Genomic DNA, 72,089 nt, shown 5'->3' with positions numbered 1-72,089 from the left:
AATGAGGACAACCGCAACAAGACGCCTTTAAAACTCTATAGAAAGCTCTAATCACGGCTCCCGTCCTTTCGCCATATAAACCCGACAAAGAAACTCGCGTTTATTCTAACGCAAGCACTTGTGCTATTTTCGGAATTTTGATGCAACAGCACTCAGAAAAGGCTAGGCTTCTGGTGGCCTACTACTCAGGAAAGCTCAAACACCACGAAACGAGACTAGACATTATTGAATTGGAACTTCTTGCGATTCTTTACGCCCTAACTAAAGAGCTTCCATTTCTATCTATTAGGGCGCTATTGTGTGTAGCCATTATAGAATGGAAAATTTTGGGCTGACGTGACTCCTGTTTGCAGTGATTTATAAAGTAGAATAATGGACTGCTGTCTCTAATGATGAGCTCCTGGTTTATTTTAAGCAACTATAAAGAATGTACAGCTTTATTCTATATGTTTTAAACATCTATTTCTTTTTGTATGTCTATCTTCGTTATTTTGAGTTAAATTTCATTGCCTTTTTATTGCCTGTTTGTATTTTAATGCCTATTTTGAAAATTATAAGTGCTTATTTGCCTGCCTATTTTATATGTTCTTAGTGCCTAAACATCCAGTCTCTAGTCATAGCCCTAAGGTTAGTGTTTTTTGTGCCCTTAGCACACAAAAATTGTACAGCCTGTTCTTCTTCCAGGAGGCAAACATAAATGGTATCGTGCATCTGGATATACTACAAAATTTTCTAATTCTTCAGTTCGACAAGGATGACCAAGATGTAGACCTTTACTCAGCAAGACTGGGCACCACCTCACTACCACTTAGTAGTCAGAGATTTTTTTGATACCCGATTCCTAGGTCGGCGAATTGGTCATACAGGTCCAATTACATGGCACCCTTGCTCCCCAGATTTAACTCCCGCTAGATTTTTTCTTGCGGGGTTTCATTAAAGATCTGATTTTGTACAACCTTTACCTGCTGATATTACTGAACTGAGAATTCACATTACCGCCACTGCTGCAGAACTAACGCCTAACTTACTGGTGAAAGTCTGGAATGAAATTGACTTCAGGTGGGATGTATGTCACATTACAATGGTAGCCACATCGACCCAACATGAATGTTGTATGACAAACTTGATGTGTTTTGCTTTGCAATGGCACCTCAACAGACTCTGTAAGTTATCTGAATAAATTTCAATATGCTTTCAAAGTTGTAAAGTCCTTTTTGAATCACCCTGTACTTGTTAACTGCCAATTTAATACAAAATAAACATTGGTAAAAATAAGTTTTGATCTTTTCTCCCATGAAGAATTACTGAAACATAAACGAAGATGTCCTACAGTAGTTGTAGATGGGGAAATGGCGTACATAGTAGAATTGTAGTTAATGCATGATTAAGTGTTGGAATTGTGTCACGGTTTTGCTTATCATGAACTTTGAATTAATTGAATGTTGGATTTTGAGTAGGGGTGAGTCCATACAACTTTGAACCAATACCGACACTTGTGTAATTCCAAATTTAACATAACAAAGGTTATATTATACATACATACATACACATACACACACACAAACAAACACATACATACGTACATACATATGTATAAGTTATGTATGTTTGCCTGATTTTAGCCAATTGAGGTACTAGACTCACAGTTTAAAGTGGAGTCCGAACCACTATGTGCATCCACCGGTTATCGAACCCAGGATCCATTGATTACAAGACACAGCCAATTGAGGTACTGGACCTACAGTTTAAGGTGGGATCTGAACCACTATGTGCCTCCACCGATTATCAAACCCAGGATCCGTTGATTACAAGGCACAGCCAATTGAGGTACTGGACCTACATTTTAAAGTGGGATCCGAACCACTATGTGCCTCCACCGGTTATCAAACCTGGGATCGCTTGATTACAAGGCACAACCAATTGTGGTACAATATTTAGTTATTAATCAATGTCAAATGCGTTGTATAGGTGACAACAACTGTTGAGTGTTCAGTTTGTGTGCGTTGGGTAAAAGAAAGGCAGCCTGATGTTCTGCAATTTGAAAAAGAAAATAACACAACAAATACGAAATTATGTAGTCACTTTTATGTAAATATCAATTCAGTTTTTTTGGACTGCTTCACTTTTCTGAAAATGCTCTGTTGCGTTTGTTATACATAGCCTCTCTTCCGTCTAGGCAGATGCTGTGATGTAAGGACAAAACGCTAAGTGCACAGCAGCTGCTTAGTTAAAATCACTTGGGTCGCACTCCTCCCAACAACTAACCACATTATTTCTTCGTGAATTTTTGGCATCTTTGTACCAGTCGTTGAAAAAGTCTGAAATGGTACATTTACTAGAACAAATAGAACAAATTAACAAGGAAACGACTGACATGATACAACTCGCATTAAATAATTGCCCGAGAATGACCTGATGATACTCGGAAGCAACTGTTTTTTTTCCCAATGCGACTTAAGAAAAGAGGAAGAACAAGCAGGCGGACAACAAAACCATGTATCAACAGTGCAACAACAACTGACACTGAGCTAAAAAACATTTATCGAAAAACACAAACAGACTAGTTGAAACACAAGAAGAAACAATTCTGAAGAAATAAAGACAAGGGGTGCTGATCTTTATAGACTGCGAACAGCACAGGAAAATGTTGTAAATAATAACAACAGTCTCACTTCAGTACCTAACGTTCGGCCCTCGATATGACAACAACATGCATAATATGACACTGAAAGAGGTAATGTTTTCGGTAGAATATAGGTTTTGGATAGGGGGTGCTGAAGGGGGTGTGGAAGAAAATTAAGGGGTGCACAAGCACCCCCTCATGGCTCCCTGGTGGAGCCTTTGCAGATACTGCAAGGACTGTATCATCAACATGCAAGATATCCCAATTAGACTCTACCTCACTAGCTAACTAATATGTTCTCTTTGGAACATACTCAAAAACGTAACATTAAAATAACCTTTTATTATTTAAATGTTCTATTAACATCAAGTACGATGGCAGTAGCCAACACAATTAATTAAGAAAAATAAAATAAAATAAACAGCTTTGTGGAAACCATGAGTAACAAGTTTCTCTGTCATTAAAATCACAATGTTTATAATTGTAATTTTTTTTTAGCAATTTCATTATATTCTAGGAATTAGACAGATTGATCACCGCTATTTACATATCACTGATAAAGGCATATAATTTTATTTGTATGGTTGACAAAACACAAATATTTCCAGAATACTTACAAAAGAGAATACTCAGAATTGACATTTTGAATTGTGTTTCTCATAAGGGACATAGCTAGAGAGGAGACATTGCCCACTCTGAAGAGGTTGAGCCGAGTCTTCTTATTGGAATTTCCAGAAAAATAATGTTTCATGATGTCTGTATTTCCCTCATGCTAAACAGTGGGGACTTCCATCGGGATCTTGGTTATGGTTAGTAAATGACAAATATATTTTGTATTTAATTTCTATTATCATTGTAATAACATTGTTTGAACATGAATAGGCATTTCTTTTAATGGATACCACTGCACAGTTGAATATTCAGAAAGTGAACGATTGGTAAATTCTTGGAAAATCTTAGCATAAAATGTTAACAACTGCATTTTATAAGTATATGTATATTTGTTATTTACTGTTGGCTTGGATTTTTTTTTTTTTTTTTTGCATAATCAGGAAAAATGAAGCCTGCAACATTCTGTAATGAGATCATTTGTCACTCAACCATCAAGGTGGCATTGTGTAGTTACCAATACTGAAGGGGCTGTATATATTGAATGGGAATTCTCTCAATTCTGGGAATTATGTGAAGTTTATTTTCAACAATTCATCATTTCCCCACATTGTTGCAAACATATCTAGTTCTAGAGACTACAGTGATAGTAACATGATGCAAAATAATTTTTCGTTAGTTAGTATCTTGAGATGGATGGAAATAGCTGGCAGTCCCGATGCACACACACATTTTAGTAAACGTGAAGTGAAAAGAAAAAAAAGTAGTCAAACTGAAACCAAGAGATGATTTACGATTTCAAGACCAGAAAAGTGATGTATAATAAGCTAAACACAAAAACCCATATTTCAAATCTATCACAATAAATTTGGAGAATACTCATGTGATGGTCAGTTTGTTATAATCGTGACACATTCTTATGGAAAAATAGTGAATGTAAAAGTTACAAAGGCTAAGTATTTATAATCTCAAAGTCCCTGTGACTAACATAAATTGAATTTCTTGATGCATATGTGAAATTAATTCACATTGGCAACATTAGCAGTGGTGCTAGCAATGAACTGATGAAACACAGTAAATTTTCAAGTGATATCCTAGTTCTTCTGTAACTACCATGTAAAGAGGAAAACTTTGTGTAAGGTAGATTGCTTACACAATCGCCTACACCTTGCTTGACATGCATTTGCATATTATACATATTAGGTGCAACTTCTTGTAGATAAGTGTCTTTCGGGTATCATGCAGGCCTCAGGTAATGACTCAACTCTGTTAATTTTTTATAATTAATTTTAAAAGGTTTTGCATGAAGTTACGTTTTTCCAGGTGGTAGTTGATTGCAATTTATTATTATTATATGTTACAGAGTTTGAACATCCAAAGTCATAGTTCTGTATTTATATTTCAATATTTTTACATTAAATTAAATTAATGTAAATTCCTGTTGATAGCGGACAGGAACACCACACCTAGATTCCCCTACTACAACAGGTAGCGCTGGGAAATAGCAGACGACATGGACACAGACAAACAGTTAACAACAGAGCACCTAGGGGAGAACTACGAACAATAGAAGCACGCCAGGCAACAGGACAACAAGTTCCAACGAGGATGGTGGCAGTGGCCACGGAAATTAATAGGAAAAAAAAAACCATTTGCAGATGAAGTGAGTACTAGTTTCTCTGTATTTATCTACTACCGTGTTTCTCATTTCCCAGTTATGAATAAATAATTTATATGACAATATTGTGAGTTTTGTTATGGATAGTATCGTATGTCTGAATAATCAGATGATTGTGAAATGTGCAGATTGTCTGGGTACATAAAAAATTCTATCCAGTTGAATTAACAAAATTGCTGTGTGAAGACAGAGTTTAAGACAGGTTTGAAATATTTCGATGACATGTGTGGCTCTGATTGCATAATTTATTTTTATTCTTTTGATTTGTTAAACTTTTCTTTAATATCTTTGATTGATATGGCAAGTTAATAAGGTATTATAGAAGGTCGATCTGTGTATGTGCTCGATTTTGAACCGTCACTCCTGTGCACAGAATCTACCGATCCAAGCAGTTAAAAGCGTGGGAGTTCGATTAGAGCCTGTAGTATCAAGGCACTATCGCGAGTGTGTGTTGTGTGCATCATGGCTCCTAAGGTGAACCGTTTTTGGGAGGACTACATAGTTGCACTTTTCCATGCCAAATATTCGGTGTCAAAAAATCAGAAACAGTGCAAAGAACATGGATGCACCTTGGGTTCGACGACCATCAAGAACATAATCAAGCGGCATAAAAACCATGAGGTTCCAGCTATTCAGTCGCCCACCAGGGGACGAGGAAGTGAGCGTGCACTACAGAAAAAAAACCCGATGCAATGTGTGATGGCCACACGACTGCACGTGGCACAGTCAACTGTGAACCACACCCTGTGAGAAATTAAACCTCCGGAAGGTTTTTCAAAGCCGTGAACATTACCTCAGTGAGGCCTATCTGTGTAAGGTCTCATCACATACATCTTGTTCTACCCAGAACTTTCTGCAACAGATGGCAACAGACACCGGCATTCAGGCTATTCCATTTCAAGATATACTGGCGAAGTCACCAGATGTGAGTCCCGTGGATTTCTGTGGGTTTTGTCTACTGAAACGGGCACTTTCCTCTTATTGTGCCACCACTCTCTGGCGCCTGTGGAAAGCCTGTCAGGAGGACTGGCAGAAGATTCCACTTCCTGTACTTCATCGTAGCCTCCTACAATGGAAGTTACGGTGCAGGGCTATTGCCAAGACACATGGTGATCACATTGAGGCCAACCGATGGTGGTCCCGTGGATTTTCATAAGGTAAGTGCTAGTCCAAAATCGGACACATATACGCAGATGACCTTCTGTATAAGACAACATAAATTAACACACACACCCACACACACACACAAACTTCTTCTAGTATGTAACATTTTCTACTTGGCCAGGCTTTGCAAAGTGGTCCAAGCGAATTCACCATTAACTAGAAGTTGTGAAAATAGATTCAGTACACTTGTGGTTCAAGAACAGGAAGCTACTACTGGAATATAAAAATCCTAGAATTGAAAACTACCTGTGGTTATAAGATGAGAGTCATCTTCTGATGATGTGATCTATTTTAATTTGTAATAGCATAGACCTTTTAATCCAGTTAGCCTTATGTACTTATAAACCTGATGCCAATTCTGGTTTGAAACTTAGTTTTTGTACTTCTAAGATCTAATTTTGAAGTGATCTTATGTAGTGTTGCATTCTTAATATGCCATAACTCAAGTTTGTGAATAGAATAACAAAACAACAAACAACCAGAAGTTAAGAATGTTAGCATAATGTCTCAAGCTTCAAGATTAATTAATTCTTGCATTTTTAATAAAATGTAAAATGCTGTACAGGATATTTTTCCAAGAAAACTGCTTGTTCGTATTTAACACCTTCATCAATCATTCAGCAAAACATGATCTTCATATAACCAGGCTCTGGAATCCATGAAGAGTTGCTTATCCTGAAGGAGATCATGAAAACTAAATCACATGTTGAAGTTACCCTTCAGTCAGTGCTAGACCACAAAATCCATGTAATGGGTATAGATATTCAAATAATCTGATATTCATTTTGGATACAACAGATAATCTGAATATCCTGATAATTCGGATAGTACAGAGCTGATGGATGATTTGTTTAGTGGAACCACCAGCAAATGAACCTGGGCAGACCTGCGACTCCTGTTCACCACTCTTCCACAAGGAGAGTAAGAGCAGAGGGGTGCATGCTTCCTTGTGGACGGAGATGAACAGATCGAAGGCGGAATCGTTTTAGCAGAAGGTTATTTTCTTTATGGTCTCTCTATAAGGTATTTGTACAGTGATATACGAATATGATAAATAAAAGATTGGATAGCATGTAAAACAGATAAATGGTAAAACTGCCCAGATAATGAACACATTTGATTATCCGGATAATCCAGACAATTCAGATATCAGAATAATCGGTATATCTTCATATCAGATTATCTGATGTTTGGATATTGGAAATCCAGATAGAACATTTTCTAACATCTGGATAACATTTTATCAGGATTTGGCTATCCGTATTCCAGATCGCACTAGTATGTTGTAGTAGGTGGATGCAAAAAAATACATAGTGTGATTGAGTGTGACTTGCACTTTGAGCAATGAAAAATAAATGTGTGACGGGTAGAATTTCTAAATTTATTAAAATGAATTATGGCAGAAGTCCATAATTTTTATAATTTACAGGGTGTATTATTCAAATGTTATACTATAGAATGCACATAGTATGTGACTGTAAAATCATGTGCAAAAATCCCAAGAAGAAGTATAAAAATCAAGATTGCAAACCTACTAAGGAATACAATACGCAAAATAATCTAACACAGTTATTTTTAGTGGTTATTATTTTATTTTATCTGCGATGTCTCGTTCTGGTTTCCGAGAACTCTCTGAAGCTACACTAAGAGATACATACAAAAACAGAATCTCACTTGGCTAGTCACTTTACACTTCTCTCACTTGGGGCTCTACAAAAGTGTAGATTGACTAGCCATGTGAGGCTGTATTTTTGTATGTATCTCTTAGTGTAGCTTCAGAGAGTTCTCAGAAACAAGAACAAAACATAGCAGATAAAATAATAATAACCACTAAAAATAACTGTTTGATTATTTTGCATCTATAAAAAGTGGTTATGCGAATCTTTAAGAAGAACATACGAATACAATATGTAGCCTACCTGATAAAAAGTGAAAAACTATGGAAGTAGATTTCCATGTCCCATATAGCGCTCAAATGTCAAACATTATGAAGTTAAATCCCATGCTTGTATACCTACTTACTCAATTTCATTGCTACAGTTAACACAGCATTACAGATACATCTTCATAGTAAAGTGCATTCACAAATAAATGTGATATTGTCTTGAAATTATCAACTAAGATGGAAATCAAATTGTCCCTTTCATCACATGACTTACCTACTTTAAATGCAATGAAGCAAGTTTATCAAACATCCTTAGTTATTGACTGATAGACAGCCCACAAGGGTGCTTGCATACTTTCACAATTCTTAAAGATCCTTAGTCTAAGGGCACAGTGCAGGTGGGTAGTGTTGGCTTGGAAACTCTATGATAAGTGGTGGTGGAGTAATCTAAGTGCCATCCTAGAATCTGTCAATGATGAACTTACTCCTCTCAAAATTTTAATAGAAAACTTCTCTCCTTTGACAGTCCTTAATTCAGATATTTTAGTCCCATTGATGAAACGAGTTTGAGTTCAGTGTCAATGAATTTAGCAGAACTGCTACTCTTGTACAGAATAATACCTATTTGACAAAATCATATAGAAAATATGACAAACCCATTGAATTACATCCTACATAAGTACTTTGTATGCAGCACAGTACACGTACTAGGGTTGAGATAACACTAGCCTGAACCAATACGAATATTACTCATACAAATTTCTGCTGATATTGACACATACTTGGAAATTTTGCAATTTAAAGATGTTCAAAATACATTATTATTAAATATATAAATAAAAGGATCATCTTGCAACCATACCATTTAAGTCTACCATATTTCCATATCCAGAAGTTCATGTGATATTAATGTTCTCCCATTTGCTTTTCTCAGCCATAAAGATATTTTGTGTACCCTGTAGTATGTTATAATAATTTACTACAAACAACATAGACGATCTGCTAGAAATGGCCATGATTGGCTGCTGCGAAACATTGTTGGATGGGAAGATCAGTGTCACTGATTGATTGGTTGATGACGTACTTCACCCACTACCCTAGATAAACCTGCACTGTGGCCACTGAAATCCTATTGGCCCCTTTGGTCACTTTCCAGTCAGACACATCAAACAAGAGACAAAAATAAACATTACAACACCTCAAATAAGACTAAAAATGAGCATGACAGTCAAAATTTGGTTTCCTTTTATATTTCAGAAAGCTCTGCTAGCTAAATGGATTGTTACAGACTGATGTTTTTCCAATTTGTTTATGATGAAAGGATGATACCAAAAGTTTCCCTGTAATTATATGAGCCCGCATTGGCAAAATCTCTTGATTTTGACAAAGAAAATCAGCAAGAAGGACGGAGAGGGGAGGAAGGGGGGTTCACTGATGTTGCACAATCCATGCAGGTACTCAAATAAAGAATATCAACCTGAGGCAATTGTTGAAAGAAAGGAGTTTAGACATTTGACATATTAATTTTGTAATGAAGGGAGGGATGCAAATGTCCACAATTATTTCTCCACCCTCCAACGATTGTCAAAAGTTGGAAGAATCCAAAGGAAAAAAAACAACATTTAGAAGAGCTTCCATCACTCCACATAATTAATACAGTAAAAGTCAACAAGTTCAAGGTTTCATTCATTAGGCAATTTTCCTCAAATCATACTAAAATTAGTTATTGACAAATACAACAAAAAAGGTACACATTTCCAGAATAAGGTTGAACAAAGTTATAATTATGTTCTAATTTGTGTGGTAGCACCTTAGTAACCAGTCACTTCCTCATGTGGGAATTTAGCTGAACATCATAGTGGGCAAGGGTGGATGGTTGAGAGGGCAAAAAGGAAAAAGTCATGTATTAATTAACTACAATAACTACTAGGGCTGAGCTGATACAGATACCGATGTAATCGTATTGGCTGATGCCAATGGTATCTGTAAGTATTGGTTGAAATTTTCCAACAGATACCTTCCGATACCATTTTTTTGAGTTGCTAGAATCAAGGACAAGAGCAACATTTGTCCTTTCCAAAAATTTGCTGACCCTTGCTTGTTGCAGATTAGTTTTTCAGAGGATTGCTGAACAAACCCTCCACCTCCTGGGAAGCAGATGATTGACAAGATCAAAGGCATGGGTAAAGGGAAAGCTGTGACTAAACTTCTCGAAGGCATATAACTACCTGGTAGGTGTAAAGGCTGTGTGGAAATAGAAGATATATATTTTATGGTGGATGTTTTCAAAATTAGCATTACTACCATCCTGGGATGTTTCCGGGTCAGATTATTTCGGAGTTCTTGCGAAAGACGTGTAAAGGCCGCTGTAGAATTAAATTTTTTTTATCTATATTCAAGCAAGGCAGGAGGGTTGTGGATTGTATAATTTCTGCTAGCACTCTTCCCTTCTCTTTCTTTTATGTCCTAATAATCCACAAATAATGGAAATATATTGGTACAAAAGAACTTCCAAATCCCAGACACTAGCTATCACTTTCCAGCCAGGAACTCAACAGTAAGGAATGCAATGTCAGATGTTACGTAAGCTTTACTGGGTCACCAAAGGCGTAAACAGGTGTAACCCAGGAAGAAGTTGCAGGTGACTGACTCGGCATTGCTTAGCAAAATCCATCGCAATAAATATCTAGGACAATGGGGGTCATCAGGCAGAATTACGATCAACAAATCCAAGAAAAGATAGTAAAGTCTGAGCATTTAGACTAGAATCACGAACGGACACCTCGTTCATTAACCAGTCCGTAGTTCGACACCTCAAGGGAGCACCTCCACACAGTGAGAGTCAGGTATTTCCATTTAGCATGGTGATCCAATTTTAAAGGTTATAAAAGCTAACTGTTGTGTTTGCCATACAGTGTGTATGTGTTACCTCTTACATGTTACCATTAAGCTCTCCATGAGCAGCGAATATGCCATCATTAAGGATGATGGCATACATGAGCTACGCCACCCAGATTCGATCCCAGTTCCTTAGGGAACGTTACGATGTCACTTTTGGTATCAGCCTATACCGCAGAGACCTGTTTTTGTTGCAAATGACAGAGAATGATGGACAGCATAGCACAAAAGAGGCATTATTTTAAGAACTGTATTTGTATATAATATTATGTCTCTTTTCTCCATATCCAGGCTAACCCAAAAGGCAGGAATGTTTAGTATTTACGTGAAACTGAAGAAGTGACAATCAACCGATTTTTTAATTAATTTATTTATTTATTATTATTTTAACTGCAGCATGTTAAAAAGTCTTGCAACACTTCAAAAATCCCATCTTTGCATCCTCTGGGTCTACAGAGAGTTTAAAAAAAACATTACTATATGTCACAAGATGTTTTAAAGTATCATAATGCTTAAAAAAAAAGTTCCCCGTGCATATAGCACAATGCCATGAAGGCACATTTAGGGGATGTGGGGGTACAGCTGGACACATTCTCGATCTCTACCATTTTTGTAGGTGATGTGATCAGAACCACACTCCAGCTGCCTTTACCCACACGGGGTTACCCCCAGGTATCCATTGATTTGTGGATGGGTGAGCCCCAGAGATGGTTTAGGGGGGCAGGGGGGGGGAGAAGGCCAGAAAAATTCTGACCTTACATCACCCACCCTGAGAATCGAACCCAGGTCTCCTGCATGGAAACAGACACCCTACAGAATACACCACCGTGGCTCAAAGTATTATAATGCTGCAGGAGAATAATTAGTGAGTTAATTAATGTCATGAAAGGAATGTGATATGCGACTTCGTAACTAACCTTTATTATTTTAAAATGGAATCGATTGCAAACACAGCATTTCCCAGCTGTGCTATGAGGTTTAGGTGTTGCAAAACAATTTTTTCCTGAAAATTGCTAATTAAAACTTCCTTTTTCAGAATAATAATCTAGAACTGGCCCTTGCTTACTATTCATGAATCACTGGCATTGAGTATTGCTTTCTGAAAAATGGGAAGTTTGAAATATTACACATTTACAAGATTCTTCATCAACATAATTCAATATGTTAAGAAACACAAAAACTTCATGCACAAAATTGAACATAAAATATCACAATAATTTTCAAACAGAAGAAATTAATTTCAATCAATGCAATCTTATTCAACCACAACAACATAATATTTAAACATTATTTCAAAAGAGGTAGAGTTTATCAGTGCATTAAACTTTATCAGCATTAAAAATAAATTTGTCAGTAACATATCACAAAATCTGTGTCCATAACTGATTATAACTTTGCTAGTATAAGGTGGCCACTGCAGGATCATGATTCAAGTATAATTCCCGGTATCCAAGACGAACTTTCTGAACAATCAAGGGTACAAGCAAATGTTTTCTCTATTTCAATATTATCTATTACCTACCGCCTCTCACCACCCACACACATAAGCACACACATATATTAACAATATAAAGCATAAATGAGATTCCATTGTATCAAAACAGTCTAACACAATTCAATTAAAATGTTCAGTTCAATATTTAAAATATTTTATTTCATATGTGAAGTTTACATTTGCCATTTCACATACTTAGACATGAAATACATCTACAAACACGAGTCACAAATGTTAGAGGATATACTAATCTACTCGCGTACTTTCGACGTGGCCTTTGGCCACGTCTTGCACACTCGCATGCATGACCTTCGGCCACGTTGTGGTCGCAATCATGTTATAGATGGGGTTCTTCATAGATCTTAATGACTTTGAAAATGTCTGCATGTTGTATTGGATGATGAGGAACATATGTATAAGTTTGAAAAGTTTAGAAAGTAACTTTATATGTGTATGGGCTCTAATAAGGTACAAATATTCAAACTATTTTTGTCTATTTTCTTCATAATGAACTGAGTAAATAATAACAGTTTCAACATAAGTAGTTGGATGTTTTGCATCAACGAATTGAATAGCGACTAAATTTAAAATGCAATATTTACGTATTTGGTTATTTTCACATTTTTGAACGTAATTGGATAATAACTGTTTTCCGTCATTCCCCTCAAATCCCTACCTTGCCTCTGTAATAAATTCTGATGCTCGTATTTTGAAATTCGAAAAGTCTAGCATAATTCCCTTACAGTAGCTTCCGGGGTGAAAATAAACTTTCTTTAAGTTCCCTAGCAACGTCCGTTTCCATGGACAACAACAGGCACGGCAAGCTCTAAGGAATTGCATGTCATTATACCCCCTAAACATTTAGTTAAAACAAGCACGATGTAGATATTTACGCATTGAGTATAACGTAATTGTATGTGGGCTGAAACTCCTTATTATGTAGATGTCACCCTTGTTTCAGGCACCTTTTCAAAGCCAGGAGTTCATTCATCTGTGTGCTATTGATCTGTGAGAAATATAATGTATCTGGACAATTAAGAATTGAAGGAAACAATGTGTGCAAAAGAAATGCCCGTGGCAACGGTTGCTAAGGACGTGAGAAAAGGGCATTTTCACCCTTAAGGAAGGGCCGATTGAGCGATTTTTGAATTTTCTTGAAGTTTTGGGACGATTTCATGGGGGGTCGTAATCGGCCGTTTTTCGCCTCCGGGGCTTCCTTCATGCAGAACATTTATGTCAGTGAGTGAGTGGTGGGATTGGGGCTTTATATATATATTGGATAAGAAATTGTTAATTGCATAAGAATTTCAAACTCAAATTTACCTAATCAACTTCAAGATATTTTGATATCTGGTAAAAATGTTTTCAATATAATTATTCAAGCATTGATTGGTTGATTTATTTTACTTCACATTTCTGCCACGTTTTGCTAATTGCCAAGATGAGGATGAGTCATGATATGATTAAATTGATGAAGGGTTGTTGAAGAAACTTTTTTCTTGTACAATTTAAGATTCGATCCAAGTTGCGTATTGTTTCATTTCAATAGAGAATTTGGACCCTATTTAAACTGATTCGGATAAGAAGATTCCTGAGCCATACCCTAATTGATCTAAAAAAAAGGTTCCTGAACCGAATATAAATAGATTCGGGAAAAAGGTTCCTAGACCGAATTGAAATACTTCACAGATAAAAAGATTCTTTACCGTCCAGAAGTCACTTACGCTTCCTGATTTTTTCTCCTGGACCGGAATTGAATTTACTTAAAATGTCTGGAGCTTTAACAACCTAGCCTCGAACCCTAGCATCATAGTGTGCTGTGCTAACCACTCTGCCATGGACATTGGTATCAAGGAAATATTCATGGTGAGGGAGATCAGTCTGTTGAGAAAACCTGAATAATACAAAAGATAACAATAATTATTATGAATTAATAAAAATACATCAAAATAGGGAAGTTTAACACCAGTTACAGGGTGGCTACTAAGACCGTGATAAAATTCAAGTATAAATGCCGGTCTTCAATGAGAACTTTCAAAAAATTCAAGGCAAAAACATTAAGGACACAGGCAAGAGTTTCCTCTGTTTCAACCTTACTTATTACCCCGCTCCCAAAATATATTAACATTAATACAAAGGGTCTTTGTGGTTCCAATGTTTCGAAAAGATCTAATTCAATTCAACTGAAAGCTAAATTTCGTGGTTCACTGTTGAGTGACCCAAGTTCCAATCACAAGTTTGGACATATCAGGTGGGAATATTCAGAAAATATCCCTGCAGAAGAAGTTCTGTGGCTTACCCAGCCTCCCATTAATGGGTAAATGAGGGGGTAAAGATTGGAAGAGGGTAGTGCTGATCACGTCAGCTCCAGTATGGCCAAGATCGATAATGTATGAAACTCTATCCTCCCTCCACACCTTCTGTATTCCTGAATGGCATGGTGCAAAGTACAGTTACAGGCAATAAAATTGGGACACCTAGATCCTGAAATCCTCGCTTGCCTACAAGGCGATGTGTGTGTTGCATAAATCTACGGGGCTGGTAGAAGTTGCCGTTGAAACTTCCCTATTAAAATCCGCTTACCGCCATAGAGTTAGGCACCACACCCAATGCCTCGCAGGGAAGCGAGTATTTCAGGTCTCTGTGTCCAATTTTTATTGCTGGTGAGTGTACAGATAAAACTTTCCCTTACGATATTCCTTGTGTTAGAAAGAAACAATAGGGGCAAAAGCACTTAAAACAGACAATATAGATAAATGGAGTTGTATTTCTAAAACGTTACGTTGTTCAATAAACACAATTCAGAATCATATGTTTTGGAGTCAGTTTTTTTCGGAATATACCTAGAACGTGAGTAGCCCCCCTGAGTCACTGCTACTGGCGATGAAGCTTCTTTCTTTGCTTTGTACTTTGGCTAAAAAAAAGTACTTAAACAATGGCTAGCTATTTAAAAAGCCCACATCCTGTTATGAATGGTTATTTTCTTACAACTCCCTGCTGGAAATTTCTACTGTTTTCAAATATCTCCTACTGTGTACTGTGAAATCTACTGAAATCCCATTGCAGATTACTGTACAGCTAATGTACTCTGTAGTAGGACTACTGTACTGAAGAAACAATGTGAATAATTATGCATAATACTTGCTACAATATATTATAAAATCATTTATTGATTCCAAGAATAGGCAAATTCATTCTTGACACCATATATTCAGTAATTTTGAGATTTTGAAGTGCATTGGAAAAAACAGTACATGAACTGAATTTCTACTGTTTTTCTAATGAATACTACTGAGTCAGATATATCTTAATAAATAAGTTACTACAACTCTTTCTTAAGAAATAGCTCAGCCTTAAAGCAGCTAGTAGTTTGAATACATTATCATATCAGTTGATTTTTTTCAGCAAGGAATTTCCATCGTTATTATTACACTCACTTAGCAAAACTCATGGGTTCGGAGGTCAGTGATTCGCGGGTGGACACCACGTGTGTTCCACGCCCCCTGCAGGGCTACGCGACAGCTGCAGTTGTGTGCGAGACCTTGTGGGAAGTGACTGTGTGAGAGATTCATGTTCAATGCAACGTCGTCGTAAGTTGGCGGCATTTAAACGGGGCATGGTGGTGGGTGCCCGATGCATGGGACATTCGATTTTGAAGGTGGTGCAGGAATTCTGCTTCCCACATTCAACCGTGTCCAGGGTGTAGCAAGAATGGGTAGATGAAGGCATCACAGTCCACAACCGACACCATACCAGCCATCCAGCTGCCCTCAATGACCGAGACCAGCGACATCTGGGACGAAAGGTCAACAGACACAGGAGGGCAACAGTGCAACAAATCATGGCCCAATTCAACACTAGCCATGCTAGAAACGTCTCCCAGTGGACAATCCGTCGGAACATGCGTGCCCTCGGGTATGGGAGCAGTCGCCCTACACGGGTGTCACTGCTAACCCCGCATCATCGGACACTCCGGCGTGAATTTGCCACCAATCACCGCAGATGGACACTGCAACAGTGGCGTAACGTCATATGGTCTGACGAGTCACGGTATCAACTGCACCATGCCGATGGGAGGCACCTTATGTGGCGCAGACTGCATGAAGTGATGGATCCTGCATGCCAAGAGGGCGTGGTCCAGGGTGGTGGGGTATCAGTCATGGTCTGGGGTACATTTTCCTTGTATGAACTGGGCCCTCTGGTTGTTCTGGAAGACACGGTGACTGGTCCACAGTATTGTCAGCTGCTCGGAGACCATCTCCACCCGTTTCTGGCCTTTCAACACCCTGACGATATGGCGGTCTTTCAACATGACAATGCACCGCCACATCGCCAATGTCGTCCGTGGACGTGGCCACCCCGGAGCCCTGATATGAACTCCATCGGGCATATCTGCAATGCCGTTGAACTCAGGCTCCGTGCACTGGATCCTCCACCCACGAACAGAATGCAATTGACTGAGTGGTGTCAACTGCCTCCGGACATGTACCAGGGCCTTGCAGACTCACTTCCACGCCTTATAGCTGCACTCTGCAGGGCCAGAGGGGGCCCGACCAGATATTAGGTGGGTATCCCGTGAGTTTTGCTCAGTCAGTGTATATCTGTGTAGTGCAATTGCAGAAGAGAGCCATCTTTTGATCAACATAGTCAACAGTGCTTGCTTCTTTTGGTTTTTCAAGCATTGAGGATCACGTATTCTTTAAACTAATTTTCTGCTGTTTTCGTGTGAATATATGAAAAACAATAGGTCAATTTATGTATAAAACAGTATGTTTTTCAATTTTCTACAAGTAAGTTAAACACAATGAAGCTACACACTTAAAAGCAAGTTCACTATACTTGATTTTTTGTTGTATGGGTGCATTCCTAAGTAGCAAGTTCCACATGCTATACCATATATTTATTTTAGTTGTTTATATGATTCTTCCATTGCATTTTCAGTTGTATTGATAAAAAAAAATCATTACTGATAATAGTACTGTTTTCATACATCAATATGCTGAACACAATAAAAGATGTTGGTTGTACAATTATGTTACTGAAAACATAAATAGTCTAGTTCAGCCACTAAAGATAGAAGAAACAGTTGGACTACCAAAAACAGTAGGAAACATTAGTGGTACATGAATAGATTCTCTACCGATCGAGAAGACCTGCAACAGCAGGGGGCTCGTCGGGCTGATCCCCTGACACTCCAATACTGGTCTAAGATCTCCACGCTACAACAGGCGACGGAGGAACAGTGTGGGAGGGAGACCAGCAGTCGGTAGGTAAGCCAAGGCCCTCATCGGGCTGTAGAGCTATGGGTTACTATTATTATTATTATAATAGATTCTATCGGGCTATCGACCAGGTGAGTTATGGAAAATATTGCAAGCTTTCGAGAACTAACTTCACTCTCATCTTCAGGGTTGAAGCGAGATAGCCCAAGAGAATCTATTCATCACTCGTCACCAGGGAAGCTTCAAACCTTACTATTAGTAGTACAGTTCACCTCCTGAAAACAGTAGACACAGTTGGACTACTAAAAACAGTAGAACACATTAGCAGTACAGTTCAGCTACTGAAAACAGTACACACAGTTGGGCTACTGAAAACAGAAGACAGTAGCATTACAGTTCATCTACTGAAACAGTAGATGTTTCAAAACACCCATTGATCTACTGAAAACAGTAAACAGAATTTTTAGTAGGGCTATCAAAAACAGGTTTGCACAGTACCATTGGAATTGATGGTTGAGATCTCAATTAATAAAATGGTTCCACCATAGTTGTAGACATGAAGTAATGATTTGTATAATACAGAGCTCGGGATCCCATCCAAAATGATATATGCACAGATTGACAAGAATTTCCAGAGATTTCTACTCAGAAACACCATTCCCTGTGTGCAAATTGTTTTTAAGTTCTATTTGCTTTGCACCTTCTTCACATGTTTAGTAAGTATATACATTTATGGGTAAAATACTTGTCACATTTTAAACAATTAAAGGGTTTCTCTTTGTGTGTACTGTTTTGTGTGTATTAAGGTGATGTTTTTGGGTAAAATCCTTGTTGCAAATTGTACACTTAAAAGGTTTTTCATTTGTGTGTGCCCTCATATGTTTATTAAGCGAATCATTATAGGAAAACTCTTTGCTACAAATAGAACAATTAAAACGTTTCACTTTTGTGTGTACTGTCATGTGTGTATTAAGGCGATGTTTGTGTGAAAAATCTTTGTTGCAAATTGAACACTTAAAAGGTTTCTCCTTAGTGTGAATCCTCACATGCACTCCAAGAGTTGCTTTCTTGGAAAAATCTTTGTTACAAATTGAACACTTAAAAGGTTTATATTTGGTGTGAAACCTCATATGCATATAAAGGTCTGAATTCTGGGAAAAATCTTTGTTGCAAATTGAACACTTAAAAGGTTTATATTTGGTGTGAACTGTCATATGATTATTAAGGGTTGATTTCTGGGTAAAATCTTTGTTGCAAATTGAACACTTAAAAGGTTTCTCTTTGGTGTGAATCCTCATATGAATATTAAGGTTTGATTTCCGGGTAATATCTTTGTTGCAAATTGAGCAATTAAAAGGTTTATCTTTGGTGTGAACCCTTCTTTGTGTGTAAAGGTTATCTTCAAGAATCAATTTTCTCTTGCAAACTGAGCGATTCAAAAACTTCTCCTTTGCAAAGACATTTGAATGAGCAAATAAATTTCCTTCCTTGGAGAAAACTTTGTTGAACATTGAAGAGAGATGTTGTTTTTTCCTGTTACAGTGCTTGGTGCCTTCAATATCTGCCTTGGTTTTGGAGCATTTTGGTGAAGTTTCAGGTTCAAAGTTACCTTCTCTATTGACACATTCTGTAATGTCTTTTGGTTGCTCTTGTTCACTTAATTTTCCTGAAGGTACAAGTGTAACTGACCTTGAAACATCTTGGCTCTGTCCTTGCATGTAGTTCTTGTTCAGATATCTGGAAAAAAAATTGTCAGAGATTTACAGATTACCAAGAAGAAAGGATAGTAGAATAGACTGTCATTAAGGACATGCATTGAAAAATGTAAATATGTTACTGGTTCAGTAATATTTTATTCAGCTTTGCCAAATCTATTATGGACAGTCAAATATTATTCACACGTTTGCAGTAGTTCACTTTAGGCTGGCCTTACTGCATATCAAGAGGGTGTACATTGTCACTGCACTAGCAAGTGAATGAAGTGAAAATTCCTAGCTGGGGGATGCTTGGTGAAGTTTCAGGATATGTATGTATGGATTGATATCACTTATTAAATGGCACTACTTACATACTTTGTAGCAGATACAGTATGTGTATGGTAGCATAGGTGCATCAAAGAGCGGAGGGTGGTCAGATCACACAGCTTACACAGCAAATTACTTTTTTCACAATTTTATGATGCAAATTTTCTCATCCTTGTGGCATTTTCAAATAAGAGGATTCATTGTTTGGAATGGTACAGCAGCATGCATCAATTGTTGGAACTTATGATAACCTAATTCACGACTTGCAAGTATATGTGAATATCAAGATACATACCCAATGAATGTATAGTGTTATTTAATAAGTGTGCCAAGAATAGTGCAAAAATTGAATCGAACTGATGGTCTTGCATTTACTCATGCAAAAGTGTGAAAACTGACAAAATTAATGGATGGGTTCACCTTCCACATAATCACAGTGAAGTTCTTTGTTTTGAAGTGAAAGTGGACATAATTAAATAAGTCTGTGGTTATCAATAATAATCGAGAATTGTTGAAGTTCTTTGATACCCTGAAAATATGTAACCTTGGCACGACACAATTTAGATACATGTGGCAAAAGTTAAACAATTTGTAGACGTTCATGTTCCACATGAAAATTCTTGCAACTAAGAAAAGAAGCGTTCCCTAACTAACTAACTCTCTAGCCTTCTTAAACCCGAAGGTTCATGGCTGCAGCAACACAGGCCTTCCATCTGTCCCTATCTTGAGCAAGATCTATATACTCCTTTCCATCCCTACAGATTTCCTTTAGGTCCATCTCAACGTTGTCCCTCCATCTTCGTCTTGGCCTTCCTACAGGTCTCTTACCATCAGGTTTCCCAACAAGAATCCTGTAAACTCCTCTTTCCTCTCCCATTCGTGCCACATGGCCTGCCCACCTACGAATGGCCTGCCCACCTAAGTCTTCTTGATTTAATTATTCTAATAATATCTGGACATGAAAACAAATTATGTACTTCTAAATTATGTAACCTTCTCCACTCACCTGTCTCCTCATCCCTTTTAGGTTCAAAGATTTTCCTAGGGATCTTATTTTCAAATACTCTCAATTTGTTCCTCTTTCAATGTAAGGGACCAAGTTTCGAACCGATATAATACTACAGGCAAAATTACTGTTTTGTATATTTTAACTTTTAGTTTCTTAGATATTAAATGAGAAGACAAAAGTTTATGGAGGGAGAAGTAACATGCATTTCCTGAATTAAGCCTACTTTTTATTTCCTCTTTAATATAATTTTCACTTGTTAATATTACTCCTAAGTATTTGAACTTGGAAACTGGTTCAAACGAGTTGTTATTAATAATTAGATTTTAATTATTACCTAACACTTGGTTTTAGCCTGTAAGCATATATTTAGTTTTCTCTTTGTTAACTTCCAAACCTATCTCTTTAGCAGTTTTGAAAAATATTTTAGCATTATTCTTAATTGTATTTATATCATTCCCCAGTGAGTCTACATCATCTGCATATGTTAACAACTGACTCACACCATTTAATTTTAGTCCTTCTTTAGTTTATTTTACCTTCCTAACAGCATATTCTAAGGCAAAATTAAAGAGCAATGGAGATAATGCATTTCCTTGTATTAACCCATCATGAATTGTAAATTTGCCAGACACATTAATACCCACACAAATTTTACTTTCTGTTTCACTGGTGCATACTTTTATCATACTAACAAGCTTCTTAGGTATTCCAAACTCGACTAATATATTATATAATTTATCTCTTTTGACCGAATTATATGCTTTTTTGAAATCAATGAATAGCTGAAGGACATTTTGATTATATTCCCACTTTTTTTCAAGTGTCTGTCTGATGTGAAAAATTTGATCTGTTGTTGATCTACGTTTAACTCCACATTGATAATCACCTATAATTTCATTAGCATATGGGGTTAGTCTTGTTAAAAGAATGTTAGATAATATTTTATATGTTGTTGAGAGTAGAGAAATTCCACGGTAATTATTGCAGTTCATTTTATCACCTTTTTTAAACACAGGAACAATTATGGATTCTTTCCTCTGTTGAGGATTTCTTCTTTATTCCATATTAAACAAATTAATTTATGAATTTGACATATTAACGAATTTCCACCATTTTATTTATTTATTTATTATCCTGCACACAACAGGCATCTGCCCTTTTACAGTGAACAGTAAATGTCTTACATAGGATTTATACACATAAAAATAATATTTATACACATTTCAGATATAAAAAAAATACATATAGAGGTTATATATATCGTGGATAAAAAATGAATCAAACCTTACACAATTACATTCATATATGTATGGGTGTATATATATAGACATAAAGAAGGTAAAATAATAATAATAGTAATAATAATAATAATAATAAATCATAATAAAATAATAAAAAATAATAAAATAATAATAAAAATTAAGTAAGAATGTTGTCCATTAAATAGCGTTTAAATTCAGAGAATTTAGCAAATATGTCCAAGTTTATGCCCCTCTCTAACCATTCATTATGCAAGCTACACATTCTTCGCAGGGGAGCCATTTCTGTGGATTTTGTACGGGTGCGGGAAATTTTTATCGTTCCCTAATTAGAATCTTACCTCCCTGAAAACATGATGAACCAATAAGCATTCATTAATTAGGATGATTACATTTTATTTATATTGTTTAATGTGCATTATTTAAAATTGATCTATTCAGGAGAAATTTACTGTGGTAAACATGGTTAAGAAGTAGCAAACCACTCTGTCGTTACAACTACTGGAAGCAACATGACTTAGCTACAAGCACACGTCTAAAAGCATAAACCTGAAGATAATTTTGTAATTTGTCCTGGAAGTGGGGGGGGGGGGGGTCATGGACTATTGTATTTGCATGCCAGAACATATATACATAATTATTGGGTATTAACCAAAAATGCACGAATAGTGCAATGTTAAAATTAATTATTTGTAAAGAGCAACTGGGCAACAAAATTTCAGCAACTTGTTGTTTCTCCAAGTTTTTTTTTTATGTTCCCTATATAATTCACACCCACTGATTTAAAAAATGCCAATTTTCGTAATATGGCATGGATAGTTATCTGTAAAATTAACCAAATACGTTTGAGTAATTTGCATATATACTAGCATAAATAGTATCACAAAGAAAATTGTCCAATAATGTAATAACAATGATCGATCCATATAATTTGGATATTGTCTGACAGAATATAATATACGATTAGTTACCACAACACTGAATTGGCATTCAAGTATCTTAGTATGTTAGAAATGCAGATGTGGTAGTATTTTTCTTTTGTGGTGACTATCCCTCACCAAGTCCCACATATAGTCCCATCTGCCTTGATACTGCGATTCCATGTTCTGCATATCTTGATGGAATCGTTCTCCATGTTCTTGACTCACATCGCCCAAATCTGGTCTAAAAAAATCCACATGCGAGTGAGGGTAATGCAACTTTATTGACATTCTGCAACCTAAGGTATGAAACGTATCCAGTAAATTCTGGATCAGTTCACTGTAACGTGGGCTCTTGTTGTAACCTAGGAAGTTATGCACAACATCACAAAATGCTTGCAAGGCACTTTTTCTACAGGTGTCATTTTGTTTTCGAACTCTGTGGATTGCAGCATCTGTCTGATCTGAGGTCCAGTGAATACCCCACCAAATACCATTGCTTCAGATAAACGTGGAAACATGGACCCCATATGTTGCAAAGCACTTGATTGTTCATCCAACGCTTTCACAAACTGTTTAGCTATTTTCAATTTAATGTGGAGAGGAGGCAGTAAGATCTTCTTCCTGTCAACAAGAGGTTCATGTAGGACATTCTGTTGTCCTGGAAGAAGTTCGTTCCGCAAAGGCCACTGTCTTTGGATATAGTGTTGCCCAGTTGCGCAACTGTCCCACAAACAGAGGAAGCATGGATACTTTGTGAATCCTCCTTGGAGTCCTAGTAAAAACCCCAGCATCTTGAAATCACCACACATATCCCACTCGTAGCTATCGTACTTGATCTAGCAGCTGTTTAACATAGTTCTCCTTTAATATAACAGAGTGGCCAACAGGAAGAGAGGGATATTTGTTGCCATTGTGCAGCACCACGGCCTTGATACTGCTAGTTCAGCTATCTATGAAAAGATGCCACTCAGCGGAATTGTGCACTATTCCAATTTCATAAAACAGGCCACTGATGTCCCTGCAGTAACAAAGATTCCCATTGCTAATGTAGTATGGTGCGAATGTCTAGTGCCGTGTCCTATATTTTGAGATCTTGCAGCTGCTATCCAATAAATTCCACTCTTGCAGACGGGATGCAAGGAGCTCTGCTTTCAATTTTGGTAATTCCAGATCACGAATCAGGTCATTGAGTTCCTCCTGAGTTGGAAAATGAGGTTTCTTGATGGAATCATCATAGTTACTCTCATGGTCACTGTCGGACACAGGTACATGCCGCATTGGTGATGCAGAGTCTTCTGTGTAAGAGGCAGGTGGTTCCTGAATAGGCAAAACTGGCCCATATGGGACAGGTGCAATTGACGATGGGATATCTGGATAATGGATTCTACTTCGATGTTTTCGATACTTCAACAATGACAAATTGACCATGCAAAAGTAGCAATTGTCTCTCCAAATTCTGGGAACTGCAAAAGGCATGTTTTTCCAACATCCTCGTAGCCATCCTAACAAAGTTGATTTACAGGAACCACAGATGTCCTGGTCACCCATCGGCACTCCAAAGTAAGCATTATACGCTGTGTAATACTTGGTGCCAGGTGTTATGTAGTGCTGCTTCTGCTTGGGAGCGATTTAATATCCACAAACATAACAGTAGGAACAGTGACGTGCACTGAGGAGTAGCTAGTCTAGCAGAGATAGATCAATCAATCTCACATCTCTAATTATTTTCAAATCACAATATTTATTGTCTTCAAGCCACAGTTCAAATGCAACATTTTTTGTCAAAGGGCTTCTTGATCTTCGATGTGATCACCTGGCTCTTTCTCCCCCTCACCAATTCCAGGTAAAGACAACCGCCCGAAGGGAAAGGGAAGATTTCTGCCTGTACCTCCCTCGTACCCTTGCCCCCCGCTCCAATGGTTGAAAGCCCGTGCTTTCAGTTTGTGCAGTTTATCTCCTATAGGACCGATAAGGGAATGATTTCCCTTTGATTCCTTTGTAAATCCCCTAAAAAAACTCAGGGGTAAATTTTCTGCATTACTTATGTTCTCTGTATTTATGTAACCTTTTACACATTGTACAATATGAATGTATGGGATGTAGTTTCATTTGTATATGAATGGGAACATACTTGTATTAGGTGCAGACAAAAATGTTAGTTTCTTTTTTTTTTTTCAATATGGAATATATAATGATTAAATAAATATTTGCTCATGCTCTCTCTCTCTCTCTCTCTCTTGCTCTCATTTTAGTAGTTTCTTTCTAAAAAAATACAAATATTTTGGCCTCCAATAAAAAAATGGGTAAGCTAAACAGTCATAAATACAGATTTATTAATTTGGGCAAGAAAACGTGCATTCTAATTGTTGTTGTTGGTTTGGTTTATTTTACTTCACTTTTCTGCCACATTTGGTTATCGCGGAAATGAGGATGAGTGATAATATAATAAAATTGATGAAGGGACCTCACAAAGAACAATTCAGGCCGGGATTCGAAACCCGAGATGAGCGTGCATTCTTGTTCCTGTCTGTTGTACCCTGCAGTGAATAATTTGGAATGAAAAATGTATCCCAGAATCAAAAAGCCAAATTAATATCATTGAAGAAAGTAGAAAAAAGTGTGTTTTCTTACCTGTTAATCTCCTCTAATATATTGAATTTTTGCCACCTCCTATCGCTTTTTCTAGCTGTATAGATTTAATCGCAATACGTAGCTAATGAGCTATTGGAAGTCATGAGTGACAATCATAAACAGAGAATTATGGACTCCTGATTTCACAGTGCCCTGCAGATGCACTGCGAGGAAATTATTTGTATTTCACCCCCTTTCTTTAGTTGCCACAGTAGCTCAGTCGTTAGGGCATCTGACTACCATGCGAGAGACCCAGGTTCAATCCCGGCAGGGGAAACCGGGATTTTCTCAACCTGTTTAAGAGGCTCCAGAGCGCCGACCAGCATCGTATAAAGTAGGTACAAAGTAGGTACCTGGAGGAGACTCTGGGGAGTAAAGGCAGCCAGGGGAGTGGTGCTAATCACATCACCCCATCAAGAAAGTGTGGGGCCCTAACCCCACACCCCGTATACGCCTTCATGGCGTGGTGCAAAGCACAGGGGTCCACTTTACTGTTTACTTTAGCATTGCTTTTCCATCACTTTACCTAATTTCTGCCATGACGATGAACGTTGATTAAATTAAACTGATGAAGAATGGTTACAAAGGAACACTCGTGCACAAGCCAGGGCTCGAGCCTGGATTCTTCAGTAACAAGATAGTGAGATGGAGAAATTAGGGAAATCAAGCAATGCAATTTTTTTGAAAAAAAGTTAATCATATACGAGGATGGTGTTTCAAAAAATGCAACTGAAAATTGCCACTGAGGAAAATGCAGTTTACTTTACCGATACCCACGTATCCGAATGGTTAGCGATTTCCACTCACCTTTGTTGTCGGCCGACCTCCGTGGGAGAGTGCAAGTCGCCCCGGATCGTTACCTGGTGGAGGCACATAGTGGTTCAGATCCCACTTTAAACTGTAGGTCCAGTACCGATTAGCTATTATGTACATAAAGTGGACTAAAACACTAAATCAACCAAACACACGGAGTGGTTATCACTGCACGCAACGACACCAGGAGTTCCGGGTTCGTACCCTGACCTCAGCATGGGTGTTATTTGTGTTTGTCTTTTCCTTAATTGTATTGTATCATCTTCGCGATTAACCAAATGTGTCGGCGACGCTAAGTAGCATAAATCAAATCAAATCATTGATTTATTGTTTGATTCGGTTTGTTTTACTTCGCTTTTCCTCCACTTTTGGCTAATCGTGAAGATGACACGATAAAATTGATGAAGGGACAAACACAAATAACACCCATGCCTAGATCGGGGTTCAAACCTGGGATCTCTGGCTTAGTAGTCAAATCAACGTGTTTTGGATTTTCGAAAGGGGGTGGGATTAATGTGTACTTCTTTTCAGTAGCCGGTCCGTGTGGTAGAGTGGTTAGCACATCGCACTATGATGCCACGGGTCCCGGATTCGAATTCTGGTCTGGGTATGGATGTTTGTTGAGTGTTCATTCATCAGTTTCATCATATCATCACCCATCCTCATCATTGCAAATTAGCCAAAAGTGGCACAAAAAGCGAAGTAAAATAAAGCAATTCAATCAATCAATCAATTATTTTCAGTAGTCTTTCTCATTTTGCAAGCCTTTCCTTTCTTTGACGTTCCCCAAAGGGGGGGAGGGGGATTATGACCCACACCAACCTCCCTTGGGCATGCCACTGGTTGCTACCCCAAGTGTCAACATCACCGCATGTCACTGAGAAGGAATCAGGCCATGCCTATCGATTTAGTATGAAATGATACAAAATATAAGAAAATCGTAATAACTTTGAATTTATCCACATTAGAAACAAAGTAATTACAGATTTGAAATCAGTGTGAAAAACTGATTCAAAAACAATTAAAATACAATGAGGAACATTTTCATGTAGTTACAGTCATTAGATTATTAAAGGCAAGTCTTTATAAGATTTTCTACATTTGCTATTGATTAATAAAAATTATTGTTTGATCATTTGCACAACCCTAAGGCAAAGCAAATTTTGTAACTGGGTTATTCTGGTTATATGTCTTCATCGGGATTGTTTAGGGCCCGATCTATGATCAAAGTTATATCGACCAGAAAACCCATTACATGTTGGACCATTTGTTATGGATTGACCCATATTGGTTTATTACTAAACATTTAGCACAAGCCATGTGGTTATTTCATCTAAAGTCACACACACATCTGGGATGTAATGATCCCACTGTAAGTCAATGAAATTGTTACTACCCAGAAGCATCCATGACTGTACTTTGGAAAAGTAAATGTCAAAACAGTCTGGTTACATTCATTTATTAAAAAGGTGAATGTGTCATTCAGGATCTTCATGGAACATGTTAAAGTTTCTTTCAGATTAATAAAATATTGATTTGTATCAGTGACCGAATGCATGCTGGTCCTTGAACAACGGCTAATTCTACAAAAGTTGAGAGTATTAAATAAATATTTGTATTTTTTGTTACATACTTCTTGGCACCTTTGGCCAATTGCATTCATGAGGCGAATGATAATTGGATAAAATCGATGAAGTAATAACTATGACATATCACAATTTGAACCCAAAACCTTTTACATAAAATGACCTGGGTTCCAGTGTTGTAGAAGAAGGGAGGATCCAATACTCCAATCACTTCTCTGGTCACAAAAGGGAGTATGTTATCAAGAAGGTATGTGCAAAGTGAAAGTGACAGTGAGAATTTTAGCATTGCTGCATTCTACTACGTAAAACTGTCAAATTACATCAGTGAGCATTTTTGTGCTCAACACACACAGAAGTTTGAACTAACTCATAAGTTGCTTTGCGAAAGAAGTATTTCTGTGTTGCATAATAATGTGCTCGTTTTGGTTAAACCAGATGCTTGTGTTCGAGTTCGAGCTGGCTTCCTTGGAACAATGTTGTCGATTGATTGATCTATTGTTGTTTAAGCACCTAATTATTCATTTTCATTTCCATTAGTATCGAACTCACCCATCAGTAACGCTGTCAGTATTGTTTCTCAAAATGGCTACTTTTACTGGTGTGGAATGTGCTCACTGTGTGTTTTGGTTTCACGAGATGCAATCAGCAACTGCAGTGCAACATAAGTTTCGTGCAGAGTATCGTAAGGCACCTCCTAGCAGGCCTACAATTTACTCTTGGCACCAAACCTTCGTTGAGACTGGTTGTTCTGTACGACATGGAAAATCACCTGGATGGCCACAAATACTTGAAGCTGCTGTGGAACAACTCAGAGAACGCTTTGCCCAGAGTCCTACAAAATCATCACGGTGTGCATCACGTGAGACTGGCATTCATGTAATACATATACATATAAGACATATAAAGATAAAAATTGACTGTAAATGAGAATTATAGAGAGAAGTAGCTCATCATGTAAATATTCTTATTCCATGTATCCTGTGTTTGAATAATATATTAGTTTAGACGTCTCCATTGGAAGGCATCTTTGTCTACAAAGAACCCTACCCTGATGATATTCTAGCTGAGGTTTACGATTAAGATTTATGTACCTTCCACCAAATAGAGGTAGCAACCATTGTTAGTTTGTATGGCTTCGAGATCAAGCATTTACGTAATACGTGCGAATGAGTTGGTTGTGGAATGCCACTGAAAAGAAGTACACTTTCTGCAGGGTTGTGGAAGTTCATGAATGTGTTTTCTATCCTTTTTAGCTCGAATTCATGATTTCTTTCTAGGAAAATATATCTCCGACATGCAATTGACGTTGCTTTAATTTCCTTCGTGTACGTGTCGGATGTCTCATGCGTTTGATGACGTAACACCCTGTAAGTGTTTCCAACCACAGTTTTTTAACTATGTTTGCCTAATCTAAGCAACCTAATCTAACCTTACCATAATGGTGTTACCTTACTCTGAATGGTTTTTGGGGCTACCCGTGGATGGTTATTAGATCGTACATGATTTTTGGGGCTATGGGAGAATGGTTTGTGGGGGTATCATTAAATGGTTTGTGGCGCAATGCGATGACGAACCACAATTTCAAACCCGGGGAAAAAATACGAAATTAGTAACATGAAAGTAGGTATTTTTCAGTTAAGAAGCTTGGAAACACTGCATACCATCAACAAAACACAAGCACGACGCGCGATGAACCATTACTCTCGCGCCATATTGTATGTTAGGGAAGCAAAATAAAACGAACAACAATAAGTACTCGTAATGTGAAAAATGGACATTATTTCCTTGAGAAATTCATAATAACACCTTAAAGAATGTTCCGCGATGCAGAATACGAAATAAATAAGTTATAGGTGTATTCACCCGATCGAAGTGGTAATGATTTTTCATATTCTGAGGTAGCTTCTGATGCCACTTTCAAATATCTGCCTAAACTACATTTTTGGACATTAAGAAAAGATACCTAAATATTTTAGGGTATCTCTTAAGCTATGGCTTGAAAAATATTTTTTTTTAACAATATAGTGCATATGTATGTTGGGATCCAAATAAGGGCCACTAATAGGAACTGGTAGTTTCATAGCAAACAGATATTTTGGAGGATTGATACAGTATTCCATTTGGATGAAATCAGTCAAGACAATTAAATATGTCAGCCTTATAATATTGACATGGTTAATATACCGAGGAGATATTTAAACTTGAAACATCCACAAAAATAATGGAAAAACACAAACTGTGAACAAACTGTATGAAGCAGAATTAAAAGTGTGTTTGCAGCTACTGTATGTTGCTATACTCTGGTGCAACCTATCTTGACAGTGACGTAGTAACAGCATTGCAAACTTCCATCGTTGATACTTTCACTGTCTGCACTAAGAAAAAAGACAAACAAGGGAAAGAATTTCAAGTTTGAAATGGAAGAGAAGGAAGTCCAACATGTCGCAATGCGAGGTTTCTCTTAGAATGGAATCATGTAAAATAAAGAGCAATTAATATGAGCACGATGTATAAATACAAGAAAATGAACGGAATCGGATAATGAATACGAGATGGCAACGTGCCTTTGAACGGAAAGTTCGGGAGGCTTGAGCACAAAAATATAGTTCCTTAATGAAAACACGTTACAGCATATACAGAGCATATAAATGTGTTAAAAATATTAGATACTTAAAAACTTGTTGAAATGTAGAGTATTTGGCACCATTATTTTGTTACAAGTCAAAGTTAATATTATATATACTGCTCAGCAAAGAAGAGATTACCACCGGAAAATATGGGAAACTAAAATCCACCCCAACTTGTTTCCGTCGCGGTGAACGGCAGCAGACGAGAATATGGGGGAAATTCTTCTTTTCCTCTGCTCTCAAATGGCACGCTGTTGCCATGATGCCTCACAGCTGTTCTCTGACAGACGAAATTCTGGCGGACCTGCCGCAAAATGCGACGTTCAGGATGGTCAGTGGTTGAAGAAGTATGGATAGCGTTCGTGACGATTCCCGATTTAAATAATTAATAACAATAAAATCTATTGTCATGGTTGTGATTCTTACTATGCGATAGTAAATATTACCATATAAGAAACAGATTTTATCTTCAATTTAATTATTAATTATAATTATATTCTTAGAGACAGTGGCGGCGATTGGGGGGACCAGGCCAGAGGTGCTAACTTAAGATAAGTTTGGGGCGGTAAGGTTCGCATAAACAATATTTATGTAAATAAATAACCCATCAAATATACACACAGCTTACATTTTAAAAAGAAAGACTACCCGGCAAATTAATTTCTTTCTTTAATTTCGAAAGCACTTTTTTTACTGTTGGCACTTCATGTTCAACCTTATAAAAATTACCAATAGTTCTTCTAATCAAACACTTGTCAAAGTCGTCTACAACAATTCTACGCTTTTCGGCAGACCTGTGTTTCTTAATGAAAGTGTCCGACACTTGAACTGCAGCCGTCGCATGCTTTGTAGCTTGATTGACCAGATACGTGTAACATCCTTCTCTCGCTTCGTTGTCAAAAAATTTAACAACATTCGAAATCACCTGTCGGCTCTCACTATGTACGGTTTTGCCCTTCATTTCGGTACAAACAACGTACACAACAGACGCACTCGAAGTCAATTGACCTTTCGTCCATGTAAGTCTGGCAACATTAAAAGGGTGTCAGAAGTCCAGCAGTCCTTGCTACCCCCCACCTCCCACCCGACCCAACCCTTGAAGAAACAAGTTCCGTTCCTCCTGTGTGCTTTCTCTGCGGACTCTGAGACACAACTGTGATGGAGAGAATCTTTCATGCTTTGCGCGGAGTGATACAATGGTTTCGCATCAACCTGTAGTGCGGTCCCAGCTGACGTCACTGTCAAGATAGCTTGCACTTTAGTATAAAAGTAAAGTTCCCCATGCATATAGCACCACGCCATGAAGGCACATTCAGGGGATATGGGGGTAGGGCCCAACATATTCTTCATCTCAGTCATTTTGAAGATAATGTGATCAGAACCAAACTCCGGCTGCCTCTACCCCCCCCCCCCCTCCAGGATACAATGATTTAAGGGTGGGCGAGTTCCAGAGAAGCTTTAATTATGCAGGGACAAGACTGGAAAAATTCTCACCTTAGATCACCCAGCCCAAGATTCAAACCCAAGTCTTCTGCATGGGCAGACAGACAGCCTGTCTACTTTTTTCTTTACATTTGTAATATCCTTCTAAGCAGTAGTATCCCCCCTTTTCTCTCTATTTTCTCAATTTTCACACACATCAATTTTCTCTATTTTTTCTGTATTCTCATTGGAACAAACACAAACATCCATGTCCGAACCAGGGACCCCTGGCATTGCAGCATGCTGTGCCAACCGCTCTGCCATTAAGGTCGACTAAACCACCACAGCTATCAAGTATTAGCAGGGTGGCTACAAACAAGCAAAAATGAAATTCCCTGAGTACACACGGGCCCTTTGCATCACTTCAGGTGAGAGATCTTGGACCACTCCCTGTACATCCCTGGCCTTGAACAACGGTGGTGATTATGCCTAAAATTAGGTTAGGACTCACTGTTACTAATGCAATAAATTACAACTGATATTCTTGTTTTATTTATGCCTAATCGGTAGGGACCTTGATATTTTTTTTTCAAATTGGTGTATTTTCTTATTTTTTTATTTTTTACTATACGGTGTTATTTTTTCAAAAATTCATTTTAGCGCATTTTCTGGCAAATATCTGAAATTATACCTTTACGGTGTTTTTAAACTACTGTTTCAAATTGTAAGTCACATGGCCTACGCCTCTTCGTGAGAGTTTGATATCTTGAAAGTTATTTTGGAAAAGTTATTTTTCTATTCCCCTCTTTTAATTTTAAGGTAAGGATTTTAGATAATGGAATTTTCCCCGTATATACTGAAGGGTGCATAATGACCAGAAGTGGCGACGCAGCCAAAAAATTAATCAATCAATCTCACGTGACATGTACCGATATATATGGCACCAAAAATTGGCATTATCTTTTTTTGACTTGTTAGTGTTACGTTTCCCAAAATTCGCGTTTTTGTTTTAGAACATTTTTCTGCCAAATATACCGAAACTTAATAATCCATTGTGCTGCTAAACTATTATTTTAAATTGTCTGCATATTTTTGTGACAGTTTGATATGTTGGAACAGATTATTGAGGAAGTAAAAGTAAAGTGCTCCCCTGCACTTTTCCATAAAGGTGTATAGGGGTGTGGAGTTAGAGCCCACACTTTCTTGATCACGGCTGAAGGTAGGGTGATGTGCTCAGCACCACTCTCCTGGCTACCTTCATCCCTCAAAGTTTCCTCAAGGTACCAGCTTCATATGATACTGGGTGGGTGCTGGAGCTGTTTGAATAGGTGGAAAACATCCCAGTTTCCCCCCACAGGGGATCGACCCCGGGTCACTTGCATAGTAGTCAGATGCCCTAACGACTGAGCTCCATTATTACTCGCTCGACAAATGCCGATGGTGAGCGCTTAGCTTGGTAATTCAAAACATATCTCGTGCGACGAATACGAAGATGTGGCTCCCATGTGACGGTAGATACGCACTCGATCTCCTGTTAGAACCCTGCCACTTTGCTCTGTGATGCAAATGGTTTTGATAGAAGTTGGAAAAATCGTGGGAAATACATGATTTAATGTGGCTGTCAGAATTATTCCATGTACGTATAACTCTATAGTTTACTCTTGAGTAAAATGTTGGAAAACTTGCATGTTCTATGTACACAAAGATGGTCTAGAGAAGACAAGAATGTTGGATTTCATGGAATTTTTCTTTGTTTTAAGACATTTCTTTTAAAAAAATCGCTAAAAATGCCAACAATTCGCATTTTATGCCAAATTGGCATTATTGCGATATTTCGAACGGGCGGAATATGTGTCCAGACATTACTGCACATTCATAAACATAACTTCGCAGCAATTACCATTTTTCACGATTTTGGCGTTTGCGAAAAATCATTGTTCCTACTAAATGAATATTACTTTCTGGCCACCCTTCGTATAAATCAGTAGATGGAAAGTGAAAATTTAGCAGGGCTGGCAGAGAAAAGTCAATTCTTGAAGAAAGTGATTTGCTTTTATGATTGAATGATTCGAGTAAATATGATACTAAAATATTTATGTATATATTATTAGTATTTTATTTCATAATATTGGACATTAACCTTACTCAGTGAGAGATTAATGACCATCTCTCACGAGTTTAAACAGACAGGACAGAGTGTGGCGTTAATTTCATTGCAATACTAGTGTTACAGTAAATTTGAGGTTGGGAGCATACACTTGCCAATTTTATAATGTTCACCAATGCAGATTTATGTTTCACTTTTTCCTGATAGTATTCAATATATATATATATATATATCCCATTTTGTTGGATTCTTCTTGATATCTAAGAATAGTGTTTGAGTTGCTGTTTTAAGTCCACTTTATGCACAGTAATGCTAATCGGGACTGGACCTACAGTTTAAAGTGGGATCCGAACCACTTGTGCCTCCACCGGGTATCGAACCCGGGACCCCTTGATTAGAAGGCAATGACGCTACCACTGCACCATGGGGGAGGCTCTAAGAATAGTGCAATGTCATTGTAAATGTATGTTAACTTGTGCGAAACCAGTAATATCTCAGGATGATGAAAGAAAACCTTCATAAGCACTGCTACATTAAATAAGGTGAAGTGAGCCAGAAGAGTAATAAAATTCCAGCAGCATATTTGCAGTCTAAAGCTCTTCTTGTTTATGCATGAGATTTTTGTTGGATGTTGCAGTCCATGCAATTTCTGTCGCATGTTGTAGTGAGGTACTTTGTCGGGTGGCGATATTCGACAAAAATCGTATGTATCAATGGAACCTATTTGTTTCCATGTTCCTTCAATTTGCCCAACAAAATGCCTTACTACGACGTCTGACAACTATCGGACGACGCCACCCGCTCTTATCCCCTCCACCTGTTAACAAGTCCCCTTACTACTCCCAGTAGGGACAAGAAAAAATTATAATTCAATGAATTATCCACGTAATATTTACTCCCCCGATGATACCATATGGTATCACCAGAGTAAGATCGTACTCGCCCAATTATACCATATGGTATCATGGTGCTGATTACGAAATGAATGTGCTTTTTGGACCTTCATACTCGGGTGGAAACTCTGACACAGGTCTGGAGCAAGCCTGGAAAATTCATATTGATGACCAACCTCCCCCCTCTCCCCCCTCTCTGCAACATATCCATGCCACATTTACGAACAGTTTCACATTTTGGCTCATTATTCAACTTGTATGGCACCCAGGAACATGAAACATGTTTCATTCTCTTGAGAAATGTCCAGTCTTTGACAAGAATACTAAAGTTTGCGCCTTCTTCCCAAATAATGGGAGAAGACAGGGCAAACTCAAGATTTTTGTTTTTTTCATTGAAATTCGGGGGTCGCGCCCCCCAAACCCCTTTCCTCGGTTAGGCATTTTGAATTGTACACGGTTACATGCTCTGATGTTTTAGCTGCAAAACAAAACTTATCCGAAGTAGATTGCTCCCATAGTGCCCGAGTTATAACAATTTTCTGAGCAATATGCAAATTACCTATCTTTCGTAAAAACAGTGTTTCACATTTTGGCTTATTATTCAACTTGTATGGCACCCAAGACGATGGAACATGTTTCATTTTCTTTGGAAACGTCCATTCTTTGAAGATAATACTAATAATAGCGAGAGAAGAGGGGGCAAACTCCTGATGTTTATGTTGTTTTTTTTCATTGAAATTCTGGTCGCCCCCCCCCCCCAAGCCCCCCTTCCTCGGTCGGGCGTTCTGAATTATACACGGTTGCATGTGTTGATGTTTTAGCTGCAAAACAAAACTTATCCGAAGTAGATTGCTCCCATAATGCCCGAGTTATAACAATTTTCCTCCAAAGAGTGTTCAAATTTAAAATTCCCGCCGAGAAGCCTGGGCGAGAGAAATTTCTCTCTCTCTCTCTCTCTCTCTCTCTCTCTCTCTCTCTCTCTGTCTCTCTCTCTCTCCTCCTGCCATCACTGGTTTCTGGCGCCGTGGTTGTGTTGAGCATAAAAGGGGTCTAAAAGTTGAGGCCGAAACTTAAGAACGAGATTTCCTGTTCCCGTGCAGAGTTCTACAACGATATATTTAAATAAATAAATTAAAAAAGAAGAAAAAAAGTCAATGAAGACGAAATTCCCTGACTTTTTTCGACACCTCAAATTCCCTGACTTTTCCAGGTTTTCCAGGTCTGTCGCCACCCTGATTAGTATAGAATTGCAATTCACAACACTGGGAACTGATCAGATATATTAACTGTTACACCATCCAGCAAGAGTACAATTTTCCAGAATATAGTATCTTAGATAATATAATCATTTGTCCCACACTGTGGTTGTGCGGTCATGCTTTGGGCTCCAGCTATCGGACGTGTGCAGGTTTGAGTCTCCTTGGGGAAATGTAACAGCTTTTTTCCTGAGATTTTGGCCTGTGTATGAGACTGGTGAACACTCACCATCATGATTAAATTGGGGAGCTACGAATGAGTAGCGTAACCCGATCATGAAAATCTATGACGATGACTGGGGGTTCATCGTGCTGACCACACATCACCCCGTAACTGGTTTGATGATCTCCCACCTCAGAGTAGGATCAAGTGGGAGTGCGGCCGGCAGTCTGTAGGTAGGCCTGGGCGCTCAAGTCTGTTGCAGCACAGGTTATGTATGTTTTTAGTTTAATCATTTCAAGGTGTGAGACCTTGATTGTCAATTCTTCACTATGTTAACAGAAAATATTAAATAGTTTTTGATTCAGTGAACTAAAACAATACAAATTGAATCTTTCAATATATTACTATCAGGAAAAAATGTATTTCATTTTTAAAATATATATATTTATAAACATAACCTGAAAAAAACAAAAAAACAGAATTTTGCCTGTTTTTTTCTGGGTTTTATCTGAAAAGACAAAAAACAACCCGGGTGGGTTTTTTTATGAAAAAAAAAACCTGCAAAATGCCAACTCTAGGGTGCAGGAAAAGATGACAAAATGCAGGCTGACAACCAAAAAAGTATATATAGTCCACCCCTCCCTTTCGAAAATCCTGGACACGCCACTGTATACATTGCTTGATCCCACAAAAAGAAGGGGATCAAATGGCAGGAAATTAAAGGACTATAAATTCCAAACTAGAGTGAATATTCCAAATATAAAAAAATATGGGTTCTTATATATATCTAACAATATCATGTAACACATTTCATCCTAATCTGACATGGTGGGGTGGACACTCATGGACAATCTTATGTGTAACCCTGAAGCACTGGTGGCACAATATAGAAATTACATGAATCATAACTCTTAAGTAATAAGGTCCACTCTTGAACCTTTGTACTCTCATGCTCATTTTCAATCCTTGTACTAAAATTTCCTTCACCTACCTTTCTCCAGGCTCTGCCACTTCACTTTCTACTTGGTCAGGATTCTCTACACTATACTTCATGTCTTTATCTTCACTTAAAATTAATTCACCATTGTCACCGTCTTCTGCTGGCATTTTTTCAATAAATTGTCCATGATCACATGGATAAAATCCTTCACTTTTAGGAACATATTGTCCACTAGGAACTTCCGGAGTTTTGCCTTCAAAGTGCATCCAACTATCACCACTCACACTTTCCACTTTACAAACTGACATTTCTTTCATGTACTCACTAGATAGTTTGATGTCAAGAGAAGCATCTTGTATGCACTGCTTAAATGGTTTGATGTCAACAGAAGCATCCTGTATGCACTGATTAGATGGTTTGATGTCAACAGAAGCATCCTGTATGCAATGATTAGATGGTTTGATGTCAACAGAAGCATCCTGTATGCACTGATTAGATGGTTTGATGTCAACAGAAGCATCCTCTATGCACTGATTAGATGGTTTGATGTCAACAGAAGCATCCTCTATGCACTCATTAGATGGTTTCATGTCAACAGAGATATCAACATCAGGAGGCTCCTCGAATGATTCTGTTTCAGTCTTGACACATGACTCATCCGGAAGCCACACATTCTCCAGAGATATTTGTTCACAAACTAATGGATCAGCACTTTCTGTCTCAGACTCAATGAGCACTTCCACAGAGGAGAAACCCGTATCAGACATTAGAGCAGCCAAATTTTCTTGATTATCATGAGACCAGGACCACTTCTGAAATACAATCACAAAGAGGGTGGATTAAAATCACGACTTTAATTTTTTTTTTAAATATTTAATCAGATTTTCTTTGTCAGTTCATGATTTAAAAAAAAAATCCCACACAAACTTCTGCACACCTTATGGCTTTGACTTTCTAAAAAAAAAATTGATGTCAGGTTTCATACACCCTAGTGCATCGTTTCTCAACCTATGGGGCATGACCCACTGGTGGGTCCTATTTGGTGGGTCGCGAAGTAGGGCTCAAAAAATGATTTACTGTGTCTTAAAAACCTTTTTGTTTTAACAATTTAAATTCAACTCGTGTTGCACATAGTCACATGCATGTTGACTTAAGGTGTCACTTGATATTTCCAACCACCTTTGTGTGTGTGTATGTGGTTGCCAAGAGGTTGCTATCGAGACTGCTTGGATTACAAAGCTAGCTGCATAAAAAAATGTTTTCAATTTCAGGATGTGTACGAGGGGAGTCAAAAATTATCTACACTTTCGACATAACTCTCCTTACATTGGCCACATTGCCTTCTGCCCTCGGATGTTATAATGTTGTACCCTTGTGGTTATGTCATAAAAGTTTGATCTTAATTGCTCCATTTCTCTTTCTTCTGTTACAGATAGATCATGGCTGCTCCATTCCAAGTATCCACCAAGGAGGAAGAGAGAGCAGTGATTCGATTTCTCTGGTCGGAGGGTGTGAAAGGGGCTGAAATTCATTGTAGACTGTTATCACAATATAGGGACAATGCTTTATCACGTAAAAGTGTTTTTTTTTTTTCATGGATCGAGAAGTTTAAAAGTGGCCAGAAGAGTGTAATGCACAAAGAGGGAGCAGGACGCCCGTCAACCTCCACCATGGATGACAACATTCAGCAAGCTCAAGAGATGGTTCTGGCAAATAGGCAAGTTACCATGAATGAGGTAGCATCTTCTTTAAACATCAGTCATGGTTCTGCCTATCAAATCATCCACAATGAGCTCGGCTTCCGTAAAGTCTGTGTGTGATGGGTACAGCTTACTGCAGAACACAAGCGCGAACGTTTTCGCATATCCCAACGCTTACTCAATTGCTTCAACAGGGAAGCCGACACATTTTTTAGTAGGATAGCCACCGGTGATGAAACATGGGTACATAACCATAAGCCAGAATCGAAACTACAGAGTATGGAGTGGAACACCTGGGATCTCCGACGAAGACAAAATTCAGGACTGAGACATTGGTGGGAAAGGTTTTGCTAACTGTCCTTTGGGATGCACAAGGGCCTATACTGGAAGACTGGCAAAAGGGGACTACGATCAACAGTGCGAGTTACAGTGAAACCTTGGAGAAGAAGCTGAAGCCAGCAATTCCCAACAAACGCAGAGGTCTCTTGTCTAAGACAGTGTTGTTGCATGACAATGCCCACCCACACTCGGCTTGGCACACCGTTAACACCATCAACAAGTTGAATTTTGAGGTACCGGAACACCCTCCCTACAGCCCAGATCTTGCTCCCTCTGACATTCATTTGTTTGGACTGCTCAAGGATGCCTTGCGAGGTCATCGATTTTCAACTGACTTAAACGTGCAGGAAGCAAAAGTGGCTCCACGACCAACAGAAAAACTTCTTCTTCGAAGGAATACGCAAGCTTGTGGACCGCTGGACCAAGTGAATTGACAACGGAGGTGACTATGTCGAAAAATGATGTACATGTTGAACCCCTACCTTTGTGTAAATAAATTGTAAATGAAAAGTGTAGATAATTTTTGACTCACCCAGATATTTAGTTTGATTTTAGACTAGAGTAAATTAGTCTTTTAAAATTACATATTTACTTCTCTTGAAGTATGTGTAATTTATTTAAGCATGCATAAAAAAGGGTATCTTAAAGAGTCGATGTTAGCAAAAATATGATTATAAACTGGGTGCACGCACACCTTTACAAGTAATTCTCCCGGCGCCCATGCTTATGAGCCCAACATAAGTGCCGATTCCTTCAGACATTTAGGGGGGCCCAAAGCTAGCAGGGTTGGCCCGGGTGGGCCCAGCCCAGTTTTCCCCACATGGGTTTTTTTTTCTTCAGAAAACTCACCTTGAAAAAACCCAGTCAAAAAGTGTTTTTCTTTTTCAGAAAATGTTGAAAATTATTGCTTTAAACACTTGTGAGGTTCTATGATTGTCAAAAAATTTTGAAAAAGTTGCAAAGAAAAGGTTTAGCAGAGCATATTATACTGAAAGTAATGAATGTAGTACAAGTCATAGTGTTTTTTTTTTCAGGCTATTTTCCTCAAATCATGATAAAAATGGACTTTTAACAGAAATAAAAAGAATACATATCCAAGAAACAAAAAGGAAAAAGTATCAAGACATTTTTAGATAAAATATTTGCATTGATTGATACAACATAGCTGAAGAAAGCTTATAATTTTCAAATGTGGTAGAGCTTTGGTTATCACTCACTTCCTTATTCGGGAAGGGGACCATACAGTGGCACATGATAGTTTCAACTATGATGATCAATTGACACAATACTTTTTCTGCATGTTTAAGCATTACATGGGATAATTGAGTACACTTTATTAACATGTCGTTAATTATGGTATAATTAAATCGGAACACTCTTCGAATGATTTTCTCATTTCTCAACATAATGGGTTGCTTGCCTATTTGATATAATGCTATTTATGTCTGGTTAGGAGTTCTATACCTATAACTATGTAAGTCGTGCATGTACCTTCACGATCTTCCACAATTTCATTTTTTTTAAGGTTGTAGGGTACTCAAGTAAATTCAGTGTACATGTATACTTTCATATACACGTTTCATACACTATGTTCATTTTTGACATTTTCAAACCTTTGAATAGACTATTGTTTTGAGCTTTGTGTATGAAACTTACAAGAGCATTATGTACTTGCACTATAATTTGGCAGTAGAATTATCAAAATATGATGTATGAGTTAGAGTGGATGGGCAGACAGGGATAAACCATCTATTTAGTGGCCTTAATAACAGCTGCAATTTTAGAATCATTTAGGTGAAATTATTTCTGCAGCTAGAAAATGTGTTTCAAGATGGTGGATGAAAAACTGATTTTCCCAATGTTGCAGGCTCTATTCTATGCTCTACATTGTTCTTTCTTTCTTTCAAAACTGTCTAGAATGCAATATTTCATTGGTTCGCAATTTTGCAGTAAAGCTTTTAAAATAATATTTCATGGATTAGGAAAGGAGTGGTGGTAAAATCAAAAACGTTGTGTTTATGATAACCACCATAAATGCAAAGCTTTTGAGTTGCAATTTATATAATTGCAAGATATCTTGATGGATTGGTCTCACATTTGAGAAGAATTGGTCACCATGTATAAAGATAGTAGATGACAGACCAGTCTAAAATGTCATATTTGACTAGGTTACATTTTCCTAGATTAAGAAAAACAGGTCTCAGCAATGTTATGGCATCACTTGAGTTTTTAGTTTTAGATAAGAACTCTGTAATGTAGTGTGTTTTAGAATGGGTGGGAGTAAGTCACAAATTTTGGGACCACGATAACTGTAGCAAATTTAGAGGTTTTTTGCTGAAATTAACCACAACTAGATACACCTTAGCAGTGACTTTGTTTTGCATTTACATTTGTTCAAAACATTTCAAGATTGTAGACGACAAATGGATTTTTCATATGCTGAAGTAGATTCCAAATTCTGATGACACTTTCAAATACATAAACTACATTTTTGGAGATTAACGAAGGAAACTCTTTTAAGAATTTTAGGGGTCACTTAAGCTATAGTTTGACAATAAATGTTTTGAAATATAGTGGATTTTTAGGGAGCATTGGGAACAAATTTGGGGTTACAAATGTTTTTACCGTAGGAATTGTGACTTTCATATCAGCTAGATATTTTAAGGATATATAATGACGAAATCAGCCAGACAATTAAATTTGGCAAACTTGTAATTTGGCATGGTTAATGCATGGAGGAGGTATTTATGCTTGCTTGAAACATCCAGAAAAATTATGGAAAAACACAACTGTGAACAAACTGTATTCAAGCAGATTTAAAACATTGTTGCATAGTATTTTTGGATTATTTAATAGTCTATGGCAGCTTGTAAGGAAATGAAATAAATGAGGTAAAAAATGTCTTTATAGCATAATTCATTCCAAATTAGGCACAACACTGCATTCACAAAATAATTTGTTTCATAAACTGAAGTTCAGAATGGAATATTCACAAATAGTATTTACTAAAAATGTGCTGCATCGTAAAAATCAAAACTTTAACATACGTAAATTTGAAAAACTCAATATGCTGACCAAGGCAGAAGTTTATTTTATTTTAAAACATAACGTTCCAACCATATAGCCAGGTCTTCTTCAGACTCTGTACAAATTTGTACTTGGTACAGAGTCTGAATAAGACCTTGCTAGAAGGTTGAAACGTTACGTTTAGTTTATGTTTTAAAATAAAGTAAATTTCTGCCTTGGTCAGCATATTCAGTTTTTCATATCATGGAAACAAGGCTTAATGGTGTTATAATTGGCAGAAATTTGAGTATCGTTGCAGAAGGAAGAAAGTAACAAACCTGACTGATTAAATTCAGTCTCACTGTAAAAATGTTACAGCTACTGCTTTTTTTTCTGGAAAGAATGTTTTTGGCACTATTCAAGTTGATTTGTTATGTTACTGTGTTCATCATAACAAAATTCTGTTATCTTCATAAATGATGATAAATCCAAGTACACACACGCATTTCTCTTGTTGGTTTATTTTAGTACTCTTTCCTGCCAAATTTGGCTAATCGCAAAGATAAGAATGAGTGATGATATGATGAAATTCATGAATAGACATACAAAGAATAGTCATGCCTAGGCTGGGATTCAAACCCAGGACTTCCGGCATTGTAGGAATTTCTCTTGTTAAAATAAAATATTATTAGTCCTCACCTACAATAAGGTGCCAAATGGGGACTCCCCGATGGTGCAGTGGTAGCATCGTTGCCTTGTAATCAAGGGATCCCAGATTTGATACCCAGTGGAGGCACATAGTGGTTTGGATCCTACCTTAAACTTTAGGTCCAGTCCCAATTAGCTTGACTGTGCACAAAATGGAGCTAAAACACCAAATCAACATTCAAATCAATAAGGTGCTACTGTGGAGTACCGTTGTTGACTGCCGGGGGGAAAAAGCACTGGTTATAACATATTTTACCCTCCCCCTACCCGACACCACCATAGTCTGATCAGGCCCGTACCCAGGAATTCTTAGTAGGGGAAGGGGCAAATTTTTAACATATTGTGTCATATTGGAAGATATAGTTAAAGCTATAAGTAACAGGAAAGGGATATCATCTTGAAACTCCAACGAACAAAAAAAAAGTTCCAGCAACATCAAATAACAGTATTTCGATAATGACCTTTCCGGGCTGCCAAAGAATACAAAGACAAAGTCTAGTTGGGACTGTATCTACTTGATATTTACAGGTCGATAATGTTAATAGACGATTAATATGTACCAACAGCTTTGAGCCTCTATGCAGAGCTGATTAAGGGAGTCCTTTATAAATCATGCTTCATAATGTTTCCCTCTAGTTTCCAGTATGCAAGATTTTTACGCACATTAAGCAAAATAATAAATGTGAAACACTATCACATTTTCATCATGTTTGATAATAATTTGACCAACTAAGCTGTCCTACATCTTCAACCAGCCGACCTCTATGGTGGGATGGTTACACAACACACTACGAAGCCAAGGGTCCCAGTTTTGAGCCTGGGCCTGAGTGTTCTTTGTGAGCAGAGGCGCAACCACCGGCGTACGCTACAGTCCCCTCCGAAATTTTGAAAAATCGACATTATAAGTAAAAGCACCACAAGGAAAGTTGTAAATATACGATATATCTTATCGTGTATGCCGCCCACTAGAAAGCAGTCAGGGATGCAAATTTTGAAAAACATTGGGTTCTTATAAGTTTAAAAAATCTCAAATTCTCCCTTCCATGTATTACGATATTAATATGCAACATACTTGCTATTTTAAAAATATTATTTATTGATTTTAATATGAAAATATAAAACAATAACATGACAAATTATTAGGTGCGCTATGTTCCCAAGGATCCCCATAAGTTTGCGCCACTGAAAGCATCCACCTATACAATTCCAGTCCCTACAGAATAAAAATCCTGCATACGCCAGTGGGTGCAACCACGAATTTTTGTCTGGAGGAGGGCCAGTACCAAGACAAACACGCAAATAATAATAATTGTAATATAGTGGTGGTAGTGGTAGTAATAATAGTAGCATCAAAGACATTATTAAAAATTATGCAAGAAGGGGTTAGAAGTCTGTGCTAAAGCATTTGTCATGGAACAAATAATTTGAAAATATTTTTCCAACACGTTCAATTTCACATTAGCTAATACTGGTAAACAAGCACACAACTGTATTTTTGAAAGACACAAAATGCATGATGAACATAATTCTATTTGTACATATGACATGTATTACTTTCATGTACAACATATATTTTATTTATGCAACATGGAAGAACGTAAAATAAGAAAATGCATAAGTATGCAACATGTTAACGATAATTGTGTATGCATTCAAAGTTTCGTTAATATATTTATTAATGCGAATACATTAAATACATTACATAATCAATTCATCTGCCTCATAACAAATCAACAGTAAAAATAATACAAATTTTGTGTCTTTTCCTCAAAAGAATTATTCGTGCATTTGAGAGAAACCTTTTTAACAGCAACAGTCTGAAGTAGCTACATATTTGGTCTTACTTCTCTCTCGGGGAATTTAGAAAGCATTACAGAAAACAATCATATTGGGATCGATGCGAGCAAGAAAATTGTTTAGATCCACATTTTTCAAACTGAAAACTTAATAGGGTGCAAAAAATTTCACAGAGCATCATGGCATTTTCTTTAACACATATTTTATTTCATTTAGACTGCTTTGCCCCATAACTATGGCTCTGAACTTGGACTATAATAATAACAGACATTGTGAGCGAAACGAGCAAGAAAATTTTAAGAAAACTTGAAATCAATGGGGGCAATTCACCCTCTGCCCCCTCCCCCCTGCAAGTTCCCTTGGCCGTCTGGAAGAAAAAACTAATTCCATTTTGAGTATCCATTTGTCCTACTATTCTTAGATTCTGCTAGTCTTTTTTTTACTTAAATGTTTGCCCCCCAAGAATGGACTTTCTTTCAAAGTTGGGGGGACAATGCCCCCCCCCATGATTGCGGCACTGTTTTTGAGTTCCTCTTCATCAAATTCATGTCATCACTCATTGTCGCGATTAGCTAGAAGTGGCAGAAAAGCAAAGCTAAGTAACAAAAATTAAATATCCATTCCCCCTCTCTACTGCATGAAGAATCACTATTACCAAATGGTAAGCTTGGGAAACCAAAAATTAAGTAGTCCAAACTTCATAGCAACACATCCAAGAAAAACATCCAAATACATTAGCCAACTTTAATATAAGACTTCTCAAAATGTCATAACTGTTCTAGATACTGAAAATTACAAAATAATTTCCCAAAGTCTGAATCAGGAAGGGATCCCCCCTCCAATCCTAGTAAGACATTATTTGGAATCCCACACACCTCATTAAATCACAAAATCAATAAGTGTCTTTGTTATGTTGCTAGAGTAATACAGGATATAATTGTAAACATTAGTGAGAATATCAGGTGTTCTGTATATTTCACAGTTGCCCCCCCCCCCCCTCTAGCTACGGGCCTGAGTCTGATTGTTGGATGCACCAGGGATGCATCAGGGAATGCAATCCTGAAAATTGGTCACAAATCAACAGTATCAACTATTTCACCATCCAGGAAGAGTAGAATCAAAACTGTTGGACAAAATATTTTAGAACAGAAATTTTAATAGTTTTTGATTCAGTCAACCATACCCTGTCGCAACTATCTCTGTGGCAAGGCCGCGCATAGCATCAGAGAAAGGGAGGAAATTGAGTGGGCAGAGTGAAGCAGTACATGCTGCTGTGGAGGCTGGTAACTTCAGTCGTTTAACCCCTCCAGCAATCCAGTTCCCTCTCACGACTTCATTGGTGGAGCCATCTCGCATCACTACTTGCGCATACTTGTTTTCGTTTGCCTGCACCAAAGATAATTGAGACATGGTACAAAGCTATACAAATTGAATGTTATGATGCATTACTACCAGGTGGAAAATGTACAGGGTGTCTACACCAAAATGCCCTATTTTTTGAGGCAGTTTAAAAATAGTAAATCCTTCTCGTTTCATGTCTGACTTGTCTGTTGGGAGCAGAAGGACTTAAAGTTGCTGCCTAAATTGTTTCAACGTGTGGCACGCATTGGTGTTGGTGTAGTTGTCCATCGAAACCAAAATGGCGTCAGTGCAGGAGAAGGCACAAACTGTGCTTTGGTACATGGAGTTTAAATCCATTGTGATGGTGCAAAGGCAGTTTTGTTGTGTTTACAATAAAGCAGCACCAGATGCCAAGAGGATAAAATCATGGCACAGACAGTTTCTGGACACTGGCAGCATTCTGAAGCTGCATGAAGGAGGTCGACGTGTCTCCGAACAAGTTGAGAATGTCCACCAAGCGTTCCAGCGAAGTCCATGCAAATCAATTCGTCAGGCTTCACGGGAACTTTATATGCCACGTGCAACTGTTCATAAGGTCCTCAGAAAGCGGTTGCATCTGTATACATACAAGGTGCAGATTCTGCAGGCCATCAATCCTGATGACAAGCAACGACGATATGACTTTGCATGTGACATGCTTAACCGAATCAACTGGAATCCTGCCTTTTTGTCAAGTGTAATGTATAAGGCCACATTCCATGTCTCTGGTACTGTGAATAAGCATACCGTTAGAATTTGGGGGTCAGAGAATCCACACAGTATCAGGGAAAAGGTGCGAGATAGCCCGAAAGTGAACGTTTGCTGAGGAGACTGTCACAGGAACGACGTACCTAGACATGCTGGAGTTGCTTTGTTTTCCCCAGGTTGAAGACCTGCAACCAAACCTTTGGTTTCAGCAAGATGGTGCTCCACCTCACTGGTCGCTGGATGTTCGGAAAACTCTGAATGAAACATTCCTAGGACACTGGATTGAACGAGATGGACCAGTGAATTGGCCTCCACGTTCTCCGGACATCAAACCATTAGATTTCTTTCTCTGGGGCTACGTGAAGGACAGGGTGTTCGCCACTGCAGTGCGGAACCTTGAAGATATCCGTACTTGGATTGTGGAAGTGATTGGTACCATCCCTCCGGACATGTTAAAGCGGACCTGCATGGAAGTTGAATATAGACTAGACATTATTCGTCTCACCGCAGGGGCTCACGTGGAAGTGTTATGATTTGTTGTAATTTTTTTAAAAAAACTTAACTTGACATACAACTTATTTTTGTGAAAAAAATTAATTAATTTCATTTCATTTTGTATATGGAGCAAATTGAAAATAGGGCATTTCGAGGTAGACACCCTGTATTTCATTTTTAAAATATATATTTTCAAACATAACCTGAAAAACCCCCCAATAACACCCAGTTTTGCCCAGGTTTAATTGGGTTTTACCTGAAAAACCCAGCCTGGACAAAATGCCAACCCTGAAAGCTAACCAAAGCGTAAAGACCTATTCTTTCTGTTTGTAGTGAGGGGGGGGGGAGGTATTTTTTTTAAATCAAGAATCCGTAGTACGGACCTATGAATATACACACTTGACTTAACCTTAGAAACTTTGTAATTACAATTACTAGCTCTAACAACAATAATATACCTATCAAGGTACAGGGTGTTTATCCAAAACACCTTGTCTGGTTACAATTTTATTGAAACACCCTGTACATTGAACTTTATGAGCTACACGTTCAAATTATGTAACATAATATTTTATCTGCAGCTTTTGATTGAGAATTTGATTATCATAAACTGTTTGTATGCTATACTTCTTCCCACAATCCTTTATGGGAGTTTAATATATTCGCACATGCTCAGTTGCTCACACATACATATGCATTGGTTACGCATTGTATAAGTGGCACTACCCACAGTAATGCAGTATGAAGTAGCACGCACATGTTTACAGGCATAACGTGTGAGTAAAATTTTACTAATACTGATTAAACAAAGCAGTGGCATTTTGCAAAACAAAATATTTTTAATATCTATTCAACTTTTACGAAAGGAAACAACATTCAATGATATATTTCATGGTCCATATAGTATTAATATTATCCAGTTTCTCCTTATGTACTTGACACAGTGCCACAAAGTTAAGATGCTTTTGGGTCATCGTACTTTGTAAATAGTTCTTGAGGCGATGGAATGTTCAAACTAACAAGAAAAATATAGCATAAAAGCAAGCACACTAGTCTTCCTGCTTTTCTTAAATAGAAGCAGTGGGTATTTGCTACTAGGCTATAGCCAGTGACGTGCACTGAGGAGTAGCTAGTCTAGCAGAAATACATCATTCAATCTCACATCTCTAATTATTATCAAATCACAATATTTATTGTCTTGTTGAAGCCACAGTCCATATGCAACAATTTTTCACACGCTTCTCAGGATCTGTGACCAAGCTAGAAGGCTACTCTAGCTGGCTTTCCCTCCACCTCACCAGTTCCAGGTAGACACAACCGATGGAAGGGAAAGGGAAGATTTCTGCTTCTACCTCCCTTGCGCTCGCTGTAATGGTTGAAAGGTCGTGGTTTCAAGTGCTCCAACCTATCTCCTATAGGAACAGATAGGGGATTGGTTTCCCCTCCATTCCATTGTAAATCCTCTAAAGAACTTGGGGCGATTTGTGCAGTACTTATGTTCTCTGTACTTACACCACAACTTTTTACATGTTGTACAATGTGTATGTATAATATGGAATGTAGTTTTATTATTTATGAAAAGGCACTGTTTTATGTGCAGACAAAAATGTTATGCTTTCTTTCTATTTATTTTTTCAAATATGGAATATATAATGGTTAAATAACAAATATCTGCTCACGCTCTCTCTCTCTTGTTTTAGCAGTGTTTTATTTATAAGTATACTACTCTCTTGGCCTCTAATGAAAACATTTGGGTAAGCTAAACCGTCGATAAATACACGTTCTTATCGTTGTTGTTGGTTTGGTTTACTTTACTTTGCTTTTCTGATACATTTGGTTATCACAAAAATGAAGATGAGAGAGATATATGGTAGAATTTATGTAGGGACCTCACAAAGAACAATCCAGGCCGGGATTCGAACCTGTGATGAGTGCACATTATTGTTCCTGTGTGTTGTACTCTTCAGTGAATAATGAAAAAACGTGGAATGAAAAATCTATGCCAGAACTCAAAAAGTCAAATGAATATTATTGAAGAAACTACAAAAAGGTGTGTATAGTTACCTGTTAATCCCCTTTTATATATTGAGTTTTTGCCACCTCCCTGCTACTTTTTCTAACCGTATAGATTTAATTGCGATAAGTAGCTAATGAACTTATGGAAGTCATGAGGGCAATCAAACAGAGAACCCTGGACTCCTGGATTCACAGTGCCCTGCAGATGCGCTGGGAGGAAATTAGTTTTTAATTTGCTTTTAGTGTTGCTCTTCCATCACTTTACCTAACTTCTGCCATGATGATGAACGTCAATTAAATTAAATGGGTGAAGAGTGGTTACATAGAAACAGGTCAGGGTTTAAGCCCGTATTCTTCAGTAACGAGATTGTGGGGTGGAGAAATTAAGGAAATCAAGCAATGTAATATTTTTGTAAAAACGTTAATCATACACAAAGATTGTGTTTCAAAAATCCAATTGAAAATTACCACTGATGGAAAATGCAGTTTGCATTACCAATATATACGTATCTGAATGGTTAGTGCTTTCCTTTCTTCTTTGTTATTGGCCAACCTCCGTGGGGGAGAAGGGGGCAAGTGGTCCTGGACCGGCACCTGGTGGAGCCACATAATGGTTCAGATTCCACTTTACACTGTAGATTCAGTACCGATTAGCCTTTCTGTGCATAATGTGTACTTAAAACACCAAATCAACCAACCATGGCAGAGTGGTTATCACAGCACGCTATGACACCAGGAGTTTCGGCTTCGAACCCCAACCCGGCCATGAGTGTTCTTTGTCTTTGTTCCTTCATAAATTTTATCGTACCATCTTCACAATTAACGAAATGATACGAAAATTGATGCTAAGTAACAAAAATCTAAGCAAATCATTGATTGATTGTTTGATTTGGTTTAATTTACTTCGCTAGCCTGCCACTTTTGGCTAATCCCGAAGATGATAGGATAATATTGATGAAGGGACACACAAAGAATGGTAATGGTTCCAATTGTTTTATGATTTCTCCTAGCACAAAGACTAATTACCGTAGAATTTTGGAAATCATAGTCACACAAAATATGAACCTTCCTTAAAGTAATGAGCACTGGTTGGACTCGAAAAAAGTTATTTATGTGGAAAAAAAAAATTGAATATTTCCTTACACAAGCAGGTCCACTTCTCATGGACAGATGATTGATTCTCCGTCTACAAGCGATAATAAATATCGTAGAAGCGTGGAATGAATGTAGAAGTAAATCGGAACCTTAGCAGATTGCATTTAGGGACTTTACTTTAATGCTAACGGAACCAAACCTAACCTAACCACAAAAGCATCTAACGAACATGAACAAAATCTTAAGTAAAACACCGCAGTTATGTGTGTGGCCCACACCAACTACCCTTTGTCACCCCTCTGATTGCTACCCCAAGTGTCAAGGTCACCACATGTCACTGATGTTAACAGACGTAAATTGCAATCAAACCATGTAAAAATTGCATTTGCAGCATGATGAAATCGCGGTACTAATTTACTACTACACAAACAGATTTCTTCATTTTTATACAAGAAACTTCTTACGGTAATAAGTTCCTCTAGCATTGTCTAATTGAGACTCAAATCGATGCTAAGTAACAAAAATCAAAGCAAATCATTGATTGATTTAGTTTATTTTACTTCGCTTTCCTGCCACTTTTGGCGAAGTTGATATGATAAAATTGATGAAGAGACATACACAAAGTACACCCATGGCCAAGCTGGGATTCGAACCTGGGATCTCTGGCTTAATAGTCAAATCAAATTGTTTTTGATTCTCGAAAGGGGATGGGTGTTACGTCATTCCTTAGTTTACAATCTTTTCTTGTTGACAGTTTTCTTAGAAGTACTGAGCGATAAAGGGGGGCTATGAACCACACCAACCCCCCTTGGGCACCCCACTGATTGCTACCCCAAATATCGACGTCACCGCACGTCACTGGCTATAGCCTAAGGGTCGCTAGACGCTGAAGATTATTGAAATTCCTTAAATTTGAAATAATTGCAAAGTAAATTAACATGTCAAGTCCTTTTACTTCCTTTTCCATGAAAAAAGATAGAGGGAAGGATTTCTAGTGTTTAAATAACTTCTTTTTGCAGTACTGCATTTCAACTCAAGTCATATTTTTTTTTCTCAGATGTGTGTACATTTTGAAGTTTAGAAGTGTTTTTAATACAAAGCATGCAAATAATGAAAGTAATGATGAAAATAATATCGGCAGCGCCCAAAACAAAGAATAGCCTACGGGCCTAAATTATAAAAATACCCTCCTGAATAGCTGCCCTAACTCTGCATCATGGGTACTAATCTATAGCATATCATTTACAGACTTTTCCAGAACTAAATGAGAATAATATCATAATAAATTAAATATATATATATATATATCATATATTGATTTTACCGTCCTAGTTGGATAATTAATGTTCCACCAAATTGTTGTCATACAGGTATTTCCACAAAATACTTTAGTTCTCTGAGATAGAGACAGGATTAGGCCACTTTAATGCCGTTTGCAGGTGTGAAACTATTAGTTATATATCCCCATCACAGGTACGTACTGTATAGAGAACTATATTTCAGGATGGATCCAAGCCAAGTGTTTTACATGTGATAATAATGATAATAATAATAAAGTTTATAATTAATAGGTTGATGAGATCTAATAAGCCAATTAAGTTTTATATAAGAGTTTGCAAACCAAGTTACTACTCACATTTTTTGATTTCTTCTTGAAATAGTCAAAAAGTGTTCCAGTTTTTCTTTTTTTCCATTCTCCTATCTCAACTCTAAGCTCAACAACATCCAACCACCACAATGGATATTTCCACTCTAACCTAAAATATGATTTTAAATCACTGCATGCCATTCATTTTATATGAACGTTGTGCAAAATAGTTTGTGTTAATTCGACATAGGTTGCTAAAATTTGACCTTAGAAGTTGTACCAGATTGATGATATATGTCACGAAAATCGAAACTGCCTCTGATTGGATATTGCAGTTATGACGTTCTCGTTCGGCAGTGAAAGCAGGTCGTCTGCTTCACACTCTGCAAGAAGGCACTGCTCCTCGTGCTTGTAATGCTGAACAGAACACAAAAGATTCTCTGTGATTTTCATAATTAATGTTTCTATTAAGAACAGATGAAAGATATGCAAAATCCAATTCCGGTAATCTAACATGTGTACATGCATTCATGGTAGTTTAATGTTTTGCAGAAATGAGAGGAGCGAAAGCAGCGAGTTAACATTTCCAAGGGAAATTTTGCATGTTTTACTTTTACTACGATTATCGACACAATATTCAAAATCAATCAATATTATTCTGTTGCAAGACTTTTCTGAGTAGCAATCGTTCTTAAGCTTCAGTTATTATTATTAGTAGTAGTGGTGGTATTGCTGCAGTGCAATAAGTTTACCTGGAGAAAAATGTTACAGTGTCTTCTTGCACAACAGTACAAACCAGCGTTTATTTTTTTCTGCGTAGCTGAAAATAAATGTATGTAATGCATATGATCGTCACGACGGGTGGGGGTTTCGAACTGATCCATTGACCAGCTCCTAGAAGTTGGCATAGTTCATTTCAAGTTACAAAAAACAGAAAGTATGTTTTTATTGTTAATAATAATAGCACATTAATTTCAATTAGGCATTATTCCAACCAAGGGCATTGCCAGAATATTTTTGCAGAAACTCAGGACAATGATAAAACTTGAATAGTGGAAGTAATAACATTAATAAAAATTGATAAAACAATTTCCGACGCCCATGATTCCAAAAGAAAAACAAAGTAAAAAATGCACGAGATGGAACAGTTGTGTAAATGCAGGAACCACATTTTACCATTTAAACCAAAGAACAAATGATTCTACAAAAAATAGATTTTTTTATGTAAGAGGTCACACAACATAAACTTTATGACCAAATTTTACCCCTAACTTAAATTATTTTCTTTAACAAGGCATGTGAATGTAAATAACAAAATATAGTACTATGCATTTCAGTATAATAACTGTATTGAAATGTGGTGAAAAAATGTGCTGCATATTCGCTCACCTGGTGGACTGAATGCAACAGCCCCTCGAAGGAAGGATGTAATAACATTATTACAGGAATAAAACTCCTTTACTTTATTAGCTTATAGGTGTTCTATAATGACAATGGAGAGGGATGCAGTTGCATCCCCACTTTTTGCCACATTTGGCCCCGCACTATGCTAAACCTTATGTACAAAGGGAAATGTACTGCCTTTGCCCCCCCCCCCCCCCTCGTTTTGGAACCCAATCGCCGCCACTGATGACGAACATAACCATTATTATGTTTAATATTTCTACTATTTGACTGTTATGAGCCTAAACCCCGTACCTCGCACAAGAATTTCTGGTTACTCCTATAGTAATGCATACCATTGTAATAAAGTAGAACAGTGTTTTTAGTAATTTGCACTCTTACATAACTTTCACAGACCAGGTTCATTGTTCTTGTAGCTTATCATTGATGTGGCCTCGCCATGCAAATCGCACCCAAGCAAGTTGCCTTTTTTTCAGTTGTGGGTACATTGAGGAATATCTTATTGGGTCATCTGGTACTCATATTTGTGCATAATGTTAAAATGCACAACTTATACTTCTTTATCTTCCATTGTGATACCTACAACACTGACCAATTATAAAATTCGGGCAGCTCGGCTCTTATAACTCACAAGATGGAAACTTGTTGTTTCTACACAAGGCAATGGTAAACTCTTACTTGCAATGTTAACTCGGCGGAGAAAACTGTAGTAAAGTGCTGACAGTGGTAAGGACCACTTCCGATTCTAGTAATTATGTTTCTTTTTCAATAAATTATCTCATAGCAGACACAGACGCACCCTAATATCAAATGAAGCCAACACAACGTGCAGACGACAGGATGAGCCAAACCATAACGTCACAACATGACGCAGGTGTGCTTTGAGCACAACGCTCGGCTCGAAAATTGGAAAGTAATTTTTTTTACCTAAAAAGGAACGCACATGAATGTGGGAAATTGCAGGGATTATTTGTCGATGGTATAGATTTTAAAAATGGTATTTAAAAAAAGTTAGTGGAAACGTCCATTCACTGCTATGTGCTGAACAAAGACGATCAATTCGTTTTCTCATTCCTTTCATTTCTCTCTTTTGAATGTGATAGCCAAAACCTTCCAAATTTTGGCAGCTCATAAGTTGAGTTAAATGATGCACCAACATACGCCGACAATGGAAGTTAAAAGTAGCTTACATTCATGTGTAAAACCTATCTATTTTTCGATGGACTGACTCACTCAAGAACACGAGGACTACAGGATTCCCATGCTTCTTTCTCTATTCTTGTACCTAATCATAATATACAATGAGTTTTCCTTAATTAACTGTGTATTTGGAAATAGAAATACTGAGATAGAGTAAGATGCCCATTTCAGAGCAGAATCCTGCTTCATTTTCCACCAAGTCCTGAAATAATTTATGAAATTTCCATCATGCAAATAATATTTTGCTACAAAATGAAATTGTGTTGAAAGTTATACATTGGACCCCTTACAGGGAGGCCCAGCGGAGAACTGGGAGGGAGGCCCCCTGCCCCAGTTTTGGCACTCCCGGGTCCCACGAAGTGTAATATTCCGCAAGATAGATCACCGATTGGAAAAGGTTGAGAACCACTGCCCTAGTGGATACAGAGGCAAAGAAAATTGGCTACTTTAACTGCAGAGTCAAGGATAGGGACTAGTAGCACCGCTTTTGTTGTCAATTGAGACATGCCTATGATAAAAGATACCTGTGCATATTGCACTGTGCCTTTAAGCCACATTTAGGGGATGTGAGGGTAGGGCACCAGACATTCTCGATCTTGGACACTTTAGACATGATGTGATCAGCAACCATTCTCCAGCCACCTTTACTCCCAGGACCTATTTATTTGAGGCTGGATGAATCCCAAAGGTGCTTTGTGTATGGACAAGACCAGAAAATGTCTTACCTCAGATCACCCAACTTAGGAATCGAACCTGAATCTCCCTCGTGGCAGTCAGATGTCCTATTTACTAGACCATGACAGCACCAAACATGCACTATGGTTTCTATAAAAACCTGGATGGGCAGAGACTTGAAGACAGGCAGACTACTTGAAATAATACAGAAGATAGTCAGCATGTTCCAATGGAGCAATCGGGTCCCAGGTTCAATACCCGGTGGAGGCCCAAGTGGTTCGAATCCCACTTTAAACTGTAGGTCCAGTCCAGATTAGCCTTACTGTGCATAAAGTGGACTTAACACAACAAATCAATCAATCAATCAAACCAATGTTGTATCTGATTTTTTCATGGTGCTTCAAGTCAGAAAATGCAAAACAGTAATTGGCCTTACAGTGCAATTCAGAATAAATATGGTATAAATGTACAATACCGGAAGTATCTCCGATTGATTTCAAATTACACATACTCACTAATTTCGGCCTCGTAATCAAGAATCTGCAGTTAAAAATTGGCAGTTATTTCCAGAAATTGCGAAATTACGTGCACATATTAACGCGATGATTGTCGATACACTATTATGGTAGCCATGTTTGATGATGTGAACAAGTGAAGTTTGCTATTCGTTATGCAGTCTACAGCGTAGCCACAGTGTTACTATGTTATTTGTAGATCATTGCTCGTGGAAGAATGGAGGAGGAAAGGAATGAAAAGATCGTTAATGTGGTACAGTTATTTAAATGAAAATGGAGGGAGAAGAGATTGGGGAATGCTGCTTCGAATAGAGGTAAGTTTGGCAACGGTGTGGTTGCTACAGTGTTGTGATATAAGTGATACCTGTTGCATGGAGTGTTGAATTGCATGTGAAAAAATGGCATCTTGCATAAGGTGGAAAAAAGGTTTGCCCCACGAACCATTCATGGTAAGGTTAGGTTAGGCAAGCATAGTAAAAATTAAGGGTCATCATAAACATAGTTTTGAAACACCAATCATAGCTAAAAATAGTTGTTTTCTTCATAAATCAAGGGTGTTTACTCCATTCACGGACCCACTTATTTTGTCTTATTTTCCAATTTCTAGACGTGACTGTCAAATTTCAACTGCAGATTCGTGATTAGGAGGCCAAAATTAGTGAGTATGCCAAATTTCAAACACATTGAAGATACTTCTGGTATTGTAAATTCGCTCCATAAATATTCCTCAGTTGACAGTAGCTAAAGAGCTTAGAATTTTGGGAAAAAAAATAAGATCGAGGAACTTAAAAATGGGGTTCCCCTGAGTGTTATCTGATTTTGTTGTGTAAAATATACAAATTAGTTATAGAAGATCTACTGGGACTGGTTATTAAAATATAAAATGCAGTGTTTTGAATTTTTAAACAAAGGTTTCCACCAGGAATGTTGTAAAGAAAAACTACATTTGTCCTACAAATTAGCCTTTCAACCTCCTCATTGTTCAAAGTTCCTGATGAACACTCATGTTAGAAAACTGAAAAGTTGAACGTGGTGTTCTTATTACCCACTCTATGTGTGGCCTTAATTATTACCATTTTATTATGATGAGTGCATTAACACAGACATTTATAAACAAAGTATGGTAAAATATAATGAATTTTTAAACTATTTATTAAGCATGGCAATATCTTGTTCTCGTTACATATATTCCATTCCTCATGTACGAGGTTTGGCTAGAAAAAAAAAAACGGATTGATGTTGCTATTGGCAAACAACGAATGCACGAAGGTTGAGCAATGCATGATTCTATACTACCATACCCTGCCTACAGAATGACTAATTGCCCTGGGTGCAGGCCTCTCAGTTTCGCTGTGGCACATGGACAAAGCGGAACGTGTGTCTGTGCTCCGTCGGAAAAATGCTGAGTATTAAAATGGAACAGCGTGTCAATATGAAGTTCCTTTACAAACTGGGAAAATCCGCAACAGAAGCGTATGACATGTTAAAATCTGTGTACGGGGATGAGTGTTTATCACGCACACAAGTATTTGAGTGGATTAAACGGTTTAAAGAAGGACAGGAAATGATCCAAGACAACCGACGTTCAGGATGACCATGCACGTCGAAAACGGAAACGAACATTCAAAAAGTGAGTGATGTGATTCGAAAAGATCGTCGATTGACCATTAGAGCAGTTGCTGAAATCACAGGAATAGACAAAGAACATTCTGACATTCGAACAGAAGGAAGCTCGAGTGAACATTTGTACGGACACTTTGAAGAATATTGAAACAAACCCTACATTCTTAGAGAGAGTGATAACCTGTGATTAATCGTGGTTTTTCACGTACGACCCTGCCACAAAGTGCCAATCAATGCATTGGAAGACCCCGAGTTCGCCACGTCACAAGAAAGCTCGCATGAGCCATGATGATTGTCTTTTTCGACATTCGAGGCATTGTGTACGTTCATTGGGTACCCGAGGGTCAAACTGTAAACCAACATCATTACATTAATGTGCTGAAAACCCTTCGTGAGCGAGTAAGAAGACAACGACCTCATTTGTGGCAACGGAAGTCATGGATTCTGCACCAAGACAATGCTCCTGTCCATATGGCCCTGTCAGTGAAGACATTTTTGGCTAAATATGGCATCCCAGTGTTAGAACATCTGCCGTATTCGCCGGACCTTGCTCCCTGTGACTTCTTTTTATTCCCCAGAGTGAAGTCCACCCTAAAAGGAACCAGATTTGAGACAGTAGAAGCTGTGCAAAGAAAAGCGACAGATGTAATGAACATGATCTCCAAAAATGACTGGCAACACTGCTTCCAGCAATGGAAAATTCGTATGGAGTGGTGTACAGATCGTGCAGGGGAGTACTTTGAAGGAGATAAAGTTCCTGTTGTACAAAATGTCGAATAAAAAATTTCATAGCATCAGTCCGGTTTTTTTCTAGCCAAACCTCGTATTTTGAAAGACATTTACAATGAGGTCCATGCCACACACACACATGAACATACAAGAGAATAAAGCAGAATGAATACAAGTGAAATTCGAACTACTATGTGCCTCCACTGGGTATCAAACCCAGGACCCCTTGATTACAAGGCAACAACGCTACCACTGCGCCATCGGGGAGGCAGATTTCATTATTAGTAACAGCAGGTGCAAAAATAATACTTTCTATAGCTACCTTAGAAATGCATCTATTACCACACCAAGAGCATATAAGATTAGACTATTTTTTAGTATTACAACATATTCAAGTAAGAAAATTAACTTTACCTCCAAGCCCGTCTCTCCTCTCTGCTTCTCTTCTGTAGATGACGGGTATTCATTGAGAAGGAGTTCCGATTCACAAGACATGTTATGGAAGTCCTGCAAGATTCTCTGGCTTGTCTATGTTCAGATAGCACACAAACTTTGGCAAACTGTCATCCTCTGAAATCTAGATTGAAGAAGACTGAAGTCATAAGTAGGGTAGGGTTCGGACATTGGTATTTAGACACTGGGTAGCTAAATAAAATTTGGGAAAATACTGGGTATTTATTAAAATTTTAGTCATCTACCAAGACTCGCTTAGCTCAGTTCCTAGAGCATCTGGCTATCACTCGGAAGACCTAGGCTCATTTCACGGCAGGTGATCTGCACAAGGAAATCTTCCACTCATTTCGCTGTTTCTGCATGGCTCTGAGGATCACCCAGCCTCGTATAAATGGGTACGTGTGGGTAACCCTGGAGGGTAAAGGCAGCCAGGCAGGATGCTGATCGCCATCGCAACTATGGCCACGATCAAGAATATGTGGAGCTCTATACCTCCACATCGCCCCATGTGCCTTCACAGCATATGTGCACAACACACAAGGACACCGATGCAGAAAAAAAATGTTATGCTTTTTTTCCAAATAAGAAATATATAATGATAAAATAACAAATATCTGCTCACGCTCACTCTCTTAGTCTCGTTTGAGTAGTGTTTCATTTAAATATACTATTCTCTTGGACTCCAATGAAAACAATTGGGTAAGCTAAACAGTCATAAATATGGACGTATTTATTTCGGCAAGAGAATGCATGTTCTTATTGTTGTTGTTGATTAAGTTTATTTTACTTAGCTTTTCTGCCACATCTTGGTATCACGAAAATGAGGATGAGAATGATATATGTTGGAATTGATGAAGGCCGGGATTAGAACCCGTGACAAGTGCCCATTATTGCTCCTGTGTGTAGTACTGTGAAATGAATAATGAAATCATTTGAGATGAAAACTTTTTTCCAGAACTCAAAAGCGAAATTAATATTATTGAAGAAACTACAAAAAGGTGTGTATAGTTACCTGATTATCTCTTTAATATATTGAATTTTTGCCACCTCCGATTACTTTCTCTAGCTGTATAGATTTAATCGCAATAAGTAAGTAGCTAATAAACTTATGGAAGTCATGAGGGCAATCATAAACAGAGAACTCTGGACTTTAGATTTCATAGTGCCCTGCAAATGTACTTGGAGGAAATTATTTGTATTTTCTTTCTTTCTTTGTTAGCACTGCTCTTCCATCACATTACCTAACTTCTGCCATGATGATGAACATTGATTAAATTAAATGGGTGAAGGGTGGATAGAAAGAAACACCCATGCACAGGCCAGGGCTTGAACTTGGATCCTTCAGTAATGAGATCGTGAGATGGAGAAATAAGGGAAATCAAGCAATGCAAAATTTTTGAAAAAAGTTAAATATACACAAAGATGGTGTTTCAAAAATCCAAGTGAAAATAACCACTCAGGGAAAATGCAGTTTGCTTTACCGATACCCACGTATCCAAAGGGTTAGCTCTTTCCTCTCGTCTTTGTTGTCAGCCGATCTCTGTGAGGGAATGCAAGCAGTCCTGGATCGGTACCCGGTACAGGCACATAGTGGTTCAGATCTCACTTTTAGCTGTAGGGCCAGTCCCGATTAGCCTTTCTGTGCATTAAGTGGGCTTAAAACACCAAACCAACCAACTGTGGGGGAGTGGTTATCACAATGCGCTATGACACCAGGAGTTCCAGTTTTGAACCACCACCTGGGGATGGCATTCTTTGTGTTTGAAATTTCCTTAATTATATCGTATCATCTTAGTGATTAACAAAATGTGACAAAAATTGACCCTAAGTAACACAAAATATGAACCTTCCTTAAAGTAATGAGCACTGCTTGGACTCGAAAAAAAAGTTATTTATGTTGAAAAAAAAAACAACTTGAATATTTCCTTACGCAAGCAGGTGCACTTCTCATGGACAGATGATTCTCTGTCTACAAGCGATAGTAAATATCGTAGAAGCGTGGAATGAATGTAGAAGTAAATCGGAACCTTAGTAGATTGCATTTAGGGACTTTATTTTAATGCTAAGGGAACCAAACCTAACCTAACCACGAAAGCATATAACAAACATGAACAAAATCTTAAGTAAACACCGCACTACGTGTTAACAGACATACAACTAAATCGAACCATGTAAAAATTGCATTCGTAGCATGATGAAATCGCAATAAAACAAAAGGAACTTGGGCCCTAAAGGGTGTGTGTGTGTGTGAGGGGCAGAAGGGGTTATGACCCACACCAACTACCCTTCGTCACCCCTCTGATTGCTACCCCAAGTGTTGAGGTCACCACACGTCACTGACGTTAACAGACGTAAATCACAATCGAACCATGTAAAAATTGCATTCGTAGCATGATGAAATCGCGGTACTAATTTATTATTACACAAACAGATTTCTTCATTTTTACACAAGAAACTACTTACGGTAATAAGTTCCTCTAGCATTGTCTAACATCTGGAAGGTGTTTCCTGTCATGTGGAAATGTAGCATAGCGGAAATTCATTATTTTTGTTGAAAATTAATTCTCTGAAGCACAATAGCCTTTGGCGCGTACACCTCCGTAGATTATCACACGTTGTGCTTGTTTTTGTCGATTGCAGGGTTTCCAACCACGCCATTCTTTTCCAAAAAGATGACGTGTCGTGGACGCATGGTGAAATTCATACCGGGTGTGGAAGATCCACTGGATTTTGTAATTGGGTACTTGAAAAATGGGTAGCCCCACAAATGATTGATGGATAGCCCCAAAAACCATTCACGCATAGCCCCTCGAACTATTTCCAGTAGGTTAGGTTAGGTAAGCATAGTTAAAATTTTGTTCGTAAAATAATGCGAAGAAGCTTAAAAAAATTATGCGATTTTGCCCGAACACCTCACTCATTTATTTCGTTAATTCTAGCATTGATACTTACCTATTCTGCATTGCGGAAGATTCTTTAAGGTGAAGTTATGTCTTTTTCCATTAAATAGTGTCAACTTTTCATATTACGTCATTATTTGTCTTCCTTGTCCTGCTTGGGTAACAGACAAAATGGCGTGCAATCGTCATGGATCATCGCACGTTGTGCTTGTTTTTTGTCGATTTGGAGTGGGTATTCAGTGTTTCAACATTCTTCACCGAAAAATACCTACTTTCGTGTTCATTATGTCATCACAAACCATTGACGGATAGGCCCGAAAACCATTCAAGATAGCCTCACGGACCATTTCCGGCAAAGTTAGGGTAGGTTGGGTTAGGTAAGCAGTTAAAAAAAAAGAAAAATCTCGTAAAAAAAGGCACGTTTCGAAACACTGGCGAGACTGCATGACTTTTGACGCTCGCGCCATTCTGCAGGTAGATAATTGAAACAACGGCATAATGTTGTCGCTTTACAGAAAATGCAAGTTCCTTACATAAAAAGAGACTATTTGTTGATTCTACATCATTCTATGGTGAAGTTTTGGTAACAGTTTCATACATCTCATTCTATGGTGAAGTTTTGGTAACACTTTCATACATCGGAGACACATTTCTTCAATTTTACACAAGAAACTACTTACGGAAATGAGTTTTTTCAAGGTTTACAACATTTGTCGAGGTATTTTCTTTCATCTGGAATATATTTGACCGGGAAATCATGTATTTTTCAAGAGAAATATCTCAGCGATGCACAATTGCCGTTGCTTTCATTTGCTTGCACTACGACAACCAGGTGCTGCATACCTCTGATAACGTCAGCCCCTGACAGTGTTTCAACCTCCTTTCTTGTTTTACTATGCTTGCCTAACCCAACCTAACCTTATCGGAAATGGTTTGTTGGACTATCTGTGTATGGTTCGTGGGGCTACCAGTGCATAATGTATAATTTCCATCGGTGACGAGCATGATAGTAAGTATTTTTCGGCGAAGAAGGTTGAAACACTGCATAACCACAACGTGAGTCAAGATGTGCCCGCCATACTGTGTGTTCTGGAAACGAAGAAAGGAATAAAAAAAAAGCACTCAGAATGTAAAAATTGCGTTTGTTTTCGTGTAAAAAGCATAATGGCACCTTGAAATATGCGATTTTAATGTGTCTCCGATCTATGAAACTGTTACCGAAGTTTTCAGTTTCGACGAAAGAAAATACCTCGAAGAACTTTGACAATGCTATAGAAGCTGATTTCAGTAACTAGTTTCTCCTGTAAATTTGAAGAAATCCTTTTGGGCGATATCGCATATTTATCAGAAAAATTTCACTTGAGTATTTTTTGGGTTACGAAGGTTTAAAACACTGCATTGACAAAACACAAGCACGACGCGCGATGACCTGGGAAGGTGTACGCGCCATATTGTTTCTTATGGAAACGAAACAATGCAAATAAAGAAGTACTCGTAATGTGAAAAATTGACATTACTTTCATAAAAAAAAACGTGAATACACATTCAAGAATGTTCCGCGAAGCAGATAGGTAAGTACAAATGTCAAAAATTGACGAAACAAAGAAGTTACATGTGTTTGTGGAATAGTAAATTTTGGTAAAAATCTGATATTCCCCGAACACCTATAACTTCTTCGTTTTGTCAATTTTTGACATTTGTACTTACCTATCTGCTTCGCGGAACATTCTTTAATGTCTATTCACGTTTTTTTGATCAAAGTAACTGCAATTTTTTTTTTTTAAAAAAAAAAGTGTTTTTGTAACTGAAGAACGTACGTTTCCGCAAATGGTGGTAAATATGCGATATCGCCCGGACGGATTTGTTCAAATTTACAGGAGAAAGTACTTACTGAAATGAGTTTCTTTAGCATTCTGGACGTTCTTCGAGGTATTTTCATTCACGGAAAGTAAAAACTTCGTAGTTTAATGCTGACAAACAAGAATTAATCACTTTTTACGTAAGAAATTGGCATTGCCTGTCACATTATGCCGTTGTTTCCATTGTGTGCGTGAAGATGGCGAGAGCGTTGAAAGTCACGCGATCTCTGCAGTGTTTCCAAACGTGCCTTCTTTTTACGAAAATTTCTATTTTTAACTATGTTCACCGCACTTTCTTTTTTCGATGAATTTAGGGGTGAAGTGAGTGCTAATGGAACCTAACCTAACCTTGTGTGAATGGTTTGTGGGGCTATCCGTGGATGGTTTTTTGAGCTAACGTCAATGGTTTTTGGGGCTACCAGTGGATGGTTTGTGGGGAAATAAGGGACAACAGTAAGTACTCGTTAATGTAAGAAATAAGACATTATTTTCATTAGAAATTAATTATTTCAGCTAAAGAAACGTTCCGCAATGCAGAATAGTACGTTAGCAATGTAAAAAATTGGAAAATAAATCATTGATAGGTGTCTCCGGTATAGTAAAGTAGTACCAAAATAGGTAAGTACCAGTGGTAAAATTAAGGAAATAAATGAGTGAAAGGTGTCCGGGTGTTATCGCATATTTACCGATTGGTTTGTGGGGCTACGCATATTTTTTTCGAAACCAATTTTTAACTATTGTAACCTATACGTGACCCTACCTAACCTAACCTTACCGGAAATGGTTTGTGGGGCTATGCGTCATTGATTGAATTTCCGCTATGAAACATTCCCACATCACACAAAACAACGGAGCGATTTTACAATACCGGGAATTTCTCCATTTTGTTTGAAATTCGGCATACTCACTAAATTAGGGCTCCTAATCACGAATCTGAAGTTAAAATTTGGCGCTCACGTGTCAAACTTGCAAAATAAGAGGGTCAGTCATCGCAACCGACAATGCACAATTGCTCATTATTTATCGCAAGATTTTCCGTTTCGAATACTTAAAGAACGAAATATATATATTCCTGATATTACTATGACCCTAAAATTTAACTATGGGTAACATTATCGAATGAGGGAAACGGATTCCTTCAAATTTACAGGAGAAATTACTTACGAAAATCATTTTCTGTAGCGTTGTTGATGTTCGGGAATGTAGTTTTGATCCATTTTAATGCGAATGCATGTGGTTTTCTACGAAAATCTATTTCCGACGCACTATTGCTGCTGCTACAACATGACGTGTCGAGGATGCATCGTGAAGTTGTTGCCGGGTGTGGAAGATGCCCTGGAATTTGTAATTCCGATGTTGTCCGTATATATGCTAAATTGAACGAAAGGAGTGCTAATGGAACCTAACGTAACCTAGTAGGCATACCTCGTCCCCGTGATGGTTCGTGGGGCTATCGTATGTAAGAAATATACATTATTTTCGTTAGAAATCCATTATTTTACCTAAAGAAAAGTTCTGCAACGCAGAATAGTACATTAGCAATGTAAAAAATTGCGAAATAAATCATTGATAGGTGTCTCCGGTATAGTAAAGTAGTATCAATTTTTTTTTTAAAACTATGCTTGCCTAACCTAACTTAACCTAACCTTACGGAAAATGGTTTTTGGGGCTAACGTGGATGGTTTTTGGGGCTAACGTGGATGGTTTGTGAGGCTAGCGTCTATGGTTTGTGGGGCTAGCGTCTATGGTTTGTGGGGCTAACGTCAATGGTTTGTGATGCTAACGTCAATGGTTTGCGACGTATTAGCATAATTTCAAATCCGGGCACGAAAGTAGATATTTTCCAGTGAACGAGGTTGCAACACTGCATAAATTGACAAAACACTCTCAGAATGCCCCCTAAACCAGTACACTATCACGGCCATAATGTGTTACAGATACGAAATAACAAGTAACAGTAAGTACTCGTAAATAGAAGAAATAGACAGTATCTTAGTTAGAAATGCATTATTTCACCTTAAGAAATGTTCCGCATTCGAAAATAACACATTAGAAATGTAAAGAAGTCCGAAATATATGATTCGTAGGTGTTTCCCTCATACGATAATAGTACCATTTCGATACGTGAGCGCCAAATTTTAAGTGCCGATTCGTGATTAGGAGACCCAAAATTAGGGTAAATTTCTCGTATCGGACAAACGGATTTCTTCAAATTTACAGGAGAAATTACTTACGGAATGCAGTTTCTTTAGACTTGTGGAAGTTCGGGGAAGTGTTTTCTTGCATGGTTCATTGAATTTTGCCGGTAAATCATCTACTTTTCGATATAAATGTGTGACCGATGCACGAAAGCTCTTGTATCCATTTACTTCCAGGTGGATGTAGCCTGTGTGTGATGACGTAATCCCGGTCAGTGTTTCCAAACACGTGTTTTTGTAACTGAAGAAGGTACGTTTCCGCAAATGGTTTGTGGGGCTATGTGTCAATGGTTCGTGGGGCTATGTGTCAATGGTTCTTGGGGCTATGTGTCAATGGTTCTTGGGGCTATGTGTCAATGGTTCGTGGGGCTATGCGTCAATGGTTCGTGGGGCTATGCGAGAATGGTGTGTGGGGCTACGCATATTTTTTTCGAAACCAATTTTTCACTATTGTAACCTATAGTGACCCTACCTAACCTAACCTTACCGGAAATGGTTCGTGGTGCTATGCGTCAATGGTTTGTGGAGCTACGTAGGTATTTTTGGGTGCAGTGGGGTGGAAACACTGCATGCCGAGTACGGTAGTGAAACTGTGACCGCCATTTTGCGTGTTACCGAAGGCAAAAAGAAACGAAGAAAACTTACTCGATTTGTCGCAAATAGAGCTTATTTCCGTGAAATAAGCGAAATGCCACCTTCAGCAATGTTTCTCAATGCAGAATACGTAAGTACGAATATTCAAATTAAATGAACTAGCAAATTTCAGCCGTTTGTCCGATACGAGAAATTTACCCCAAATTAGTAAGTATCCGAAATTTGAAACAAATTGGAGAAATTCCCTGTATTGTTAAATTATACCAAATCAACTTCCAGATGTTAAACAATGCTACAGGAACTTATTACCGTAAGTAGTTTCTTCTGTAAAAATGAAGAAATCTATCCTGGGAATATCAGATTAGTACCTAAATGTTTACCGAAATCGCAATAAAACAAAAGGAACTTGGGCCCCTTTGGTTTTAGAGGCTCCGATCTCTTCCAGCTTGAATTCAATGCTAATTTCACCCCTCTAAAGAACACTCACAGATTGAAAAATTATGCATCAACCCTGGGCACTGATACGCAGTGGAATTACATTACACCCAAAGTATATACCACTGAAGGTGCTAATTTTCTTACACGAGAACGAAGTAACCTGCTTAACACAACTCAATCTCAAGGAATATAGTAGTATTTTAGGAAGAGCATTCCGAGACACGGAGCTCTCCCATTGGCCGCAACGAGCTCTGACGTGAACAAGGGGATCTGTCAAGTGGCGAGGCTCGCGTAGAAATGGAAGCTTACGGGAAATATTTTCATTTTTAATTGTCCATATCTTGGTTCTATTAACCATTTGCAGTAGAATAATAAGCAAAACGCAAGGAATAATACCTAGGCAATAATATGAAGAAGTTTACAGCACGCAATTACAATAAATGGCGTTATACAAATCAAACAAAAAATAATCACGACTATCCTCTTACATCACCGCTACATTGAAATCTGAAGTTGCGTATGGGTAAATAAATACAATTTTACGTATTAAATATTTCGCTACCACACCAATACTTATTATCCTTCATACCTTCAAATTTTCACAGATGTTTGTTATTAATAATTTGTTCATTATAATTTATATATCTAGTATACATAGGATGTCGCTGTTGTTATATGACGTCGCTTTTCTACGTATTTAGGGTAACCGCAACAATAAAAATGAATGACAAATTTGATGGGGCGTAGGCTAGATGAGTGTGGCAAGCACTGGTGTACGCAGGGGTGGCTTAAGGGGCTGCAGCCCGCCGAAATTCTTAGAAAATAAAAAAAAAATCAAATGAAGACAGTAATGAAGTAAAATGACCCCCGATAACTATTTTTGTGTTTCAATAACTTTTAAAACGAAGGATTAAAATGGTAATTGGAGCTCGTATCTAATGAAGGTAGAACAGCGACAACGGGATATCAGCGAAATTGATTTTCAGCGATGAACCAATCTCATTCTGTTCAGTAAAGGTTAGATTCATGGCACTGAACCCGCGTTCACATTCAGCTGTAAATATTGGTACAATTTGAATTGAATTAACATAATCCTTGAGTGAGGTGGAAATGGGTTTTGGATTTTTTTTTTTTTGTAGATGTGAAAAACTGTAACTAGTGATGCACACATGCTATCGCTTACATTAAAGTTTACACTATGGTAACATTTCATAAATATTCTACCTAAACTGATTTGTGTTTAAAAAACCGTAACATCAAAATATGTTTTTAGAAATTAATAAATAAATAATAAATGGATAAAATGCAATGTCGTGGGATAACGTAATCCCTTAATACATTCAAAGAAACTCGTGCCAGCTCGAACCGCGTGTTCGACTTTGAATCCCGTCACTGAAGTTCCCGACTTCGAGTCACGTCGTGGGCATTGATGTTCTTTGTGCCTGCCCTTTCATCAATTTCATGTGATCATCACTCATCGCCGCGATTAACCAAAAGTGGTAAAAAAGCGACGTCAAATAACAAATACATGAATAACAGGCCTGGCCTCTGTCTTGGTTTAGCAATGTGATTTGTTAATTACTATACGGTGGGGGCCGAGGCGGAAATAAATATCAGTAAGAATAAAAATTCATTATAACTTACCCTTCCTGGAGACTTATGATTTTGAAGACGATGCTACTCACTGTCGTCTTTTTCTGACTGCACTTGCTTCCATGAACTTGAGTTTCATTAGTTTATTCAAATGTCGAATTCTAATAAAAGTTATTGTTCTGACATAAAGGGAAATAATCTTTTCGTTAACTTCAGCAAATTTTGACTGAAGTGCTGTCTTTAGAGTGTCCATAACTTTATACGAATAAACGTAATACGGCCTAAAATTACTCGCTTTCAATATTCAAGACAAACAGCACAAGCACTTCTGTAAACGAATACCGGATCACTACTACTGGACCTGCAGATTTTTCTGACATCTGGGAGAAATCTGTGCCTCGAAGTTGGCTTATACCGAACAATGAAAGCCATGTCGCTTTCGGAAACTGGAAGCAATTACTTTCTTTGAATGTTCCCAACTGCAGGTATGAACCCCCTCGGTGTACGTCAAATCGTTTATCGTATATCCCTTACCTGGAGGAATGGCTAGCGTAACGCTCTATGAACTCAGAAGCGAACCCTGGTTGAGGCATGGGTGTGTATCATTGTGTGTCTTATCTATTTCATCTTTCATTTTCATTTCATTGCCCTAGTTTGCTCTATAGGTCAAAAAGCGACGTGAAATAATAAAACAGATTGATTGATTGATTGAATTGGCGTTTTAAGTCCAGTTTATGCACATTGAGGCTAATTGGGACTGGACCTACAGTTTAAAGTGGGATCCGAACCACTATGTGCCTCCACCGGGTATCGAACCCGGGATCCCTTGATTATAAGGCGATGACGCCACCACTACGCCATCGGGGAGGCCCTCAAAATAAAATAGAAATAGATGAGAACGTTAATTGGTTCAGTAACGATCTCGCTAACCCAGCGAAGGTTTAAGGCTCGAGTCCCGCCTGGACATTGTGTCCCTTTGCGGGTGTCCATCAATTTCATCTATTCATTACTCATCCTCGCCTTCCAATTAGGTAAACGTTACAGGAAAGCAACCCAAAAATAAAAAAAAAAATATTTGCCTCGTAATGACGCAATTTGACAAGGACGCCCGCAAGATTTTTCACAGGAGAGGCAGTAGTGCTCAAAGGGAAATATTTTGGAATGCTATCTCTCTAGTTAAGAAAATCCTCTTAAAGAAAATTCCCCCACTAGGATAATTTGCATAGACAACCCCCACCCACTGCATTTTCTCTATGATTTTGCAATATACTTGTACTTATTATGTTATGCAGCAGTAATTTCAATTAATTCTTGTCAACAATAAGTCGCCCCTGCAAAGAAGTTGCTGAAATTGTACTGCTGGAAATTTTAAAAATACAACACTATATGTACAATATATTGACATAATTTGGATGCATGTTTCTTCCTTATCATAAAAAAAACACTACGTGTTAAATAAAAATTAAATGTAAGGAGGATACTGTTATAGACATTCGTATTATTGAAACTGATGGCAATATTTGCATTCATACGGCTTAGAAGTTTATTATTGCGTAACTGTAACTTCATAATAATAATAGTTTTACTCACACGCACACAACACAGAAATGTTGGAGCTTCCCGTGGATACAACTCGACAGGACTCATACCAAAGACTACAAAAAAGCCTAAATATAGGGTCGTTACACACACACACACACACACACACACACACACACACACATATATATATATATATATATATATATATATATATATATCCTGAGAACAGCCCAATTGTATATTAATTTCCACGTAGTACACCCTGGACTGCATTTTGCATACTAGTGACTAGCGAGGCTCTGGCGTCTGGACTCGTGGCCATCATAATCCTTGGTGGGGCTCGTATTGTGTTGTCCTTACATGTTTATGATTGTCCCTTCATCCGCCTCATCTTATCACCTTTCCTCCTCATCTTCGCGATTAGCCAGAAGTAGCAGAAAAGCGAAATAATAACAAATCAATATGTATGTATGTGTCGTTCATTTAAAGACGAATTTCTACTGGGTTGATCGCTAATATGAGGATGAATGATGAACTAATGAGTGGAGAATGAGACAAACATTACTATATGCCTTACTATGGTTCAAACTGGGACCTCTGGCTTCCTAAAGCGTTATGCTGTCATGGAGACCGGTTATATACATGTAAAGGGACTTACTTAATCCTTTCCGTTCAATCTTACTCTCTCGATCCTGTTGCAGTTATGTCCATGGTATAATTAATTAAGTTAGTAATCTATTTGCATGAAAATATGCGCACGAGAGACTACCCTCACCCTCTCCAGCACACACAGGCATTTAAAATTGTTTCACTTTACGATTTTTCGGGTGTTCTATCTATTGTGCTCATCTCAAGATGAGACTCTCATCTAATAATGATTTAACTTCATTGCTGTCTCTCGTAATCAAGGGGTCCCGGGGTCGATATCCGGTGAAGGCACATGGTGGTTCGGATTCCACTTTAACCTGTAGGTCCAGTCCCGATTAGCCTTACTGTGCATAAAGTGGACTTAAAACACCAAATCAACCAATCAACCAACCAACCAACTTTATTGCTGCGTGTAGAAGTGTAGACAAATAGTGTTAAAGAACCAAAGACATTGATTCCCTTTTTGCTGAATTCAGCATGAATTTGTTCGTTTGCCATCCTCAGTTAACTTGAGAAGGTACGGGAAAGCAGTGAAGAAGAACTACATGTTATAAACATTGCTTCCCAAGAGTTATAATCGCCTCTATGAGGCGATAAACTTGTATGATTTTACATGTTATTAAGCGGCCCGCAGCTGAGGGGTCCCCTGTTTGACGTCACTCTAGCAGAAGACCTTCACGTGCCGCCGTAGCGCGGGAAGCCGGAATAGGACCCCCTGACTCAATCTTTTCGAGGTAAATAAGAAAGATGAAGCAAGAAACAAACCTATTTCTAATCTGTGCAAGAAAGAAACCACGAGTACAGCGTTGTAGAGATGAATCGTTCGCGAACGAACGTATCTTTTTGAACGAATCTTTCCAACGAACGACTGATCCGGTTCACTGATGCGTTTCGAAACGGCTCAGTCGCAAACGAATACAGAAACCGCTCCGCGCTCGCATAAGAAAGACTGAAAGACGCCTCGAGCGCTCGGGGAAAACAGTTGGTCCCTTTGTTCACACACCGCGCCTGCGATTGAAAACAAAATTCCAGCAAGTCACGTGAGACCCGAACCAACCCCCTCCCTCCTCCGCTTCACCGGCACCCAGGGAAATAGGACGGGTTTCCACTAATGTGGTCTTCAAAGGAAATTTCCTTGTCAGAGAAAAAAACGCGGAAGTGGCTAGAACCAGCAAGGGGCAAGACGGGCACTTGTCACCCCCCTTGGAAAAAGATAGTGCTATTCATTTGGTTCACTGATCTTTTTACCTTGGAAAGTAAAATAAATATAAATGTTATTTATTCCCTTCCTAATTAATTCAAAATAAAGCATCGCCACAAGTACGGGTACATATTCTTTGTTCCCCTGGAAAATAGTTTTGATTTATCCCCCTCTGGGGGAAAAAAAAGTCTCGACACGCGCAGGGTTAGAATTATTTGGCAAATTTGTCGTTCATCCGAAAGAAAGGAAAATGCGAAAGGTATTTCGATCTAGGGATGTCCCGATTGATTGATTGAGTTGGTGTTTTTACGTCCACTTTATGCACAGTAAGGCTAATCGGGACTGGACCTACAGTTTAAAGTGGGATCCGAACCACTATGTGCATCCACCGGGTATCGAACCCGAGGGCCCTTGTTAGCAAGGCGACGACACTACCACTGCGCCATCGGGGAGGCCAC

At 38.0% G+C, this 72,089-nt stretch overlaps 1 protein-coding gene and 1 non-coding gene across 2 annotated transcripts; both read right to left on the bottom strand.

The window, feature by feature from the left end:
- Positions 1-17,336: 17,336 nt before the first annotated feature.
- Positions 17,337-61,195, bottom strand: LOC145999318 (uncharacterized). The gene is made up of 5 exons (XM_083136260.1): positions 61,122-61,195; positions 58,620-58,782; positions 37,279-38,039; positions 18,621-19,311; positions 17,337-17,351 (listed from the first exon to the last, which is right to left on the bottom strand). Exons 2-5 carry the CDS (start codon positions 58,698-58,700, stop codon positions 17,337-17,339), a joined length of 1,548 nt encoding a protein of 515 aa, XP_082992386.1. The 5' UTR covers positions 58,701-58,782; positions 61,122-61,195.
- On the bottom strand, positions 34,335-34,409 carry TRNAR-UCU (transfer RNA arginine (anticodon UCU)). Its single transcript has one exon. It is a non-coding gene; the product is annotated as a tRNA-Arg (tRNA).
- Positions 61,196-72,089: the final 10,894 nt, after the last annotated feature.

This window comes from Lepisma saccharinum, chromosome 15 (assembly GCF_977018435.1).
Source record: "Lepisma saccharinum chromosome 15, izLepSacc3.1, whole genome shotgun sequence".
In the NCBI taxonomy this organism is placed as follows: Eukaryota; Metazoa; Arthropoda; class Insecta; order Zygentoma; family Lepismatidae; genus Lepisma; species Lepisma saccharinum.
This window is presented reverse-complemented; position numbering and strand designations above follow the sequence as displayed.

Bases quoted from the DNA above. Each gene is read 5' to 3' on its own strand.
- LOC145999318 (XM_083136260.1), bottom strand. From the start codon at position 58,700: ATGTCTTGTGAATCGGAACTCCTTCTCAATGAATACCCGTCATCTACA. The intron at 38,040-58,619 runs GTAAAGTTAATT...ATTGTATTTCAG, and splicing joins GAGGAGAGACGGGCTTGGAG to AAGTGGTCCTGGTCTCATGA. The intron at 19,312-37,278 runs GTAGGTGAAGGA...TTTTTTTTCCAG, and splicing joins GTGGCAGAGCCTGGAGAAAG to ATATCTGAACAAGAACTACA.